At 33.9% G+C, this 71,873-nt stretch overlaps 7 protein-coding genes and 1 pseudogene across 9 annotated transcripts; 5 read left to right on the forward strand and 3 right to left on the reverse strand.

Annotated features, from left to right (window-relative positions):
* Window positions 1-9,608: 9,608 nt before the first annotated feature.
* On the reverse strand, window positions 9,609-14,139 carry LOC122600357 (protein FATTY ACID EXPORT 1, chloroplastic-like). Of its 2 annotated transcripts, none has more exons than XM_043773065.1 (6): window positions 13,964-14,139; window positions 12,916-12,967; window positions 10,890-11,057; window positions 10,244-10,290; window positions 10,114-10,154; window positions 9,609-10,035 (listed from the first exon to the last, which is right to left on the reverse strand). In XM_043773065.1, exons 1-6 carry the CDS (start codon window positions 14,057-14,059, stop codon window positions 9,942-9,944), a joined length of 498 nt encoding a protein of 165 aa, XP_043629000.1. In that variant the 5' UTR covers window positions 14,060-14,139; the 3' UTR covers window positions 9,609-9,941. The 2 variants fall into 2 exon arrangements, with proteins under 2 accessions (XP_043629000.1, XP_043628999.1); XM_043773064.1 differs by having other exon boundaries at window positions 12,916-12,988.
* A 3,100-nt stretch (window positions 14,140-17,239) lies between these two features.
* On the forward strand, window positions 17,240-21,411 carry LOC122600851 (CRS2-associated factor 1, chloroplastic). The gene is made up of 5 exons (XM_043773626.1): window positions 17,240-18,079; window positions 18,689-18,816; window positions 19,261-19,486; window positions 20,013-20,140; window positions 20,503-21,411. Exons 1-5 carry the CDS (start codon window positions 17,269-17,271, stop codon window positions 21,154-21,156), a joined length of 1,947 nt encoding a protein of 648 aa, XP_043629561.1. The 5' UTR covers window positions 17,240-17,268; the 3' UTR covers window positions 21,157-21,411.
* Window positions 21,412-22,099: 688 nt separating this feature from the next.
* On the forward strand, window positions 22,100-24,936 carry LOC122599411 (ninja-family protein mc410). 2 transcript variants are annotated; one of them, XM_043771915.1, is made up of 3 exons: window positions 22,100-22,175; window positions 22,653-23,781; window positions 24,246-24,936. In XM_043771915.1, the coding sequence occupies exons 2-3, from the start codon at window positions 22,755-22,757 to the stop codon at window positions 24,698-24,700; spliced, it is 1,482 nt and encodes a 493-aa protein (XP_043627850.1). In that variant the 5' UTR covers window positions 22,100-22,175; window positions 22,653-22,754; the 3' UTR covers window positions 24,701-24,936. The 2 variants fall into 2 exon arrangements, with proteins under 2 accessions (XP_043627850.1, XP_043627851.1); XM_043771916.1 differs by having other exon boundaries at window positions 22,653-23,673.
* Window positions 24,937-29,292: 4,356 nt separating this feature from the next.
* On the forward strand, window positions 29,293-30,390 carry LOC122598877 (E3 ubiquitin-protein ligase ATL42-like). Its single transcript, XM_043771357.1, has one exon. The coding sequence runs from the start codon at window positions 29,293-29,295 to the stop codon at window positions 30,388-30,390; it is 1,098 nt and encodes a 365-aa protein (XP_043627292.1).
* A 4,989-nt stretch (window positions 30,391-35,379) lies between these two features.
* Window positions 35,380-37,292, forward strand: LOC122600959 (putative pentatricopeptide repeat-containing protein At1g12700, mitochondrial). The gene has a single exon (XM_043773738.1). It carries the CDS (start codon window positions 35,542-35,544, stop codon window positions 37,165-37,167), a length of 1,626 nt encoding a protein of 541 aa, XP_043629673.1. The 5' UTR covers window positions 35,380-35,541; the 3' UTR covers window positions 37,168-37,292.
* An 857-nt stretch (window positions 37,293-38,149) lies between these two features.
* On the forward strand, window positions 38,150-39,823 carry LOC122599446 (methyl-CpG-binding domain-containing protein 10-like). The gene is made up of 3 exons (XM_043771962.1): window positions 38,150-38,236; window positions 38,703-38,832; window positions 39,576-39,823. Exons 1-3 carry the CDS (start codon window positions 38,150-38,152, stop codon window positions 39,821-39,823), a joined length of 465 nt encoding a protein of 154 aa, XP_043627897.1.
* Window positions 39,824-42,981: 3,158 nt separating this feature from the next.
* On the reverse strand, window positions 42,982-44,385 carry LOC122599447 (annotated as a pseudogene).
* An 82-nt stretch (window positions 44,386-44,467) lies between these two features.
* LOC122598796 lies at window positions 44,468-48,908 on the reverse strand. The gene is made up of 6 exons (XM_043771284.1): window positions 48,445-48,908; window positions 47,613-47,934; window positions 46,417-46,501; window positions 46,222-46,308; window positions 45,153-45,398; window positions 44,468-44,843 (listed from the first exon to the last, which is right to left on the reverse strand). Exons 1-6 carry the CDS (start codon window positions 48,597-48,599, stop codon window positions 44,773-44,775), a joined length of 966 nt encoding a protein of 321 aa, XP_043627219.1. The 5' UTR covers window positions 48,600-48,908; the 3' UTR covers window positions 44,468-44,772.
* Between the last annotated feature and the right edge of the window lie 22,965 nt (window positions 48,909-71,873).

Raw genomic sequence — 71,873 nt, forward strand, 5'->3', positions numbered from 1 at the left:
GTCATGTCACAAAGAAAAATAGATCGAGGGATTCGTGAGACACGGTTCTCTTAAAACAGATTTGTTGTGTAAAGTGTGTAGTATTTGTGTAATTTTGTGCTCGAAAAAATGGTTTTGAACATGTTTGTGATTCATATATATATTCCATGCTCATGCTCATGCTCTTTACCGACCGTTGAAGTTCAGATACTCAACAAGAGGATCTGACCTTTATGTAAGTGGCATTTTAATTATGTTTTATTAGAATGAATAAATAGACTATTAAAAACGGATTCATAACGACAAATATATATATATAGAATGCATCAATGCAATATCAATGTCCCTTTGATGTTACAAAGCTGAAAGAAATGGATCTAGATCTGGATCAAACAAATTAAAAATGAACCTACATTCTTGTTTGCAGATTGCGCAAAAATATATTGTTTCAAACACTTTTTCAGCTCATAATCCATTATATGTATCCCTTTGCAGGCACATAGGTCTTGCAGCAAAAAACACAACACAGGCCAAGTGTGTAGTGATTTTAGTGATGGGATGCTAAGGTATATATGTAGTATACACTCGTGACTCGTGAGACGATAGCGAGATTCAGTTATATTTGGATGGACTTGATACCTTTAAGATCTAAAATTCAAATCAGAGTGTGAGAAATTGTTATGAAAAACCAATTTCGTTGAATCAAGATTTACTGTCTAAAAAATAAGAATAATAACGTGATCAAGCCCGGCCCTCCCCCTTTCCCTTCCCCTCGATATTTGCATCCTGCACGTGGACCACATGATTATTTCAAGTTTCATTATGAAGTTTGACTTTTTTTTTTAAGGATTAGTTTCTACGAATATAAGAAACTTTGAACGAATGTCTATATTAAAAAATAATTAAAATTGTGTGTATTGTATGTAAACAACTTTGAAATAATGTTTATTGTATGTAAGAATTTCGTTTCAACAAATTAAAATATGACAAGTGGCATCTGTATATGGTTGCCACGTATGTTTTTTTACATACAATAAACATTTTTTCAAGTTGCTTACATACAATACATATAACTTTAGTTTTTTCCTACTATAAACATTCGGTCAAAGATAGTTACATTCCAAGAAACTAATCCCTTTTTTAAATACACTTGTTTTAAGATCATCATTAACGGTTTACCTTTTTCACTTGCACTTGAATAAATGGTTACCTATCCATATTTCATTTTCTTTTCACCATCTTATATCACCTACCTTTAGTTTATTAATATTTCTTTTCACCTATATTCATCTACTTACTTCACCCTCCCCTTAATACTACTATAAGAAAAAATAAACCGTCTAATTTCCTACTACTAGTAATAGAATTTCACATTTTACATCCATATCCCTCTTTACTATATATGGCTTTTTCATTTTGTTTTACTTCACTTTTGGTAACTTCGATTTAACCAAAACAAATATAATATAATTATTGAAATATTGAAACTATCCATTCACAATCATGATTGTCGACGCATAGTAGAAAGCAAATTTAATCGTTGAATCATATTACACAAATTTCACACACTAGTAATATTATATACAAGTATTTAAAAGGTTGTCGATTTTGAATTATCGGTTGGTGATTCCACAATACTTTATGTTTATCGTGTGTTTATATGCTACATGCATGTTGTATTATTATATAACTACACTTATACCCGCACAATGCGGCGGCGGTGGATAGTGATGACGGATGTGGTGGTGGTGACGGTGGTGGGGGCTGTAATGGGGGCGACGATGGTGATTAATGTAAAAGTAATTGATGGTAAAGGTGATATTGTTGTTATTTCAAGTGTTAGTGGATCTATAGTGTAAATTATTTCATTTAGGGTATTGTAGATATATTAGATGGAGATGTTTAAATTACTGAATAAAAAAGAAGGGTATTTTTGGTTTTTCAAAGGTATAAAGTTTAAGGGAAAAAAAAGTGGTTTATTTCGTATAAATGAGAAATGATAAATTCTCTTTGAAAAATAGTTTAAAATTATTTCTAATCAAAAAATGATGCCACATGAGATCATTTAGAGGGATTATTAGGAAAACAATTTAGTTGAATTAGCATATCATAAGGTTGTGGTTTTTAAAAGAAGTTTTATGCTAATATTAAATACAGATCTCATGTATTGTTGAATAAAATTATTTTCAGTATATCCGATGAAGTAAAGTTATTAACATTTGAAAGTATATAATATTCATTTTTGTAACTAGACATGTTATTTTATCAGGGGTAACAACCATTATACTTTGTCGGAAGACTTTAAGATTTCAGTTGGTTTTAATTTTTCTTTTATGGGGTTTATTCTCTTTAAGTCAAATATAAATGTATATATATATATATACTAGGTCTTTTACCCGCACGATGTACGGTTATTTAAAAATATTGTTTTAGTTATATGAATATTTATAATAACTTTTAACAACTATACATTATTTAGGCATGTACATATAAATCTATATTATCATTAAATGGAAATTTTTACATTTATTGAAATAGATAAATTCAAAATATAACTCTTATTATTTATGAAAATCTTTGCATTTATATAAAAACATACGTTATAAAATATTCATATTAACTATCACATATTATACTTCATGCAATACTAATGAACATAAAATGAAGTTAAAATGTAAATATAATGTAAAATCATAACGATCTTTTATTTTTTGCAAAATGATATGTGACTTATTAGAATTTCATTACACTCTTTCAAAGAAAATAGTTTCATAAAACTTACTTCATCAAATAATAAAATTCATAAAAGTTGAAAAGCTTTAATTAGATATAGTTAGAAACCAAATTTAAATTATAATTAGATTACAAAGAACAAACCTATGATTCAAATTACGTTGAATTCACCTAGTAATTGATAATAATTTTTATAAAACGTAAAATTACCACCACGAAAAGGATAAAAAAATATATTACAATGTGATATATAATATTGGTTATATTAGATAGTAAAATAAGAAATAAATAATTTGAAAACCAAATATTTTCTAATTTTAAAAATAGATTTTAAATTCATACGGTTTTTATTATGATATAGACTGTGATTTTTTACTTTTATTTTTGTAAGATTTTGTTTATATATAGATTTTATTTTTATTTAATTTGATAGTTTTAGATAATATAATTTTATAGATTTATATATTGTAAAAAAAAAAATAGAGATGCCACATAGGATAAAGACCTATGTGGCAATTTTTAAAAATAGCTTTAAATTGTAGAAGGCTTTAAAATACTAGGATAACTATTGTTTTAATATTATATATATATATATATAACACATGAGAAAAATAAATATGGGGTTGTCTTTGTCTCTCATCTAAACTTAGATAATGAACCTCTCATATACTAATGTTTTAATTCATTAAATTCATAGAGCTATCATTTAAATGAGGACCCCCACAAACCAATATTTTACAAGTAATATTTGTTGTATAATAAATAAATGATTTGCGCTCCATGAATTTAATATATTAAAATTTTGGTATGTGAGAGGTAGATGAAGGACAACATCACATTCACTTCCCCTAATAACAAATATATATATATATATATAACGCTACGGTAATAATACTTTTAAAATAAGAATGGTGAGAACACTTAAAAACATCATTTTGATGCATTAAAAGTCCATAAAACTAACATAGAGCATAACTAATTATCATTATTTAAGTGTTTAACAACACATTGATCCTTCAAAATCGAAAATCACGTTTTTTGTTTTGTGCATCCATCTTGGATGCATATTATCAAAATGATGCATCTAACAAAAAACGTGATTTTTTTTTATTTTGACGGATCATGTGTTGTTAAACACGTAAATAATGTTAATTAGTTATGTACTATGTCGGTTTATGGACTTTTAATGCATCAAAATGTAGTTTTTAAGTGTTTTTATTTGTTTTCATTTTAAGTTGATTCTCATTTGATTGCCACCATATATATATATATATATATATAGGGACAATCAAATAAGAACAGTCTTAAAATAACAACCGGTGAGAACTCCTAAAAACTACATTTTGATGCATTAAAAGTCCATAAAACTAACATAATGTATATCTAATTATCATTATTTAAGTGTTTAACAACACATTGGCCTGTCAAAATCGAGAAAATCATGTTTTTTGTTTTGTGCATCCATCTTGGATGCATATTCATCAAAATGATGCATCCAACAAAAAACGTGATTTTTTTGAAATTTGACGGATCAACGTGTTGTTAAACACTTACATTGTATTGTCGAGTTTTTTTTTAAAGGAAAAGATAAGAAAGGATAGGAAAACTTTTCTATTTTGCATTCTTGAGTTTTTTTTATTAAAAGAAAAGAAAGGGGAAGAAAAGAAAACTAAGCCCTTTTTAATGTGAAAACTTTCCTCCCATTTTGGGAGGATTTGGATGGAAAGTTTTTAAGTTATGTGTATATTTACTAATTTACCCTTTTTAATTATTGAAAACTTTATGATGAAAATGACATAATTGTAAAATTATAACTTTTTTCCTTTCTTTTCTTTTCTTTCTAACTCAAGAATACTATTAATTTTATATTTTCTTTTCTTTTCATTAGTTTTCTTTGTAACTCGAGAATGCCTTTTTAACATATAATTTTCTTTCTTTTCTTTCTTTATCCAATCTTCTCCTTTCCTATCCTTTGGAAAAAAACTCAAGAATGCAGTGTTAGATAATGATAATTAGTTATGTACTATGTTAGTTTTACGGAGTGTTAATGCATCAAAATGACGTTTTTAAGTGTTCTCACCGTTCTTATTTTAAAAGTGTTCTTACCGGAGTGTTACCCCTATATATATATATATATATAGGTTTTAGGTAAAATAAATAAGTATTAAAGTAAAACAAATAGAAGAATAAGTTTTTCTTCACTGAAAATCACGGTGCATCATCAAAATCATCGTGCATCAATTGTTTTGTGAATTTACGTGCATCAATTTAACCATGATCTAAGGGTCAAGATCTTGTCTTATTTATTTTACTTTAATACTTGTTTTACAATACCCAACCCCTATAATATATATCTATATACATTATAAAACAATAGTTATTCTAGCTTTATAAGGCTATCCACCTCAATTTAAAACTATGTTTAGACTTCGCTACGTAGGATTTTTCCTAAGTGGCATCTCCATGTTTATTTCTACAATATTTTTATCATATATAAATATCTATATATATAATAAAATTAGATTACTATAAATAATACCCCATATCAAATCTTATAAAGCTTGACAATATATACTCAAATATATTTATTATCGATGTATAAATATAAAAATAAAACTAACTTAACTAAGTTAAATATTAAAGCATGGAAAGAAAATTACTATTATAATTGATAGTTCAAATGAGATCATACGAAGTCTTATAATTATATGATTTTAAATTTTGTATTATTTATTATTAGTTGCATATTTTTTAAGGGTTATTTTCAACATAATATGTTATTTCTTAGGATTTCATAATCATTATTATGGTTTTGTTTCATATTATATCTTAGTTTATATTATTGTTTTTTATAACTTTATTCGTAGTTTAGGATGTCATGATTTCTTCTAACAATGTCATCATAGTTATAATATGTGTTTTTACATGTATTTTAAAGATTTTTGTAAGGTGATTGTGTTTTTTTTCGAGATGGGTTCAACATTAACGGTAACTTAATTTATTTTATTATATTCACATCTTCTTATATTTATGATTTTATTTTTTTATGAAGTTAAATCTTTTATGAAATGAATATGATGAAATTGCAGAGATCATATATAAGTTTGTTAAAACAATGTTAATTATAAATTATTTAGAAGTTGTCATGTTCTTAATTAAATTAATAATTATTGACTCGCGCATCGCGCGGGTAAAAGATCCTAGTATAATATATATATATATATATATGAGGGATATGAATATATGCCTGACATGTACTTAGGTATTAAACCTCTTACATGTTAATTTTTTAATCTATAAAAACACATGAGAGGTTAATCATTTATTTATTATACAATAAATATTAAAATATTAGTATAAGTAGCATAAATACATAACAACAACACTCTCACTTTTCCCATATAATATATATAAGTAGCATAAATACCCACAAATATAGGGGGGAATCAAATAAGAACGGTGAGAACACTTCAAAAACATCATTTTGATGCGTTAAAAGTCCATAAAACTAATATAGTGCATGACTAATTATCATTATTTAAGTGTATAGCAACACATTGGCCTGTCAAAATCAAGAAAATCATGTTTTTTGTTTTGTGCATCCATCTTGGATGCATATTCTTTAAAATGATTCATCCACCAAAAAACGTGATTTTTTCGATTTTGACTGATCAATGTGTTGTTAAACACTTAAATGATGATAATTAGTTCTGCACTATGTTAGTTTTATGGACTTTTAATGCATCAAAATAATATTTTTTAAGTGTTCTCACCGTTCTTATTTTAAGACTGTTCTCACCGAAGAATTACCCCACAAATATATTATATATATATATATATATATATATATTCTTAGTCGATCATGACATCAACATAACTAAAGAAAAACATTCTTGGCTTTCGTATGTCATGAGGTTTGCTCCAGTAGTAGGTAATATCATAAAGTACAGGATGATATATCACTTTTCTTATATAATAGATTAGTTTGTATTATTACTAGATGGATGCTCAAACGATGCGACAGTGATGGTGGTAGCGACAAAGGTGTGGTGACGGCGATGTGCGGCGGTGACGGTGGTGGTGATTAATTGATGTAAGAGGGGTTAATATGGTTCTTTAAGGGTTAGAGGATCTATGTCGTAATTTTCTTTCATTAAAGGTATTATAGGTAAATAGGTGAAGATGTTTAAATTGGTGAATAAATAAGAGAGTTTTACTTAATTAAAAAGATGTGGTCGTTTCCTTAATAAAACGGTATAGATTGTTTGTTTGAAACTTAATTTTTGTTTAATTTATCATTACTCTTTGAAAATGATTAATCCTCCTAAAATTTTAGCCTAATAATCCTTCTAATACCACAACATTTTGACATTTGTAATCCACTCATTATCTTTCATACATCACCCCCCCTTGATTTTTCCATGTGGCTTCATCATATGATTAGCAGGATAATTAGGTTGATATATTAGGAGGATTTATCATTACTCCTCTTCATATATTTGGTCGGAAGGGGTCAGTTTAATTTATATATATATATATATATATAATAAAAGTGGCAGTATTTAGATGTAGATTTATACGAGTATTAATTAAGGATTAGTATTATCTATGGATGTAATTAACTATGATCAAATGTCTATGTTATGTAAAGATTTTGTAAAATGTCTATGTTATGCAATGAACTTTTAAATCCCGATTAATAGATGTACCTGACCAATTAAAAATTTACACGTGACAATTTATATGGTTGCCACATATACATGTATCCATACAATAACCAGGATTTTAAAGTTTATTATATTACATAACATAGACATTTTTATGTTAGTTAGCATCTATAAGTAAGAATCCCTATTAATTACGAGTACTACAAGTTTCAAATATGTTGATTACCGGGTCACATAAACAGGAAAAGTTTATCAACTTTAAAACAATGATTTTCACTTGTTTGTCATCATATTGATTTGTCATTTCACATAAAGCTTTTTAGTTATGTTGAACATTATTTGGTTTTATCTAGACTATGTTGTGTTAACCGGTTCTACACTTGAGAGCTCTCTCACCAAATACTTAATAGGAATAAAAACTTTCTATTAATTCGGCCAAAAGCACAACAATTAATAAAAGTAAACTTTGTCTTCCGAACTCAAACTCAAGTTTTCTTGAATCCAAACCTCCTCTATTAGATAGACTTTTTTTTTTTTCCACTAGACTATTAATACTATTACTTGATGTGCCTCCACTTGTCCTTCCATTTTGCCTCAATACCTCAAGTTTGCTTGGTGTGAGTCTGAGAATTATCATGCGTAGAACTCTTTTCTTTTTTTTTGTTGGATTTTTAAATGAATATGGGCATTGAATATGATTTGGGCCTACCTTTAAGACTTACCATCTTGGCCTGTTGCTAAAATGCAATTAATGGTTCGCTATACGGACTACGGAGTACTCGTTTTCTTTCCAGAGCTAACATTTTCATATAATTGATTGATTTGATTCAATTTTTTTGTTATGTCTATTTCATGAAAATCTAGTGTCATAACTTTTTAAGATAAATATGTGTGTGATAAATACGGAAATGAATGTTGGAAGACGATACAACGGATGATTTCTGTAGGGTCTTTGTCTCATTTCATATAGAAGGGTTATGATGGCGATCGTAATTTCTTGCCCATTTATAATATGGAAACGTAGCTATGAAGTCACCAACGACATCATTATCCATCGACCAGGACATAAATAAATGTTGCTACTTTTTTTTTGGTAGTAGTCAGCCCTTTCAATTATGATGACCTAGTTTTAAAGGATAAATCTTGTTTCAATTATGATGACCTAGTTTTAGGACACAAATATATGTAACGTATTTGCTGTTTGACATACTCGTATCTTTATGTAAGCATACTATAATCAAACTGCTACCGCCACCATGTGATCATATGGGTCCACGGATGAAGTCTGCAAGTCAAATGTTTTAAATTTCCTAAAGGCAAGTGGTATAATTATATCTTGTGATCTGTGTAAGAATTGTGAGTCACCAGACATAAATTTCTATACAATGTGCACTTTGGATACCAAGACAAAAAATGACATATATATATATATATATATAAGAGCATACAAATTGAGGCATTTGGTGTCTTTATATATTTGCCGTGCGTTGTCTCATTTATGTATATATGCCACAGTGCCACACAAAATATAGTTGGGCCAATACCTTATATAGGGTCGAAACTTGGGTCAGCTGGGGCCCAAATATAAGTTAGATGCTGAGGAACTCAACAAATACATCCTACCTCTCCTTATAACAGAAGGAGTCCTCGGGAGTCTTGCCTGCCACGTCAGCAGGACTCCACTCCCCTCAAGATTCTCCTTGCCTATAAAACAAGTTTTTTCAGGACTTCTATATAAAAAAAATATGAAAAAAAAAGTTTTTTTTTCCCTTCCTCCGCTCCCTCGTGGCCCACTTCTCTCCATCCTTCGTTGTCCTCGTGAGGACTCTCCTTGGAAGACTACCGGTTTGGACGCTCGCTGCCAACAAGGACTGCAGTCCTAGTCTTCAAGGACTCCCCTGAAGACTCATTATAAGCACGGGCCTAACAAAACAATTAACTGAACTCTAGTTTGTGTCACCCAAGAGTCTTAAGACTCAAGCAGCAATCAAATACAGCTATTATCATCTTATTGTAAATGTTGATGACGAACAGTAATCGAGTTATTCATGGTATTTTTGGACTACTTTGGTGAAAAAATTTATGATAGTTGCTGATCAGAAATGGTGATGCAAAAGAAGGTGAGAGGTAATGACGCTTTGGGTAAACTTATTCTGGCTTAAAGGCAATGGTGGATTAGAGTTGTGTTTGTATCTCAACAGAGTCATAAGATATAGTAGACTAAAAGAATTAGCTGAAAGGGGATTGAGTTAAAAAGATTAAACTGATCAAGAACATTCGGCAAAAGATTATCTCTATTCATACCCCTCCCAAGTAGTTTTATTAATTCAAACATCTTTATTAGTATCTTAATAATAGTGGTTCCAAAACTGCTTTGAATCCACCACCATACCGGCTCAACCTGCAATCTTGGTGCCACACACCCCAGTAACTTTATGTCTATATGTGAACACTTATAAAAAAACTCAAGCTGAAACCTCTTTCGACTTAACACGGATAAACCCTATCTACGTTTTCAGTCTAAAGTAGATGAAAAAACTATACTTTGGGCCCATGTCGCCACTAAGATGGAGCCGCGGCAGCAGACTTTAATTTTTTTGAAGGTGGGTTTCCACCAGACACCACCACATACATATAGAAGCACAACATTGCAGCACTGCCAAACAAATAACAGATTAACTTTAAAACCAAAAGGCCCCAACAATTATTCAAGAATGACTGCATACTTCCTCACCTTAAGACAACATTTAAGCCTGTTGGTAATATTTTCTTCGTCTGCACATCATAAATAAGAGTAATTAGTGAACGAACTTATTTTCTGTTTTCTTTTACTATTTAGCATTAAACAAGGGGAGGAATGATACCAATGAATAGGTCTTCATGTTTTTCCAAAAAAGGGCAGCAGCGATTCCTGCACCGAGAGAAGCAAAACATGAAAAAGTGTAAAACATGAAAGCTATTTATAAGAAAACAAAATTTAAAAAAAAAAATAACAAATTCGTCACTGTTCGTATACCCAAATATTGGATTTGTTCCAAAAGTTTCAAACACATGTTTAAAGTCTTAACATGCTTCAACTGCACTATCGAGTCCAATTCGTGACACCGTCTATATTAATATTATATTCTGTGCACATCATGAGGTGGACCTTTCAGTAATTTCACCAACAAAAAGGACAGACAGTTTAGTTTGTTAACCATCTTCTTCAATTCGAACACGTGACTTTTTAGAGTCACAATTCATATGGTAGACAGTCATTTCAGTCCCTTTAGTATACATCATGTCTAAATTGCCCCTCTTTGTGTGTGCTATGTAAGATATTCTTGTCACTTCAAAAAAGCTATGAAAGGTTACCACCATAATAATCATGATTTAGTGGTGTCACTAGTTATAGTTATTTTGAAAAATTACTTGGTAACTTTCGCAAACATAACTATGAAAATGTAGTTTGGTTTCTCGACAGCGAGATGAGATGACCAACATAGATTATGAACAAAACATGTTTGGTACCTGCTTGTCCAAGTATGAATGGTAAGCTAGATTGCCCTTGTCTCCAGACATTCAAGCTGAACATGCTGAAGACCAGTAAAGCACTACCATAAAGTCCACCGGATATCAAAGTAGCCGGATCTCTTGTAAACAAGAAACCAATAAGCCCTCCACTAAAAACAATCCCACCTGTAAGTCAAATACGCATACATAAGAATATTATGCCTGTAATATTTTAACTGATGGTTCTAAGAGGTAATGTTAGTTTAAGTTATATAGAGCTCAAAAGGTCCTCGTAAAAAAAAATAGAGAGCTCTAAAGTCGCATCACTTTTCTTATCATGCACCATATTCTACATGTAAAAAAATGGTTCAGTTGTAAAAGAAGTTTTTATCAAATGTCAAACAAACTTGTACAGTTTTACTTTTGCAATTTGACTTAAAAAGATTTACTTGTTTAAAATTACAAAGCCTGCGAAAGTGGTGAAAACCAGAAGTTACCCCAGGGTGAACCTTCTGGCTGATTCAATCTCACCGGAGTCTTATGTGTTTCCTAGAGATTACCCCCAAACAACTGCAATCACAGTACGGTCATAGGGTAATACACTCCCTACAACTCTACCCTTTGTAGATAAAGCTTAAGGAAACCGTGTTCTGAAAGCATCAAACTATACTAAAATCTTTTTTACAAGTATATAAAGATCAATTTCAGAGATTTTGTTAAACAAGAGCTCAAAATTCAACTCTTTACATACAAGTTAAACAGTAAATTAAACCGATCTCTACCCACCAAACACATGGTGAAGTTATATTCAATTCAATTGCCGTTCTTATGGATTCCAATTCCTGTGATAAATTCCATTTGTTCCAATATAATATGACATCTAAGAATAATAAGATCACTCATAAGATGTAGGACTGGAGAGAGTAGTGTGTTTGAATCTCATCATATTTTATATGGTCTCAGCTAAGTCAGTTGACTAATAATCGTCACATATGACTGAAAATGAGTCAGTGATGATTTGTGGAGCGGCACTAAGTTATGGGGAGGTCCTTCAAGTACCAGGTCCGCAATTTGAAAGCTTATGGTTATATCTGTGAATATGAATTTTTGCAATTTTATTTACTCTTAAACCCTATTTTAACTCCGTTTCCAAACAGAGTATTCAGATATGTTTGGTGCAACTCCAGCCTTCAACAGCCTTCACCATAAGCTTTCAAATTGGGCATAAAAAAGCTCAAGTTCATACCGTCCAATGACACTTCTAAAGAAATGGATGCTCTCTGGACATCAATGGCATAATCAGGTGACTTATTATAGTACTTTGATCATGTTGAATCAGATATGACAAGGAAGAAAGATATTTTGTCGGAGTGCCCCTAAACATCTCCCAGTTAAAAGAAAAAACAGCATTATTTTTGTATACTTCCCTAGTCATATCTTTTAAAAGTTCTTTACATGTTTACTTTTTATGTGCAACTCTCTAGTCAATTTTTATTGGGACATAACTTCTAGGACTACCGAGAAACGCTGTTAGTAGCAAGGAGTAATTCTAAATACCAACTCATTTAGGTCATCCTCACTCACAATAATTGAGGTGACTTCGTTAAGGAATCGAATCTTTGACTAATTTTTGCATCTTATCCACATTCGTAAATCTAGATCTAGTTTTCGTTTCAGTATTGCTCATTATGACAGTTGACTAGTTGAAACGGTATGTGTTTCCAGGTACTTTGTAGCCTTTGTTGACTTGACGATAATTCCTGTGTTACTTGGTTTTCCTTTTTTTAACTACTTCACCAGGTAATAGAAAAAGGGCAGAAAAGTTTGTCTATCTCAAATTTCCCAAATAGAATTTAGTAACATACTGTAAGGAATTCCGAAACAAAAATCGTGAATCTTTGCTGCTCTTTTTGGTTCGGTAACAACTTTTTCAACTGGTTGGTCAATCACTTCTCCATTAACATATTCTTTAACACTGGAATTGGGTTTCACTAGTATATCGTTATCTTGGTGTAATGCTTTTGCTTAACAGATAACTTACTACCTGAATTGGATGCTTTTATGGCATGTCGATCACTGTTGATACCAGTGGGTAACTGCAAAGTAACATTTGCAATCTTCAAAACACGTATGAAATTAGTAAGGACGAACTACCAGATAATGATAATAAAAAACAGTAACTATTGGGAGGCAAAAAAAAGTTGATATGTTACCAAATGTACTACTCCTCGATCTAAACAGCCATGGCACCCTAGACATATAAGTTACTAAATTTTCTTATGATTTGTGAGGCCAAGTGGACAAAAGTTGAACTAAACCTACTTTTTGCGAGGTAAATTTGGAAAGTATTAGATCTCCAAACCCTTTTAACTACAACATGTTTTGCCTAAAGTTTCTTTCTGATAACTTTCTTTGTATTTCTTACTTCAGATAGTAATCATATGTTACCCCAATCTCTTCAATTAACTTGATTGGCTAGCCGTATCATTGTAATCGGATCTTCCATTTGTGGGTAACATACTTTGCGTGTTTCCGCATTTTGGGTAAATTTCTATCACATAAGTTGTTTTTTTTTGTATAATGTAGTCGGTTGTCAGCACCTCGAGGTTATGAAGTCAAACTTTACTCTAACCAAAGAATTCAGGCACTATACTGCATAAACTAGAAAAAAAAAAAAGTTATACAAATTGACGAAATTCCGTCTAACTTTCCCAAAAAATGCAAATTTATCAGGTAAATAACTACACCGTGTTATATCACTATAGATTTGACAATCAAGCCACTCACTTCACTTATATAACTAATCAGATCATGATCGAAATAACATCGAAACAGCAAAGTATAAATGGGCATGATGTAAACAAGAAATTGTAAACTTGCCCATAAATATATAAATATATGTAGATATAATAATAGAGTATATAACAAAGGGCCACTAGGAAATTTTATTAACTAAAAATAAAATGAAAAACCCTAAAAGAAACCAAACAGTAGAACTAAGGTAGCAAAATGGAAAGATAATAAAAACCAATTAATATTCACACAGGATCAATTCAATCAAAATAAAGTCACATAAATGTATATAAATGTACCTGAGAAGGAATAAGAAGATGTGGTGGATGAACTGTGTTGGTATTGTAATGAATGGTGGCAAAACATGATAATTGAGACATTGCTGCGGCTGACATTTTTGAAAATCTTGGAAATGGTTTTTTTTTTTCTTTTTTTCTATCTTATGTTAATGGGAAAATTTGGTTGATGGGGTGGTTTTTTCTTCTGGACTTTTCTTCGTGTTTGGTGTTAAATGTTTGAATATTTGAAGAGATTGACTTTTTTTTTCCGAATTTTGAGAAAACTTTGTGTCATGATTCGACAGCGGGATTTCTAGCATATATTGTCTTAACCGGGTTCGTGCCAGACAGCTCCCTCGATGTAGAATTGCCTATTTCAAATACCCGATGGGGGAAAACCCCCTAGTAATACGCTCGAAGGCACAACGATTAATAAAATAAACCTTGTCCCTTGAGACTTGAAGTTGTGTATACCCAAGTCAAGCCCTCATAAAGGGACTTACTTTAACTCAAGACTTCATGCAAGGAGATGGTATCACAACCATTGAGCTAAAGCTTAAGGACGATTGACTTTTCTTTTCTTTCATAGTCTATACATATTCAAAAGCCACACGAGTTAATAATAAAAGTTTCAACTAATGACGATACTCTACTCAATAAAAGTGTCAATAAAAGAAGTTCCATCACAAGCAAGATGCCTTAAAGTTCCACCCCTAAACAACATATGGATGCCAAAGACTTTTCTAAATAAAAATAAAGGATGAACGAGCATCTTTAAGACTTCAACGTAGGCTCACCAAGATCCATAGGAAGGAAATAAGGAAGCAAAGACTCTCTCAAAATAATTGTAAGTTTAGACACAAATATATTTCAGCTAGAAACCTAAATTTGAGAGACTTTATCACGTATGTAATTCATACATGTTAACATGGCCTAGGGGCATGATAAGAGAATCATATTGGCTCATCCTATTTATATTTTATATATTATATGTTTCAACAAAATGAGTGACAACTATTGTTGAACTGACACCCACTTACCTATATGGTTTATAAAATTATAAATATCTTCCTTACAAATGGATTGTGGGGGGACAATTCATAATGAAATGTTTCACTCAAACACACGCATTCCTTCTTTTAAAGTGATAAAACTTATATTTTTTTACTTTAGGTATTCTTCTACTACCCTAAGTTTTGTCAAGAACTTAATAGGTATGTTTTCTCATATTTAAAAGGTTAGAAGGATAATACGATTAAACTCAATCGTTGTTGAACCTAATGATCTATAGTCAAACAAATACTATTAAAAAAACTAGAACTTAAAACCAACCTAAGTGCTCCTTAGGAAAGTTAGTAACACAATTAACTTCTTGTTTACCCGTTTGCAGTTTATTTTTTCATCTTTTATATTTCTTTGGTTTTGTTTTCTTAACTTATTTTTTAATTGGTTCGGTTAAACTGATGTGTTTTAATCTCAAAAACATATGTCTAAAAAAATTCCAAGACTCGAATTTCATAGACAATACAAAGCTTCATAGACAACACGAAGCTTCAAGCTTAAGATGTATGAGTGTGAATTATATGGTTAACTTCTAGGATTTGGTTTATATGGATAATGAATACATACTGTTAAGTCCAAGTTTCACTAGACTCTCTCCATAAATGAAGACTAGACCTCCACTGAAGATTTGTCTAGAAATAATAGAATACCAGTGAACGCCTTACTTGTATAGGAAATCTGGAAGGCACCATATTTCAGTTCACTGGACTTCACTCCAGTCCATATCAACTCCACTGAAGACATTCTCACTAAAGTCGAAGACTGAAGTCTGAAGAAACAAGACTGACAAATGGTGGGGCCCACTAGCAGTCTTACCTGATCGATGATCGGAGCTTTCATCAGTGTTCGATACCTTAAAATTCTGAACACTGATTACGAAGAATTGACTTTTGCATTTACATGCTATTATCCTGACAATCCATTTGTCTATTGATAAAAGTATAAAGCGTGTGTAAAAGTGGTTGGTTAAAGTATGATAAGTCACATCAACATGACTTTATCCTTGTACTTTAACTAATGCATTTAAGGAATTAAAGTAGTTTTATAAATGCATGCAATCATATTTGTACGGCATAATAAATTACCAAGTCATTTACCTCGTTCAAATTACTTTTGCAATTTGGTGAACTTGCTTAAATACTCTCGATCGCAAAAAGGAATACTCACAACTTTAAGTAATTCGGCCCAAGAATAATATTTAACAAGTATAGATTATTTGTAATTCATAGATTGTTAGGATATTCACACTTGTGTAATAACTTGGTTCCACAACAATCTTGTATTTTATCTAAACATCAATAAAAATACACTTGAAAATTACATTGTGTTCAACCATTTACTTATTTATTATTGCTTTAAGTTTTGTATTACTTTATTTATATTCTGGCATTTATATTTAAGTGATACTAGTCCTTTTCTAGTACAATACTTAACGTATTTTACACTAGTTGGGTTAAACCATCAAGTGAGGGACTTATACATACATAAACACATTTTTTTAAGATCTATTTAGGTTATTAATTTATTATTAATACCATAACAAAATTTAAAAATGTTTAGTAGATAAAAAATACATATTATTTAATAAGCATTTAAACATCGGGAATTATTTTTTCCTCGAACATTCAGTCGGTATGCGACATCAGAAAAACCTCACCGTATAATGGTGAAACCTTGCACGTACCCTAGACAACGAGATGTTGACCATGGGCCGTTACAAGTATTTGAAGGAAAAAACCCCAAGACTTGCCATTCTTAAGGATCGAGCTCATGACCTTGGATAAAACCTGGGATGCCTCTGACCAGTTGAACTAGTTATCATTGACACATCAAGAATTATTAACTAATGTTTCGGGGTATGAGTTAATGAGTGCTTAATGAACTTCGAGTTTATTTAAATATTGATAAACATAATTAATGTTTAATGAAAATGCAGTTAATAGTTATTAAATCAATCAAGTTAATTCTTAATATTTTAAACAATATAATAAAATATCCTAGATGAGTTCGACTCTCTAGAGTGATAGGTCCTGAAAGTTTTTTTTTTGAATCACCTGTAACGGCTAATGGTCTATATCTTGTAATCTAGAGTATGCGTAGGGCTTCACCATCATACAGTGAGGTGTTTCATGATATCGAATATCGATTGACTATTAAAAAATAATAAAAAATATCATTATTCTTCCATGTTTTTTTCCATGTTTTTCTCCATCAAACAAACTAAGTACTGAACTCAACAAGTACTCAACCTAAAAGCCCACAAAATGTCTCTAACCCTAAAAACCACAATCCAATTCCCAATTTTTACACTACCACTACCACCATCACACCACCACCGTCCGGCCACCGTAATCCGCTTCTCTCGGTGGCACAACCCACGCCATGACCAACAAAACTCACCCACACAAAAACAAACAGAAGACCAATTACGTTTCAACAAACGCTTCCAATCCGCCAACAACATCACCACCACAACCAATCTCCGACCACCCACTAACACCACCGTTCCACCGCCGTATAAGTCCACCGGAACGCCGTCGTCGCCTTCCCGGCCATCAATTCCTGGTAAAAAGTCTAAATACTCAAAACCCATAAAAAATAATAATCAAAATCATCCTGCATTTAAAAGAATTGTTAAAATTAGAAAAATCCCAGATGAAATAATTCAAGAAAATGATGAAAATTTAGTGAAAGTATCAGAAACTGGACTAAGTTATGTTATACCTGAAGCCCCTTTTGAATTTCAATATAGTTATACAGAAACACCAAAGATTAAACCTTTAAGACTTAGGGAACCCGCGATAGCTCCGTTTGGGCCCGGTACAATGCCGAGGCCTTGGACGGGGAAAAAACCGTTGCCACCGAGTAAAAAGAAGTTAGATTTTGATTCATTTGTGTTGCCTCCACCACATAAGAAAGGGGTTAAGCCAGTGCAAGCTCCTGGCCCATTTTTGCCTGGGTCGGGTCCGAAATATGTTAAGACTAGAGAAGAAGTGTTGGGTGAGCCGTTGTCGAAAGAAGAAGTTGATGCTCTTATTAAAGGGTGTTTGAAATCACAAAGGCAGTTGAATATGGGTATGTGTTTGGTTTTTTTAAAATTTGTTTATTGGTTCATTTACTTGTGCTGCATTTGGAATTTGGTGATGATTTTGATGAATTGTTATATTTTTGAATGCGAGTAATGTGAGCTAGGTAGGAAAAGTGCGGATTCGTATTTGTATTTTGAGGGCTGATGTTTTAGATGGTTAGATGGTGTTTGAACATGAATTTAAAAGTAATTGTTTTAACATTTGGCAAAAACTTTAATTAGAGTTAGAAAGAAACTACTGCTTATTGATATTGTAGTGAAATTACAATATCTTGCCTAACTTAAATCAAGTTTATATGTGTTGAGTTACTTGTTTTTTGGGTTGTTCGATAGTGTAAGTTTAGTTTTCATCTCTGCCAGTCGCTTCTTCTCTTGCATATTTTTTTTGGTTAGTGTACGTTTAGCTTTCATCTCTGCAATACGCCTTTTTTTTTTCTTGCATAATGTTGTCTCTTGACTTTGATTGTCAAACAAGTTTTTTTCTATTTCCGAACTCAGTGTTGTCTGATACTGCTTTGTCTGTTGTTAATGGAACCCTCTTTGATAAGTAAACATTATCTTACCAACGGTTTATTCATTTTTTATCAATATATTAGGTAGAGATGGTTTGACACACAATATGTTGGACAATATTCATGCTCACTGGAAACGAAGAAGGGTCTGCAAAATAAAATGTAAAGGCGTGTGCACTGTTGACATGGACAACGTACGCCAACAACTAGAGGTTGGTGCTAACTACAGTCTATCATGTTCAACTGCCTTTTTTCATTTGTTTATTATGGAAAAAACGTTCAGTTAATGTTATCCATGTGCTGTATAATTTGTGTTTTATTATATTAGTATTTGATTTGATATCTTATTCCTAACTTGGATCGCTCAAAAGAGTCAAGTGACTTTTCAGTTTGCTATATTTACTTATGATTTGGTCCATTTGGGTTCTGCTTTATGTCGAATAGGCTGAAGGAAAAGAACATAGCTAGAAATGAAATAGGTCAAATGGGTTGGTCGGACAGGTCAAACAGGTGTCCAGCTTCTACAGTTTTATTTTGATGTGTACAACCTTACAAGTCGGTTTATTCAAATACTTGTATAATTATCGTATTAATATACTTTTTATCACATATTATTATTCATGTGATTGTTGATTCTAACACTCAACGTACAACAGGAGAAGACAGGAGGGAAGATAATATATAGCAAAGGTGGAGTTGTGTATCTTTTCCGAGGTAGAAATTATAATTACAAAACTCGTCCCATGTTTCCACTTATGTTATGGAAGCCAATTACACCGGTGTATCCACGGCTCATCCAACGGGTTCCAGAGGGGCTAACATTGGAAGAAGCAAGTGAAATGCGCAAGAAAGGGCGGCAATTGATCCCAATATGCAAGCTTGGTAAGCCTTTGGGTGATTTATCTGTAAGATTTAAACCTATTTACTTATGAATGGCTGAATGGGTGGATTGGGTTATATCAAAAGTTCGCCTAACATGAAAATGTTCAAACTGTTAAAAGTCACCCATTAATATTCTGTACACATTTAATCTCCGAATTTGTTATATCCAGGGATTTAGACTATTGTTGTAATGACATTGGTGTGTATATCACAACTTAACACATTATTTATTTATTAAGAATCTTCTTAAAAATGGATAGACGGGTTTACTGGTCAACCTCAGTCTTTCAACTTGAAGTAAAAATTTAACGTGAACTTGATCTGACTAGTTAGACCCGCCCATCTGGCGATCTTTACATAATCTGAATAAACCAGTTACTCTTTGGGTGGGCATTTAATAAGACCTTCTTGAAACAAACAATGAAAATGGATTACATTCCTAACCCTATTTATATATAATATAACTCAAATTCCAAATCTTTATCTATATAAAACGTATTCCATAAATGCTTTGCATGTGTTTCAGGGAAAAATGGTGTTTACTGTGACCTTGCTAATAATGTAAGAGAGGCATTTGAAACATGTGAGTTAGTGCGAGTTAATTGTGAAGGCATGAATGGGAGTGACTATCGCAGAATTGGTGCAAAACTAAAGGTATGTGATTGCTGTTCATTGTTGCTTGTACTCTGTAATTAATAGATACACAGTAGAGGTAACAAAATGGGCAGGCTGGGTCATGGTCCAGGGTTAGATGGGGTAGTATTTAACTATGGTTCAAATCTTCACCTTTTGTATTTGAATTTCCTACGTAATAATGTATTAATATGTAAAATTGTAAGATGATCTTGTTTGAATGACCTATCTGGGATTCCTGCAAGCATAAATACACTTACTTGGCAGTTGGGCCCTATGAATGTGATACAACCTGAATTGAGCGGTTCATCTCTCTTAAGCTGAAGTTAATTCTGCAGTAACATCTATGTGCAATTATTAATCGATTGTTTTTGCTGTTTCAGGATCTGGTCCCTTGTGTGCTGGTTTCATTTGAGCTCGAACACATACTTATGTGGAGAGGGCGAGATTGGAAATCAATGTTCGTCGACGGAAACGCGCCCCATGAAACAACTAATCCTGATACTGTCGATGCAGATTTAGTTGTATCTTCTCCAGAATCATCGTCAGAATATTCAACAGAAGACGAGCTTGAGGAAAATGATATTATACTTTCGACCCTTGGGGACATTGATGACAACAATAGTGTGACGCCTGATGATAGTGAAGACACTACTTCAGAAAAGAGAAGTAATCAAGATTGTTTAGTGGGAGTGATGTCACTTTTAAGGGAAGCAGTACAAGATGGAATTGCGGTGGTTCTTGAAGATTCTTCTATGGATGCTGACATGGCGTATGCAAAGGCGGTTGCTTTTGCACAGCATGCTGTACCTGGGCCAACTTTTAGGCTATATCGACCCAAAAAGGTGGCAGTGTCAACAACAGAAAAGCAAGAAGGTGAAGAAACAGTGGGGAAGGAGGTAGTAACAGCTTCTGAGCGTAAACAAGGTGAGAAAAGAAATCCTAGAACCCGAAAGAAGGATTTTAAGGGAAATTACCTCGACATAGTTCCACAAGCAACTCTAAGAGTTGATGAACTAGCCAAGCTTCTAGGTTAAACTTAGGCGTAGCCTTCTGTATCATACACTTGCTATAGGGCATGTAAAATACACATTTGGTGTGTTGTTGGTGTAATTATTATAGTGTATGATTTGTTATATGAGCGATTAGCGATAGTCTTATGATGAGGTGTAGATGTTTAATGGTTGGGAACCATAGCGAACCCGAAGCCATGATTTCAGATATCGGGTGGTGTATGCTCTGTGAATGTGCATTTTAAAAGAAATGACTAATTGAGTATAGTTCAAGTGGTATTTATGCCTGCAAAAAAATAACCAACTGGAGGGGCTTTTGGAAAGACATTGAGGTTTTGGTTTCCAAGTCCTGTTTCTAGCATGTTTTACTATACTATGTTAGTGGAGTTGCTTAAAACAATTCCTCATGAGATGGTGATACGAACCCATCCCATAATAGGCTCGTATCATGCCACAAGCTAGGTGTAGAACTCACTCCCAAAAGCTAGCTCAAAGGAGGAGGGGACACCTAAGCTTATAAACCACCAACCAATCCCATACTTGGCCGATGTGGGATCATATCAACGGATAATGATAGACAAGAGTTTTACTGTTACTGCCAATCTATTTTTTGAGTGAAACCTAGAAAAGTCATGAACATATTTTCTATGTTAAACTATCTAATAAATTGCGATTAGTGGTTCAAATAACATTTTATTTAGGTCACATTTTGACGTTTCAAGAGAAACTATCAAATCGTAAGTGGATTTAATAAGTTATGCAACCTATGTTACAAAGTTATAAAAACATACGATAAGTTGTAAAAAAAAGTAAAGATTTTCTTTTTTTAACGGCTTGGTTATAATGTAGCAAAATTATACGAGTAATAAAAATAGTAATGAGAAACACGTGCCTAATAAATATTTTCGAAAAACAAAAAAGTCCCCTTTAATAAATAAATAAATCAAAATTTAAAAAATAAAAATTGGGAAAACCGACTACTTTGCTCAGCTTCTTTTTCACCATCACCACCGCCTAGGGTTCTTTTATCAACAAATATTCCGGTATTTATTTCCAATGTTTTCATTTTTATTTTTCCATCCCTAAACTTTAATTTATGTTTAGAAATATCAATTAAATTTAATTTAATATTTCAAGTTATTTCCGATTTTAGTTAATAAGTAAGTTTTGCATGATCTTATTAATTCATTTTAATGATTACTCAGCTCGTATATGGAATTAAATTATTATACTAATATTATTATTTGTTATTAATTTCCATAAGTAGTTAGGCTTGTATGTATTTGCTCAATTTAATGTGTGTTATTTTTCGTATTGCCGAAAAAAGAAGTAAACACTAAGCAGATAAGTAGTGTTTTTGTTAGTACTGTATTTATTTATTTCCTTAAGTCGGAGAGTAAATAATCGACTTTTGTGTAAAGGTTTAATACATGGCGACTTTGAATGTTGTACTTGTTACAGTAGTATTAGGTTGTTTTTATCTTTTCGCGTTGTTTGAACGAAAATGATGTTTGATGTAGGTGAAGTCGTGATTTACCGGAAATGTGTTGAGTGACAAGGAGTGTGGTTCATAAGTGAAAGAGATATATATCTTGGTGGTTATATAAGTTTATAAAGAGCGAATGGAGGATGATAACTTACTTAACCTGTCTTTATCTCTACCGTGCGGTGGGCCATCTGGTGCAAAGGGTAAGAACGTCTCTAGTTCGGAGGTGAGGGTGGAAGAAGGGGACAGGGGAAGTAAATTGATTGATGATTTCAAGAATTTTTTAGATGGTTCTAATCATAATAAGGAAGATTCGAACGTGGGGTCTCAGAGAAGTAGCCAGTCGAAACCGGAGGAGAATCTTTTCTATGACCTTTCAAAGGGAGCGGCTAATGTGGATGTTTCTTCGAACATAAATAATGGCGGATTCTGGGGTAAGAACGATGGGAGGTCTAGTGAAGTGTTAGAAGATAGGAGGCAAGAGGGGAGTAGTAGTAGCAAGCGTAAAAATATGTTTGATGAAATAAACAATCAAAAACGACATGAGAGAGACGCTTATCATGCCGGTATGCACGTGAAAGCAAGGACACCACACGTCTCTGTAACAACTGATGAAGGTTCAACTGCTGAAAATGAGGATGTGGCGGATTCTGAAGCCGAGGGTTCGACTTCAAAGCTTGTACAGCATCGTGATGATGCATCGAAACGACACGCTGCAGGTGTTGGTTTGTCTGAGGGTAGTAAGGAAGTTAGGGGTGTGGATTCGATTGGTGGGGACTTTCATGGTCAAAGGAGATTTACCATTTCGTCAGAGAAAGAATTTAAAAGTGGCCAAATGTCACACACTGTCCCGTTTTCTGGACAAGCAGTAAATATCTTAAATATGCCATATTCCTTGTCAGTGAACGAGTCAAACTCTATCTCTGCAAGTCAAACTATCCCAGTCATGGCTTCTGGAAGTAATGATAGACCGGGAAACCAACAGCCCGTGATTCCTGCAAACTTGCCCTTGATGTTTGGTTACTCTCAGGTCCAGGTGCCGCCAGTAGAGGCAGGTAAATCTGAGGGTCTTGTTTCTCATTCAATGCAGTATCATCCTTCCTATTTTGGCAGGGGTCCACCAAACTTGAATTTGCAAAATGATGGATTAAAGATCACCCAAGGTTTACTTTCTTACTTATTTTAAATATATACTGGCCTCATAGTCAATTTTAAATAATTAGAACTTATATACATTTAGTATGATGGATTTAGAGATGGAACAGAATGATCCATTCCATTAGCCCTTCTTATTGATTTACAGAATGGAATGGACCAATTGCTAAGGAATGTATGGCCTCTGATGGTGTTTTATGACATATCTTGATGGAATGAAATGAAAATTATTTTGTCATTTTTGTGACCCGCGTCCTATCTGCGTGATCTTCAATAACATGATTTTTTCTTTCAACAGTTTAATAAATTACTATCTTAATTTGTTAAATTAGTAGGAATTATACCCTTTAATAGTTTCACTGAGCTTTTGGTATATTTATGTTGTGATGCTTGTATGTAGCAAAGCTCTTTCTTTTGTTAGGTCTGTTTTTTTTGACATTTTCTTCTCTTATTGTTTTTAAAATCATCATAGCTACCACACCGGTAACTGAGCCAAAGCCATATGAGAGGGCAAAGAGTGATGGTAAACAAGCGAAAGAGGAAGGGTCATCTATGCGTTCAGAAGGTGAAATGAAGGGTACAAACGGAATTGACCAGTCAAAGGCAGAAGGGATTCCGCCTGAATATCCAGCTATTAGGCCAGGTATAGCTGCAGACCTTAAATTTGGAGGAAGTGGATCGTCTCCGAATCTACCATGGGTTTCTACAACCGGTCCTGGTCCTAATGGGAAAACGATATCAGGTGTTACATATAGATACAGTGGGACCCAAATCCGAATAGTATGTGCTTGCCATGGCTCCCACATGTCACCTGAGGAATTTGTTCAGCATGCTAGTGACGAACAACCCAATGTTAATGGTGGTGGCGCCGCCTCTGGTTTACCATCATTTCCAAATAGCAACCCTGCCGCGTCTGCTCAGAATTGACCGACCGGTAATACCAATCATTTTCTCTAACGGTTTAGGTTAATAAAAGTGGCATCTGATGCAAAACGACTGCTTATGATTTTGTCATTGTGTGATAACTACTTTTAAATCTTTATGTCATATATATGCATAGAATACCCATCATGATTATATAGAAAGTTGTATGTAATGTACTGGTATTGTAGGCACATTTATAGCAAGATTTTACAGAATGTAGCCCTTTTAGTTTGTCAAAAGCAGTCTTTTCCATATATATCATCGTAAGTATCTACTGTATACGAAACTAAGTTGATTGCAGGTTATGCCCTTGTTAAGTTCCTATGTCTGGTCACTGGTGCTTCATGTTCACTATATTTCCCGAAATGTTGACCTTGAATACAAAGAGATGCATGGAAATGTTATGTTGCTTTTATATGCAAGGGAGAGGTAATAATTTCGCAACTTAAAACCAAAGTAAAATTTGGATTCTTTACCTGGGAGAAAGAAGATTGGGGGAATAGTTTAGACTGTTATGTACGTGTTCATTATGTGTTTAAGCGAAAGTGCAAATTGAGGGTTGAACTAGGTTGCCTAGGACTGGCCCTAGGTTGGTAATTTGACCTGGTTACTACTTTCAAGAATGACCAAACTCTATTGTAATAATATAGTTTATCGTAAGCGCATTTGAAAGCTGAATGCAGAGGGTATATATACGGAGGTTGAGATAATGTATTAAAGTGGGTCAAACCAACCCCAACCCATTTCCAAAGATTATCCTTTGCAACATGCCTGCCAATCTGCCATCTCTATGTGGTCATTATGTATCTATGTCATTTAGTAGAAGTAAGTTTCATTAGCTGCTAAACATTAACCATTTCCGAATTTTTGATAATCTATTAAGGTTGCACACACTTTAGTGCAGCTAAAATAGGATTTTGTGATAATCTATTAGGATTTGTTGTAGTGCATTTAATGAGCTTAAACTTCACAAATTAGCTAATAATTACTTCTATTATGTTTTCTATGTTCGTCTATAAATCATTACCTTATATATTTTTTCCTAAACAAATTATTGCCTTATTAGGCAACTCTGTTTACACAAAACACTTGCTTGGGGTAAAAATGTAAGCTGTTGGTTTTGTTTCTCTTTAATTTTTTCTTGGTATCACATTGACTAAAACACATGTGCAAATCCACATAAGGTGGTGGTGGTTACCATTTGCTACCGCTGTTTGGTTTAGGAACGCTGTTCCCGACATATTACTATTATTAGAATCTCATTTTCAATGCTTTTTTTTCTTTTCTTTCTTTATTTGTACTTCTTGTTTTAATTGTGACAGAAGAACAAAGGAGTATAGAATCTTTTTTGTCTCGTTGTAGGATTTATGTCTAATAAATTCTAAATACTTTTACGGTGAGAAGTTTGTTTAAATACCCATCAAATAAAGACTTATTAATTGAATGACGAAAGACGACGTCATATGCTAGCAGTGTTTGGTAGCCAAAGCATACTATTTCTAGAAAAGAACTCATCGCTCGAAACCCAGTTTGATAAAACCTGTTAAAGCTTAGATTTGAACCATGGTCAACAAATCCATCATTTCCCTCATATTACTGAACCAAATTTTGAAAATTGGTTTTCTTAAGCAATAGAGTTTGTTCAAGTTAGGATCTCGAGTCATTTTATCTTTTATACTTTGATTATATTATATAAATATAAATAATCATCATAAGAACTTCCACACCACGGTCCACACCATCTAAAATCAGAGAACGTTACTCATCTAGGAGACTCGTATAAAGATAATATAGTTTGATTAGTTTGCCGACTACTCCCTCTTCGTCCCTCCGACGGCAGCAACCATCTTCTATCGTCGTTCTTGGATTTTATACTATATTAAACTACCCAGAAGGCCAGAACTATCTGTTAATGTTGCATTGTGTGAACGAACATTTCTAGTATACTTCCAATAGATAAAAGTGAAAAATAAAACAATTATATGTCAGTTTGAAATATATTTGCATATTGGTTATACAAATATATGAAGTTGAAAGCTTAAGAATACTATGTTACATGAAATTATTTTAAAGCATTACCAAAAAATTCGCATCGTACTTGCTGAGTTACATCAAGGGCTAAAGATATTTTAGGGTTATTTTCAGCTTGGTAGTTGAATAGAATTGTGAGACAAATAGAATTATTGGTGGATAAGTTGAATTGAATTGTGAGAAGAATAAAACTATTGGTAGACAATTTCAATAGATGGTGAGATCATGAATAGAATTATTTAGAATAAATAAGAGTTAATTGGAAGATTAGTTGGTTTGTCTATTTTAATAATGGATTTTTCTTTTAGTCTCGATGCAATCTAATTTTGATGATGTTTAGCAATTTTGGTCCCTACACTATATTCTTGAGTTTAAATTATAAAGGAAATGAAATGATTAGAAGTCATCATATCTCCTTTCCAAATCACCTTTAAAATGGGGAGAAACTTTTTTAAACAAAATCAACTAAAAAATCTTTCCAACTCCTCCCCTTTCATTTCATTTTCATCCTTAAGTTAAACTCAAGAACGCAACTTATTTTGTAATCCTTTATGTTTTTTTCTTTTCTTTCTTTCAAACAACTCAAGAACACAGTGTTGACAAATCCATTAGTCTAGGTCGTCAAGTAGCCTAGTGCTCGTCATGTGGGGGTATTATCGTCTATTTCTACCCATTAGCCTCCATAACTACCGTACCCTTTTAGACCAAATCAAATACTCACATGGAAAAGAAAGAGAAACTTTGGTATCTACATCTTTGTTAATTCAAAATCAACCGAACAAAGTAACAATCCATGAACCAAATAAAAATCACAAACCTTGCCCATTAATCCACCGTACAAAACTGGTTTTAGGGGCTAATGGGTGGAAATCGACAATAATAACGCCGCACGTGATGAGTACATGGCCACTTGACGAACTTGACCAACGGATTCGTCAAATAAGGAACCAAGATTGTAAAAAATTTCAAAATAAAGACCCTCGTTGCTAACGAAACTCGAAAGACACCTCTTTGCTAGTATGGACAAGCTACACGGACCAAATAAGTAACCAACACATAAGAGATATCATTATTTTTTCGGTCTTATAAACTATCCAAATCTAACGTTGCCATCACTATGCAACATCATGTCTATTAAGTATTACCTTGTTTATTCAATGAAACATGACAAATCAAATAGAAGAAAAAGTCAAGTCTCAATCATAAGCATCTCCCACTTTTGCATCACTATTGAATTTTAAAATCGTAAATAGCCGCGAAATAAAAATCAACGAAAGGTTCATAATACATAACATGCTTTATACGCTAAAGGCATGAACTTATTATATAATACCTTTCATGTGCTAAAATAATACAACATCTTGTTTGTATTTAATTGACTCATAGTTTTATATCCAAGATAACTCCCATGAAGAGAATATAAAAAAGTATTATAATATTGAATATTTAACGTGATTGACTAGTATAGCAAATAGTTAATGGATAATATGATTAATTTTGTAATTTAATGCCACCTATATGAGATAGGGATGTTGTACTAATCTTTCTTCATAATCATAATCAGATACTGTATCCTATGGCTTCTTTTTTATTTTGTTCTTATACATGTACAAATGTAGCACCTTCTATATACTTACATTGATTTTAAATAAACCATCTGGTAATAACATAGTGGTTATCGTCCTTTAAAAAGGGTTCTAGACAGACTATAAGTCGTGGGGTATTTTCACCTGGTATGTCTCTAAGGTATTGTACCGTATATGGGTTCAGTGGTACCCACCTAATATATTTTTTTTTTTACATTGATTTTAAATAGCAATTACCTCTTGTATTCTTACTTATGGATGGATATTTTGACATTTGATAGTTGCTTGTACATGGTATATCTTATGATGATGGTTGATTGTTTGCATCTTTTGTATATGGAGAAATATTATGTGCACATATATATCCATGTAATAAAACTTGTCAAAAATAAAATTTGTTATCCCTATCCATGTATAATACTTCCTCCGTCTCATATATATATATATATATATATTAAATGTCCAATTTTAATTTGTCAAGTCTTTTGTTTTAAATTTTGACCGTGAAAATATTTGTTTATATCATATTGTTTTCAATGTATTTTTTATTTATATAACTTTCGTCAACTATTATATAATAAAATAAAGGAAGACATTTATGGTCAAAGTTGTAAACATAAAACTTTATAAGGTAAAATTGGACATTTAATATGAGACGGATGGAGTATAAGATTAGTTTATTACTTATATTGATATGTTGGTAAACCATAAAGTGAAAGTGGTATATATGCAAAGTTCAATGTATTTTGTAGAATTTATTTATAAACAAGTTGAACTAAATTCTTAATCATTAAAAGAGAATTCAAAACATTACAGTGCATTTTGGTTTGAGATGACATAGAATATTCTATATTAAAGATTTCGAATATAAAGACACTATATATAAACCTAAAATTAACAAATAACAACAGTACTTCAAATAAATGCAAAAAACTTAACCAATGTCAACCCTCCCTTAATCTTCAACATATAAAACCTATGAACACTCCGACGACGACTCGTTGGCTGGAGTTCATTAGAATTCCAGCAAACCGACGAAAAAGAGTTAATTGTATAATAACTTTCCTCATAATATTTCCAAAATTGACTCTTTCACAATCCTCATACTCTTCAACAATTGATGAACATTATTCAAAATCTTCTGATAGCAATTTTAACTTTGAACCAAGTTTAGCCGTGGCCGTGGGAGCTCTTTCTATCGCGTTTTCGTTAACCTTTTTAACTTTGATCTATGTAAAATGTTGTCGTATATCGTCTTCTAATCATCATGAAAACTTTGGTAGTCTTCCACGATCAAGATCAAGATTCTCGGGAATTGATAAGGCCATCATTGAATCACTTCCTTTCTTTAAGTTCTCGAATTTAAAAGGATGGAAAAACGGGTTAGAATGCTCGGTTTGTTTGTCAACTTTTGAAGATGTTGAAGTTCTTCGGCTTTTACCTAAATGCAAACATGCTTTTCACATTGATTGTATTGATCAATGGCTCGAGAAACACTCGAGTTGTCCACTTTGTAGGTTTAAGGTTGCTAAAGAGGATATCACACATTTTACTTATTCGAATTCTTTAAGGTTTAATGTATCGGAACCTTCAAATCTTAGTCTTTTCATAGAGCGAGAAGGGTCTTCAAGATTTGGAAATACAAATATTGAAAATGATCATGATCATCAAAAAATCTTGCACAAGTTTAATCATCGGATCATGGTATGTGATGACCATGATCCGATGATTCTGAGAACCAGATGGAGCAATGTGAGCTCATCTGATCTTCTTTTCTTGAAGTCCGAGATGATTAGTTGTGTGTCAAGTAACCGCTTTGATCATCATTTTTGTCCGGAAAACGAAAGGGGAGTCACGGAAAGCGGTGGGAGAAGATCGGTGTCGGAAATTACGGTTCATCCGAGGTTTCTTGAAGGTGAAGTTAGGGTTGAGGAAGAAAGATTAAGGAGATTATGGTTACCTATTGCTAGAAAGACAGTTGAACGGTTTGCTAATAATAGTAGTGAAAGCAATTGTGTTTTGGATGATCAACGAATACAAATTGATATAAAGTCAAAAGAATTGTTACATGTATAGAAAATAGTTTATTTACTCTTTTGTAATTAGAATATTAACTTCATTCATCAACCACATGATTTTGTAAAGAAAAATGATAAACTCTCTTTTTTTACTTTTTTCTCTTGATATTCTCATATATCTTTTTCTTATGGTTAAAAATCTAGATTATTATCAGCGTAATACGTGGAAAACATCTATAATTAATGACTTGTTAAAATTTTATAATATGATAAGTTGAGAAATATTTAACCAAGTAAGAATTTAAATCACTAAAAAACATAAAGTTATATTAGTGGTTGTTTAGATTCCGGTTAACAATGATCACACAGTTAAAAAGTTGATACATCATCTATTAGAGGTTTCGCTAAGTAAGGTTTTGGTTCCTTTGGATTTATTTCATTCATCCGGAATGCCTTCATTGCCATTGTACTTATGTTTTAACGTTTTGCTCGAATAATTTAGTTATACATTAAAATTACTAAACAACTTAATTATCAATCTATATATCGCATGTTGTGTTAATATAAGTTAAAATTATGCATAATATTATTGCATATTTTCATACAACTATTTTTCTGATATATAATTGTGATATCTTACTATAGAATTTTTATTTGGTTTTTAGGCCAAAACATTAATTTATTAAAACGTTATATGCTAAAAGTTCTATACAAAAAATCCTTATAACAAAAATTTATTCGTTATATGATAAAAATCCTATATAAAAATAAAGTTTAACAAAAACGTATTACATTAAAAAAAAAATTTTTATTGTGAAAAATGTAAAATAATTTTAAAGATAAAAAAATGATGTAAAATATAAATGTATTAGTTTCAATATATAATTATATCATAAAAAACATTACTTATTAATATCTACAAATTGAAATAAGGAAATATAATAATTTAAATTTATTAAAATAAAGTTAAATTTAAAAATGCTAAGTAGGATATATGACATCATCATATGATCTAATGACTCTAATTAAAAGTTGAACTTCGATCATCTAAGAGTCCATACTTTTCCAATTATGAATTAAGGTTTCTCTTTTATATATATTTAGAGATAATTAAGTTAATAAATTAGGAGGATATATATTTTTATTGTAAAAATGTTTGTTAGAAAGTATGATTAAAAACAATGAAAGTATTACTTACTAGAAAGTATGATCAAAGTTAGAGTTAGAATTAAAATTTAGTATACCAATAAAAGTATTATAAGGTTGCCTTGTGCCAGGTCTTGCACTTGAAATGAGGCTGGAAATTGGCATATCCCTATGACTTATATCATTCGAAACAGGATACTAATTCTCATTCAGGTTTTCTTACTTGAAAAAAAGTACACCTCAATAAAACATATAACCGTTATTGCTCAATTTGCATACTAATCACCCAATTATTTAAGTTAATAATTTAATATATTTATATATATATATTAGTTAAACATGATTACTACTTTTTTTCTTCCTCACACGTTGTTTTTTTTTAAATCATTATCAACTTCACAATCATGCTCCCCATATTCATCATCTTCCAAATTCTAAAATCACAATCGAGCACATATACTAGTAAAGTTAAACCACTATTCTTTTTAAAAACAAAATAATTGTAATTTATTAACATACCCGTTTCTTTTCTACAATTTTTTAATGATTTTTTTAACATTGGGCTTGAGTGACCCCCCTCTTCCTCCGCCCCTGCTTGAGTCTTTTACCACATGACGGCCTTTTCTTCGTACTATTGTATGATCGAGAATCTTTTTGATATTTTCAGCAGAAATATCAGGGACCGAGGTACATGTTAAGCTAACGGGATCATTTTTTAAACCTAAATTTCCACTCCTTAATTCATTGACTCGGTTAAGTATTAGACTACATTTTTCTTTGAGTTCAGATGCCAAGGCCGCCACTTATGAGAAAGCGTTGCACACTTAATCATAACGACGCCCCTCATTTGAGGCAACCCAATCACGTACTATAAGTTACTCTAACTTTAGTATGTCCCCTTTTGACATCTTTTCGCCATCTTCACAAGATGTACTTGGATGACACCGAATATATCTTTTCAATTATAAGACCAATTGTAAAGGTAGGTGAAAGGAGGATGGTGAAGTGAAGGTGAAAGCCAGTGAACGGTTAAGGGTGGTCAGTGATATCAACCAGTGAAAGGTGCTGGTGAAATGGATCGTTGGCTCTATTTCTCTCTTCCTTGTTATTCATTTTTGTTTTTTTGTTATATACATAGGTTGGAGAAGAGAAACAATACGTGGCATAGTGGTGGGTGGCCTGGTGGGGCTCAACTCCATCCCATTTAAAAAACTTTACTCTTTTTCTCTTTTACTTTACATTCATTTTTTTTTTTTTTGTGATGTATTATTATTTCTCACCTGTATATTATGTTCTTCCTTTATTTTCCTTGAAAGATTATATTTTTGTAGAAAGTATTAAATTAAATCTTTACTGATTTAAACTACAAACTGTTTTCCATAACTCATGAAATGTTAGATTTCTTAAAGAAGTGATTTTAGTTAATGTATTTTTATTTTTTATTCTTTAATTAATGTAATGGCTTTAGTTAATGTAGTTTTATTAATAATGAATATGTTATGTTTAGTTTAAATGTGTTATGTTTGATTAAATAAATAAAGTGGGGTCAAAATGGTAGATGAATGGTTAAGGTGAAAAATAAAAGGTGAAAGAATTAAGAAGATGATGTTGATGTGGCAAGAAAAAATGTAGGTGAAAAGGTGAACGGTTACGAATGGTCTAGGTGTAAGTGCATGCCTACACAACATTCCACGAAACTCAAACAAGCGACAAAAACATCTCGCATCACATTCTTCTCTGAATCACCCTTTTTAACAACACAACGAATGGTTTCTTTATTATATTCCTGTTGACCATAACATCCTCAATTACTTAATATTCTAAAATCCTATCTTGTGATTTTAATGAACCTGTCGCACAATACATTCTTCCGGTTAATTCATCCCTAAACTCCTTAAACTTAGCATGGTTGAATATTTTCCTCGTATGTTCCTCCATGGCATAGCGGATTATTGTTCTTCCATGGCATAGTGGATAATTGCTTATTAATGTGTATTGTAAGAATTAAAATCTTTTTTATTTTCGTTTTTCACCTTATCCCTTAATGGATTTTCGTATTGTTCCACAAATTGCTTCAAGCAAGGTAGTCTTTTTGTTGACATAAATATCAATAACTGCATAAATGCTCTCGCTATATCACCGCACAAAAGGTATCTTTCATGTAACAAGGGACATATCTATATCTATCTAAATACAAAGTTGATTATTATATTTTATTTTTTTGAGTTAGTTCCACTCTAGCATTATATTTAACGCATATTCAAATTCACGAGAACTTAAAGAATCGTATACACTTTGTTTAAGCTTGTACTTAATAACTTTATACTCCATATCTCTTATGGGCAGTTTTAAAAGTCTTAGGTTGTTATGGTTCGATCAAAGAAATTTCAAACATTTATGATTTACTTTTAAGCATTTGGTTTATTTCTTTGTTTTGTTTTATATTTCTGCAGTAAATATAGAAAAGAGTTAATAACTGAAATGGTACCTCACGTTTGCGCCATATTACTGGTTTTATATCTTTTCTTTCGAAATTACGCTGATCATACCCAATGTATGCAAATCTCCACTCGGACCATACTGGAGGCTAACGCCGTCAGTTGGCCGTTAAAACCTCCCCCACGTGACTTGCACGTGAGGGGTAAATATGTAATGTCGCGTTTCCTAATTACTGAAATGGTACCTAACGTTTGCATGATATTGCTGGTTTCATACCTATATGTTTTTTAATTACTTAAATGGTACATAATGTTTAGTTATTAATTTTTTTATATTTTTTTAAATTTGTTTTATTTTTCTTTTATAAAATTTTTCCAAAACTTGTTATAATTTAATGAAAATAGTCAAAATGCACCTATAATCCACTAAAAAATAATACCAAATAGTTATTTCATAACAAAATATAAGTTTTAAAGTTCACGAATAACCAAAAATAGTAATAAAGTATCATAAAAATAATTTTAAAAAAAAATTTCCTCTCAAAATTTTTTAAAATTGTTTTATGATACTTTATTGCTATTTTTGGTTATTCGTGAACTTTAAAATTTATATTTTGTTATGGAATAGCTATTTGGTATTATTTTTGAGTGGATTATATGTGTATTCTGACTATTTTTATTAAATTGTAACAAGTTTTGGAGAATTTTTATAAAAGAAAAAAAATAAAACAAGTTAAAAAAAATAAATAAATTAATAACTAAACATTAGGTACCATTTAAGTAATTAAGAAACATATAGGTATGAAACCAGCAATATCGTGCAAACGTTAGGTACCATTTCAGTAATTAGGAAACACGATATTACATATTTACCCCTCACGTGCAAGTCACGTGGGGAGGTTTTAACGGTCAGCTGACGACGTTAGCCTCCAGTATGGTCCAAGTGGAGATTTGCATACGTTGGGTATGATCAGCGTAATTTCGAAAAGAAATGTATGAAATCAGTAATATGGCGCAAACGTGAGGTACCATTTCAGTAATTAACTCTATAAAAAATGAGACATAAACCCTCGTAGAATACCTTAAGGTCAAAGATTTTATGAATTAGTCACAATTATATTTGGGTTTTTTTTTATAACGACATGTTAGTTTGTGGTTTGAACCAATCAGTATGCTAGAGATTAAAAAGTGAAGTAGAAATGGGGTTCATGGTAATTAGGATTAAAATCCACCCACCACCAACCAATTAAAACTTAAAACACATGTTTATTTTTCTTCTTCTTTATTTAATACTTAAAACGGGAGGAAATTCTGGTTCTCACTTCTCAGCTGCAGCATAAGAAGAAGAAGAACGATATGTAAATAATACTCTTTTTACTCAACAGCAAATTCAGGTAAGGTAAATCCTTTCTTCTTTTTTTTTTTTCAACATGTGTTCTGTTTTACTTCGCCATCCTCTCAAAAGCAATACGCTTTCACTCTCCCCCTTCTCCTTTTACTTCCGTTCCCATTCTTCTTCTTCAAATCGTTATATTCACAAGGATGACCTTTCTCTTCCTCGGCCTCCTAAGTCTATATATCAAAAAGTTAACAAATTAGAAGATGCCCTCCACCTGTTTGATGAAATGTCACACAGAAAACCTCTTCCTTCTGTTGTATATTTCAATCAGCTCTTGAATTCCGTCTCCAAAATGAAACACTTTTCTCATTCCATTCATCTCTTCAATCATATGTGTGCCATTGGCCTTCCTGTTAATGAGTACACTGTCAGCATTTCCATCAAGTGTTGCTGTCATTTGCGTCGAACTAATGACGGTTTCGCACTTTTAGGCCTTTGCTTCAGACGAGGTATTGTACCTGATGTGTACACTTTTAATACACTCCTAGATGGACTCGTTTTAGAAGATAAGATTCTTGAGGCCGAGACCTTTTTCAAGAAACTCATCAAACTGAAACTTTGTGAACCCGATGTTGTTACGTATAGCACAATGATCAAAGGCCTTTGCAAGTTGGGTGATAATGTTACCGCCCTTTCTTTGCTTAGGCTAATGGATCAGAAAGGCTGTAAACCTGATGTTGTTTCATATAGCACCATCATTGATAGTCTTTGCAAGGATCAAATGATTGATGGCGCCTTTAAGCTTTTTAAAGAGATGATCTTTCAAAAAGGCATCTCACCAAATGTCGTCACGTATAACACTTTGATTTCTGGTCTATCTAAATTATGTCTGTGGGATGACGTGTATCAGATGCTAAAAGAAATGGAGGATTATAGCATCTCTCCAGATGTCCAAACCTATAACATATTTGTTGATGCATTGTGCAAAGAAGGTAAGGCAAAAGAAGCCGAGGACGTTATCAGCATCATGGTTGTGAAAGGCAAGGTTCCTGACATAGTAACATACAATTCACTCATCGATGGCTATTGTTTGCGAGGTGAAATGACCATAGCCAAGACAGTTTTTGATGCCATGGTGTTAAAACTTATCCTCCCTAATGTTTTGACTTACAACAGTATGTTAAATGGGTATTGCAAGAAGTCGATGATAGATGAGGCCTTGCATATGTTTAGTGAGATGACGAGAAAGGGTTTGAAACCCAATGTAGTCACTTACAGCACCATGATTCAAGGATTGTTTAAGGTTGGACGTTGCAGGGCTGCATGTATGCTCTTTGATGAGATGCTAGCACAAGGCCAAGTTCCAGATGAACTGACTTATGGCATTATTTTAGAGGGTCTTTGCAACAACCATTTACTAGAAGATGCAATCTCTTTGTTCAATTTAATGGGTAATAGCAAGCTAAATTCAAGTATTGTTGTATACACCACTCTTATTGATGGTGCAAGCAAATGCCAAAAGTTCAATATTGCTAGGGATCTTTTCCAGGACATGATGGTTAAAGGTTTGCAACCTGATGTACGGACATATAATGTGATGATAGGTTGTTTCTGTCGGGAAGGTTTGTGTGGGGATGCAAAACAGCTGTTTCTGAAAATGGATGAAAATGGTTGCCCGCCAGACAATGTTACTTACCGTTTTCTTCTCCAAGGATATCTAAAGAACAAGCACTATGTTGATGTAGAAGTGCTTTTAACTGAAATGGATGGAAGAGGTTACTCACTTGATGTTTCAACCTTATCGTTGCTAATTGACTCAATTGCTGCTGGATCACTAGATACCACTCTCCCTAAATTGATTGGCAAGCTTGTGCCAAAAGAATTGATGGATTCTCCTAGTTTTGTTACCTAGACAAAATAAGTGATTGTGGATTTGAGTAGTTGAAATGTTGAATGATGTTAGATGGATACTAGCTGTTTGCATCTTCTTTATGTCGTTTTTCCTCCTTGTAACATCCTTTACAATCAATTGATTTTATCTGCTATTCTGCTTGTGCGGGTTTCATATTTACAAAATGGATGTCATGGCTTAATTATTAATCTTGTTTGATGTCTGTATTAGAAATTAATGGTCAGGTTAATCAGCCAATTTAGTTTTGCCTTCATGGCATTGTTTTTGTAGATTAAATCCTACTATGCAGTCTATGCTGTAGCGGATCTCCAGACTCAATTTAGTCCCTGTTGTGAAGTTATAATATAGCATCTGTTTCTCTGTTTTTGTTTAACATATATATCTGCATATATCGTTGCCACTTCATTGTTTAACAATATATGTCAATGTTTTGAAATGCAGATCGGGCATGAAATAAAAGAAAGTATATTTTGTGGTCTCTTTCTGTTTAAAGAACAAAGTGAGGTTTGAGTTATTAGACTGTCTGATTTTCTCCCTAAGTAAAGGTCTGAGTAAGAGAAAGTGATTGACGGTTTGAGTTACTTTATGGTAGCTGTATGATGTTATCTAATTTCATGGCCTATCTGTTACATATTCTGTGTATTTTTCTTGAGAGAGGATGTTTGCCACTTAATTGATTTTACCTGCTGTAAAGAGTCTGACTTTGACCAACAGCCATGTTATAAATCAACCTCATAATATTCGAACCTTATAAAAATGACTATAGCATTGTTTTTGTAGATTGGTCGCCTCTTTGTGCAGAAAGGGTTTCGTAGTTAAGCCTATACTGGGCAATTTCATGCAGTTGTTAGAGATGTTCTTGCTCAAATTTCTTCATTCGTAGTAAGAGCCATATCAGCAATCAGGTATTCTACTATAAGTTTCTGTTTCCCCATACACACACATACAGGATTGCGTGTATACACATAAGTATTAGCTAGGGATGAACCAAAAGTGCCGAATCCCTATCCCGTACCGATCTCGTCCCAATCCTGGTACCGAAAAGTGGTACAAACCCAAATTGGGACAGGTACCTAGTTCGGATAGTTTTCGTGATCGTACCGGGAAATACTTAGCAACAAGGAATGATCATTTATCTTTTTTATATCACTTTTATAGATTATGTTTCTGAGAATGTAATAATCTATTTATCTCTAGTTGAATAGCTTTTTTAAGTTTATACTTTTTAATTGAATAGCTTGAGGTGAAGAGTCTTGTATCTTTTTCCCATAAATCTGAAGAATGACTTTAAAGAACTCTCGTCATTATTGAATATATTGCTTCCTGCAGTATTTGACAATTTGTTTCACAACTGGTTTTCATAGCCCTTTAACAAAAGTCTCACCAATGCCAATGAAGATGATTGGTTATAAACAGAGAAAAAAGCTATTATCATACACTCACCTCATCAGATCTTGTAGACTTTCATGCAACAATTATATATTTGACGCATAGGATTCTGTTGCCCTCTCAATATAAAGTTGATCAAAACTCAGGAGTTATTTGTTAGCCAAAACTCAGTGCTATTCGGGATTTGGAACCGAAATCCTGGTCCCGTACAGTTTTGGTATCGGTCCCGTACTGGGGGCCCACTTTTGGCCAAGTTCGGGATCGGTTCCGGGACCAGTATGTCCCATGCCCGCCCTAGTATTAACTACTAGCCCACATATTATTTGTTTTATGTTAACAACTTGCATACCCATAATGTAGTTTTGTACAACAAGCATTACCCAATCCCACAAGTATACGGTAATGGGGAGGAAAGATTTGACAGTCATACCCCAACCTAAAGATCAGTTGTTATAGCTTTGTGTATCTATCCATTTTATATAAAGGTGTACATATACTTAAATTTCTCTAATACTCATACATAATCTTATGCTCCCAGTCTCCCAGACAATCTAGACAAGAGTCATCGTTTTCACACTGCTAACTCAAAAGTCCTTGTCATTCTATTTGGATTGTAGGCTTGCTAGTTGAATTAGGAATGTCTTTGCATGGTTTTTTTATATAGTTCTTTCACTAATTTGTGTTATGTTTCTTCTAACTCTATTTTTGTATGAATATTATTTCTGTTGCAATCAACATTATTTTTCAAGGTATATGTTGAAAGTTGCTCAAAATGTATTCACAATCGGTAATACCTGGTAAATCCTTGTATTTAACAAAGTTAGATTATCTCTTAGTATTGTAGGTTTTGCTATAATATTTTAACAAATTAATTATTTACATGTGTAGTTTCTGCCAAAGGAAGAATGGACCCCGAAGAAGAATGAAATTATGATCACAGACAGGGGAAGAATCACGAACTATATATAAGCAGCTGGCGCAGTACCTAAAAGCATACCTCGGTGGGCCTAAATTCTCAGAATTTGATTGGGCAAGTGGTGAAACCACGAGGCAGTCAACAAGAATCAGTGAGAAGTTGAAATCCCCAAAGAAACGGGCCAGAAAGTCTTCAAGTTCAAAGAAGGGTAATGCAGAGAACGAAGAGCTCATTCAAGCAATCACTGAAATAAATATCGAAATGAAGAAAGATGAAAAGACCGAGAAAGACAATGAGAAACAAGAGGAAAGAGATGGAAACATCCCTGAAGTGACTGAGGAAACATCATGACTGAGGAACTTAGTGGGTTGTGTCGGGAGAGTTTGTGGTCGGATGCAAAGCAATTGTTTCTTAAAATGGATGAAAGTGGTTGCCCGCCAGATAATGTTACTTACCGTCTTCTTGTCCAAGGTTATCTAAAGAACAAGCACTATGTTGATGTAGAAATACTTCTGCACGAAATGGATGGAAGGGGTTACTCACTTGATATTTCAACATTATCGTTGCTAATTGACTCAATTGCTGCTGGATCACTAGATACCACTCTCTCTAAATTGATTGGCAAGCTCGTGCCAAAAGAATTGATGGATCTCCCAATTTCCCTACCTAGAAAAAAAAATGATTGTAGATCTGCGTAGTTGAATGATATCTAGCTAATCAAATGGATACAAACTGTTTGCATCTTTGGATCTCCCAATTTCTCTACCTAGAAGAAAAACTGATTGTAGATCTGTGCAGTTGAATGATATTAGCTAATTAAATGGATACTAGCTGCTTGCATCTTCTATATGCCATTATTGCTTCTTGTGACATGTTTTATAATCGATTGATTTTGTCTGTTAATCTGCTTGTACGGGTTTATATCTACAATATGGTTATATGGATGTCATGGCTTGGTTGATACCTGTATTAGAAATCAACGGTCGGTTAATCAGCTAATTTAGGTTTGCCATCATAGTATTGTTTTTGTAGATATGCTGTAGCGGATCTCCACACTCAATTACCATATTTCTTCAATTTTTCCACATTGTTCCTGTCGTGGAGTTACGGGTAACATCAGTATAGCATCTGTTTCTCCTTTCATGAACATAAATGTCTGCACATACCATTGCCACTTAATTGTTTTAAAATATATTTTCAATGCACACCAGGCATCAAATAAACGAAAATGTATTTTTCGTCGAGTCTTTCTGTTTAAAGAACAGAGTGAGGTATGAGTTAATGGACTGTCTCTGTTTTTCCGCCTAAGAAAACGTCTGCGTGAGAGAAAGTGATTGTCCGTTTGAGTTACTTTATGGTAGGTGTATGATGTTTATCTAATTTCATGGCTGCTAGCTGTTACATATTTTGTGTATATTCATAAGAGAGGATGTTTGCCACTTATTTGACTTTACCTGTTGTAAAGAGTCTGACTTTGACATATACCAGTCTTGCACTTGTGTTATAAATCAACCTCAAAATATTTAAACGTTATAAACATGATTATAGCATTGTTTTTGTAGATTGGTTGCCTCTATGTGCAGAAAGGGTTCTGTTGTTAAGCCTATACTGGGCAATATCTTGCAGTTCTTTCTCAAATATTTTCGTTCGTGGTAAGAGCAATATCAGTCATCAGGTATTCTAGTATAAGTTTCTGTTTCCCATATACCCACATAGCATGTCTGCATGTATACACATAAGTATTAGCTACTCGCCCACATATTATATGTTTTATGTTAACAACTTTCGTACCCCTTAAGTGTTACACATAAGTATGCGGTGTATGCCCGTATAGGGAGGAAAGAAGTAGACAATCATACCCCAACCCGAAGATCGATTATTATATCTTTGTGTATCTATCCGTTTTATTTAAAGGTGTACAAATACTTACAATTCTCTAATACCCATACATAAATCTTATGCTCCGAGACACATAAACTAGACTATGGTTATCTTCTTCACACCGCTAACTCAAAAGACCTTCTTGTCATTCTATCTGGATTGTAGTCTTACTAGTTAAATTAGGACTTATTAGTTCCTTCACTAATTTGCGGTATGTTTCTTTAACTTTATTTTGGTATGGATATTAGTTTTGTTAAACTCAACATGAACTTTTAATATATGTGTCGAAAGTTGCCCAAAATGTATTCACAATTGGTAATACATGGTAAATCATTTTATTTAGAAAATTAGTTTTTGTTATAACATTTAACTTATTAATTATTTACATGTATAGTTTCTGCCAAAGGAAGAATGGACTCCGAAGAAGAATGTAATTGTGTTCACAGCCCCTACAGGGGAAGAGATCACGAACCATAAGCTGCTGGAGCAGTATCTACAAGCACACCCCGGTGTGCCTAAAATCTGAGAATTTGATTGGGGAAGTGGTGAAACCACGAGGTGGTCAACAAGAATCAGTGAGAAGTTGAAATGAACTCCTTCACTATCAGAGACAGAGTCCACAAAGAGACGGACCAGAAAGTCTTTAAATTTAAACTAGGGTAAAGCAGAGAATGAAGAGCACGCTCAAGCAATCACTCGTAGATGTGGAAATGAAGGAAGCTGAAAAACCGAGAAAGTCAATAAGAAACGAGAGTAAAAAGTTGGAAATTCCCCTGAAGAGACTTAGAATTGAACCCTAGAAATTGAGAAGGATGTGGTGGATGATAGAAGAGATGGAACAAAAGCAGATGGCGAAGAAGCCAAGTCTGTAGAAGTCATTAGTCAAGGTGGTGTATGAAATCTTGGACTGAGTGGAGAGAAAACAGCGGAATGTCATGATAACGATGAAGACAACCATGGAGAGGCCCCATGAACCAAAGCGAACACCAATTCCTGAGATTTTGAAAGATGGTGCAGTATGATTATCATGTGGTGGATCACTGAGCAACAGAGGTAAAGCTGCAAGTGTATCTTGTTTGTTATTAATCTTTTAATAAGTCTATCTAACGTATCACATATCTATTAAATGTCATAGGATTAGAAGTCTTCTTTTATTAGAATGTGTTAAGACAGATTGATGACATTTTTATGTTCTGCGGGATTTGTTCCTGTAAGAAAATTGTAGGTTGCTGAGATGATATCTGTGTGTTTGGGATTACACAGGTTGAGACTTGAGAGTAAGCCAAGGGCAACATGACTTTCGCCACCTACATTAGACCTTTGGATGCATTTTGAACAAGTTGACTTATCGAAAGGGTGTGGTTAGGAGAGGTAGAAGTCAATCAAGATTGACTAACAGGGAGGAAATAGCCTACCCCAACTAGCTTCAGATAAAATTTTTGACGTTCTTTTCTTTTCATAGTGGAATATGTCAAAAGGGCTGTTTTTAAACAGAATAATACCAGGCAACCAACTCTACAGGTATCACACAAAAAGGTTAACACATAATATCTGGTAAAACATATCAATACAACTTTCCACAAAAGATATGAGAAGGGAAAAACAAAAAAGATAACCAATAAGCTAGTTTTATTCATAAAATAAGAGACAATTACATAGTCTTTGACTCTGATTCGGCAACAGAACGATTCTTATATGTAACACAAATGAACCTGTTATTTCTTCATCCTATGAATCAACTGCCACGGTGAAAAGAATCCCCGTTAAATACAGTAAGCTTAGTCCCCAATAGATCCTACTATAAGGAGGAAAATAAAATACCAGCAAACAGGGTGTCACAGGTTCAATAGTAAAACTTCAACATGGCATCTTTTATGATGGTTCTGGACACCAACAAACCAAAAAAAAATCACCCATTGAGAAATCATCTAAAACCGATGATGATATCTATGCGTGTGTTGGCGAAGCGAAATTCTTGGCTTGATAACCTTCTTTGGAACAGGCGGAATTGGAACCGGCGTTGGCCACCTTGGTATCACAAATGGCACCAACACGCGCCAAGAAAGGTCTTCAACTACACCAATAGGTTTACACGCAACATCCAGCATTTTATCCCGAAAACTATATGATACAACACAAGCAAGCTCTACACATCGATCTCAGATAAACAATATCCAGGTTAAAAGGATGGAAAGACAACGGAAGAAAAGTGACCTTAAGTAACCAACTACTCAATTCAGGATCAGACGATGAAAGATCCCAAAGGGTCACCTTAGACTCAGAACAGCATTCTCCTTTCTCGTAATCTTTCATATCCCACAGACAAACAGTAAGACAAGTCTGCCTCAGGCGCCACCCCGAAAAAACGCAGCCTTCCTTGAGATTCATCACAATCTATAAAGCCCCTCATGTTTCAACAACACTATCGGATTTTTACAAGGCAACTTATAATCAACCTATAACCCAATCTCGGACTAAAACATCTCCAAATTCAAAAACCCCGAGACCCTCCTAAGCATTTCAAATCTCACAGCCGTATAACTCGTAAGCAAACCATCATCATCAACCTTACTAACCAACCCTTAACCAAAATAAATCGGATGTCTATTGGGCGACCTATCTGTTCCTCTAGGCAACGTAACCCATTGCCTCGTAACTAAACCAAAGGCCCCAACAAACAACACAAAACCAACCCATTACTCACACCAAAAACCTTAAACTGATCAGCTTGTTGTTGCTCCTCAAAACTCGACACAAAGCACCGAAAAATCCTTACCACCATAAATTTCAGAACGAAATCTCTCAACATCCTTAAACTTGGACACATAAACATACCTATACAAAATCCTCCAACTCGAAGATTTATTGGCAGCAGTTTGTGTGACAGAATAAAACCGATAAAAGGAAGGTTGTGAAATAAGCTCCAGCCAGGTTTTGCAAACATATTAAAATCTAAAAATGGATTTCAAAGGCAATCTAGATGATATTTCAACAAGCAATGAATCAGGCAAAATAGAAATATCATAAGAAAATGTGTGAGTTTAAAATAACAAGCCTTAAAAGAGATAAATCTGAAAATGAAGAAACATAAGACATACAAGCCATCTAGTTAGATGATGTTCAAAGTGCATGTCTTTTATTGAAGTAAAAATGTTCGTAACAGTTGGTTGCACATCATGATGCTAATAAACGCAACGACCAATGCATCTCTCTATTGTTTTCATCAATGGGTTACGACTACAATGTTTGTTATAAACAATTTGTAACCTTAAAACAAAATTTTCAGCTGTTAAGGAGCTGTTTGGTTCACCGAATTTGGTGGAAAGGAATTCGAAATTATGTTCATTGATATGTTTAAGTATGTGGAGTTCCGAATTCCTTCCCATCACTTTCCTTAAAATCTTTGAACCAAACACGCCCTAATGCTCCAGAGGTGGGGCCAACCAGCCCGAGACGATGATAGGTCCAGCCACATCACCAACCAAACACCCTGTAAAACAAGCACCAAGGTCAATACTCCAGAATTTATAAGGGTGTTCGGATATGTGTTTTGAAAGTGAATATGTGGTATGAATAACTCAGAATCATATAAACTGTCAATAAAATGAACAAAGAAAATAGTGTTTCTTATAAGCAAAAAAAAAAACTATTAGTACGATTTGAAAATGCAGACCCCCAAAACAATCCATATATTAAAAACTGGTAATAATTAAATATAAAATTCAAACAAAATCCGAACACTTCCATAGTTCCATAAACAAATTTATAAGCCATGTATGCCAAGTGGTGTGGTACTTACCAAAGATTTGACCAGATGATGGGCGGAATATGGTTGCTCCAATCCCAGCTCCAATGGAAGCAAAAATCAGTGCTGAACCACATCTAACCGTAACACCATACACCTTCTTCCCAAGCACTTTAGCTCGCTCTGAGTGATCAGCAACATTTTCCAATTCATCATTGGATTTTGAGATGTCACAAACATAACGGAAACATTCAAATCCAACTTGAACAAGCCACGACGCTGCAACTCCTAAAAGTTGACCTGCACAGCCAAATCCATGTCTTTAGTATTAATACCTATAATAGGAAGAATACACTTACATATGCATAAACCACTTTTTGATAATGTGTTCAAATGCAAGTGCACAAGTAACTTTCATACTGAACATTTTTTATACATTCACTATATTGCTTCAAAGTGCAGTGGCCAATTGGATTCTGCAATATTAGGCTATTCACAGTGAAAAGTTATTTTCCTATTGTATCGCAGAAACTAATAGCCTCCTTGAAGCAGATAATGCTACCATCACCGTAATTAAAATTTCGCTTTGCAAGTCTAAATGCTGTAAAAAGCGTGGGTAATTGGGAGCGTTAAATATCACATACAGAAATTAGCTATTTTCTAACATCGTACTGTAGTTGAGTACTGCCAGGCAAATATCACTTTGGTATATAATTTCATTCATTTATGACATTCATTTGTATTCTTTTTTTTTTTTTTGAGCTAGAGGAAGTGTAATACCAGTTTGTGACATATACAAGCAATATGGTTAGAAGACCCAATTACTTTAATTCCATAGACAATTTTGAATCGCATCAAACATTTATTAAATCTTATAATCTAAAGGTGACAAATGAAAATCAGCCCATCACATCAACACTAAATTGAAGGTACATAATTACCGTTATGAATCTCAATCACTTGTCTTTTAATAATAGCAAAAGACACAATAATTAAGTATGTTACATGTATAGAAAAATTACTATAATGTTCAAAGATACAAGGTTTGTTCCAATAACCATATATGCATCATTGGCACAGAATTCAAAGCCTGAAACCGATAAGGAAATGGTACATAACGGACCTCTAAATGTTGTTCTGGAGACACAAAAGAAGTAAGTATGAAAAGGCAACCCCCTGTTAGCTTTTCGAATGCAAGACTTCGGAATATCTGGCATGAACAAAAAAAGTAAATTGTTGGTAATTTACTATAATCCTGGCATGTGGCAGTATTTAGTGTCTGTGTGCGCGTGTGTCTGTGTCTGGAGGCGGTATGTACCTTTAAGAAGCTTGCATGCAACACGCTGTGAACAATGGTGAACAGCAAATCGTTCCAGTACACGTCTAATAGTAGTTGTACTAGTCTGAGAAGAAAAAATAATCAGCCTATTGCAACCAATTAGAAAACAATTCAACAGCACCTATGTCATTGTTCGAGACTAGAACTTATATCCAATATACTGCTTTTATCCCGAGAATATACAACAACTTTCTTTCTGAAACCTTGCCTTCCAAATAAGATTTCAATTTATTTATCACCCATCCTATATTTTACAAAAAAAATTGGTATAGGCTAAAGCCTCTTTAGCTCGCAAAATTTGTCTACTTTGTCCATAACAAGAGACATCTTGGACATTTAACCAATAATCAGAACACTCATGATCATAATAAAAGGATCAATAACAGAGTATCGATGATGCTTGTCATGTGTCAACTATTATCATTTAAACAAAAGTTAAAAGTTTGGCCCTGCTAATTGCTCATGAATCCTTCTCATTCAATTCAAATATATTAACATTATATGCTTAAATGTGTTGTTATTTGTCCTCTTATTCTTCCTGTTCTATATTTTGTTTCTATTCAATTCAAGTAAACTATCAATATTCTTTAACATTTTAAGTATTAATATAATAAACCTGATAATAGACTCTAGTAAGAGAGTTGAAGCAACTAACTGTTAATAATCACTTTTTAAGGGTTTTGACATAAACATAAATTAAGTTATATTATTTTTTCAGTATTACAAATGTGATGGATCAATATATTATTGTGGTCTTATGGATTAAGGTTAAACCATGATCAAGAAAAAGAGCTGGTAGACTCCATTTCTTTTCCACGCTATGTTTATGAGACTGTTATTCTGTTTGTATGCTTATTGTCACTAGTTCACAACGAATTACAGTGAAAAAATTTATAACGGAGATCAACCCCCCTCAACTTAAAATCCCAGCTCTGCCTTGAAGGTACCAAAAAACGCCACCGGGTCCCCTATCCAAAATTTCCCAGTTCTCAAAAGTTTCCTTATTCCCAAATCCTAAAAACCTCCCAAAATTCCTTTCGGTTGGCTAAAAAATTGAAGGGAAAAAAAACAAATTGTTCTTACACTTCAAGAACTCAAACAAGGTCACATGCAAATCCACCAGAACACAGTATCCACAATATTTAGCATTAAAAAAAAAAGAATATCATACTTACTTCACGAAAGATTTGTGTTACTGAATTCTTGAAAGGTACCATCCAGTCCACAGGGTGCTCATCGAAGTCATTGTCATCGTCTTGCTTAGGTGCCATAAGAGGCAAATAAAACAATAAGAAAGATCTCACTGTTGTCATCGCAAATGATCTCGGCTGGAAGGCTGAGAACAATGGCTTCATGTCAACACTATATTCTTTGGTCATGTATTTCAGGGTATCATCATGCCGAGAAACAGTTTCAGATGCAGTCTTTAGACTAGACAGGTAATCTTCAGTCGGAGGGGTAACACCAGCATCGCAATAAGCAACTCTTCCACCAATACTTTTTGCATCCACATAACATATATATAATTAGTATCTTAAAAATCAAAATGAGACGTAAATCCAAAACAAGCAATAAGCCGATGAATCCCCGTATACAATACATTACCTATTGTAAGCAGTAAATTTAACATTTTTTTATAATACAGTATCAATAACATAAATTCAAACATCATTATAAAAAGTTGTCAAATTTTTCGGTCACACAAACGGTCCGCAAAACTATCTCTTAACCATTTTCATAGTGATTATGGTCCACACAGGTAGTCGAGAACTTACGCTATTAAACCCAGTTATCAAAACCCATAAAGCTATAAACTTTATACAAAATAACACAAATGAATCATCTTATAATAACTAAAATGTATTTCAAAAAAAAAAAATCTACAAAAAATCACTCCAATACAAAATAACACAAATGCATCACACTATTAATAACTTTGGTTTTTATAAATAAATTTAAAACAAATGGTAAGAAAATAATACTTTAAAAAAAAAAAAAGTGTTATACCCCAATAAAGGCCTGGAAGCAAAAGGGGCGGCGGCGGCGGCGGCGGCAAAATAAGCAGCGGAGGAAGAGTTGAAACCATTATAAAATTCACCATGACTATTATTATTGAAACTTGGATATTTCTTCATTAAAAATTCCTTAAAAAAACCACCCATTATTATTATGAATATATATTATCAGGGCCGGCCCTGGCACCGGGCCAAGTGAAGGTTGTAAAACTCGGCCGGGTCGGAAGTCGGGATCGGTGTGTGAACGAGTCGGGTCAGCCAGACTCGGGCAACGGTGGTCAACGGCTGGAAAAAGGTCAGAAATCGGGGTCTGAAATTCGGATCTTTAGGTCGGACGCAAGTATAAGAGAGATAGAAGGCTGCTTCTTCTTCTAGAAGGTGTTTTTTGTAAATATATATAAAAAAAAAAAAAAGCTATATAATATTAGGGTTGAGACTGTGAGAGAGATGAGTGGTAAATCCAGAAAATACAATTATTTCATATTTTAAAAAAATTGAAAGCCACATTAGTTTAGTGGTACTCAAATATACGTTTAAGTGGCCCGGCCCGGCCCATGCACTGATGCACCAAAGTACCAGGCTCTAGAAGATCTTTCATGACCAAATCATAAATCTAATTTAAGTACATATATAACTATATAAGTTCCTGTTTCCTTTTTTTAATTATAATAAATTTCATCCATTCCGTCAAACTTCATTTTCTTTTTTACTTAATAAACAAAAATATATCATCAATTAAATATTTTTCACTAAATATATACAGACATTAGTTATACATTCAGCACTTAATGACAGAAAAAAAAACAAAAATGGACCCTTCTTCATATATCGTTTTTCTATTTAATTGACAAGGTATAGTTTGGCTTGAGATATATTTGATGAAGATGTTTAATTTAAACACCTTTGACATTATCATTTTATACCACCTAAAAATCAGTAACACTCAGCCTTCCTATTAGACAAATTAAGAGTGCTATAAAACAAAAGTTCAAGTTGAAAGCCAATAGCAAATATACCACAAAAATATATGGTAAATATGGTAACCCCTTATATTAACTATCTAACTTACCGAGCTACCTTTCGCACCACTTATGGTTATTTCTTAGAAATCTATAAAGCAAGGTTAGTGCGGTAAGAAAAAATGGTTCTAACAATGTCCATTTTTCAATATGGATGAAACACAAGGTTTTATAAGATATGCATAATTATTAACTATTTCAATTATCTAGAAAAACGTGGCATTGGTTCAAGTCGTTATTTCAATATGAATCATAATTATTCCAATATGTAGTATCATGAGCCATTGGTTCATTCGATCTATTGATTCGTATTATTATATTTTAATTAAGCCGAAAATATGATAGGAAAAAAAAAAAAAAAAAAAAAAAAAAACCAATGAAATCAGAACAAATGTTTTGTTGTTTACATTGAAGCCGCCGAAAAATTTAAAAAATAGACAATTGTTTTTTGTTTGTGATAGTCAATTTGTCACACTATTAATAAAATAAACAATTGTTTTGCTTGTCAGTTTTGTTTATTTACTATGATATGAAGCTGCCGCCACACATATAAAACCAATGTCAATTGGTTTCATAATTTGTGTAATTAATGGATGAATACGTTGACCTAAAATCTGGTTTTAGATCTTAATTTTTTACTTTTTTTAATACTTGAATTATTTAATCTTTATTGAATTTCACTAAGTTGATCTTGATTTAAACTTTATTGAATTCGATGAAATAAGTTAGTTTTTTTAATTTAGACTTTATTGAATTCGATGAAATAAGTTAGTTTTTTGATTTAGGCTTTATTGAATTCGACGTTATTTTAAGTCGTTTTTGATTTAGTCTTTATTGAATTCGACCTTATTTCAAGTCGATTTTTGATTTAGTCTTTATTGAATTCGACCTTATTTAAAGTCGTTTTTTGATTTAGTCTTTATTGAATTCGACCTTATTTCAAGTCGTTTTTGATTTAGTCTTTATTGAATTCGACCTTATTTCAAGTCGTTTTTGATTTAGTCTTTATTGAATTCGACCTTATTTTAAGTCGATTTTGATTTATTCTTTATTGAATTCGACCTTATTTCAAGTCGTTTTTTGATTTAGTCTTTATTGAATTCGACCTTATTTCATTATTGAACTGGACCTTATTTTAAGATTTTGATTTAATCTTGATTGAATTTGACGTTATTTCAAATTGAATTTGATTTAGTCTTTATTAAATTCGACATTACTTTATTACATATAATGTCGTTATGTAAAACATGTTGAACTAAATTACTTAATGTTGAACTAAATTACTCGACCACTTATGTGAATATGACATATAAAAATGTCATATAAACCATGACATTTTTCTTTATTATATGTCGATTTCAACCTAAAGGTTGAGTTCGACCTAAATATTTTTAAAGGTTAACCTATCTATTGAGTTCAACCTAATTTTTCTAAGTTCAGTTCGACCTAAACTATTGTCGAATTCGACCTAAAATCTTATCGAGTTCAACCTTAATGTTTCAAAGTCAAGTTAGACCTAATCTTGTCTAGTTGGACTTTAACTTATCAAAATCGATCATTACTTGTTGAGTTCTCCTTAATTGTCGAATACAATATCACCTAAAAGTTTAATGGCAAAATTTGTCACTCAAATTTCGAAAATAATTTTTCTATGACATTTTTTACCATAACACATAAAGGGAAATTAAAATAAATAATTCAATAATGAAATTTGATTTAGTCGCTAGGGGTTGCCGTCTTTTGGACCCCGCTTTCAAAGGTGTTGCCCCCGGAACCCCGTAACTTAGGGGCTTTGCACTAATGTACATGGTCTCATCATTTGTGCCCAAAGGTCAAATGTGATTCTCATGTTGTGCTTTTTTTTCCTTTTGCATAATGTACACTAAGTATGTTAATTCTACCCAAAGGTGATTTAATATGCTTTGTGTGCCAAAAAGACTATTTGCATGCAGAATAAACACGATTCTTAGTTTTGTGCCCAAAGGTCAAAAGATAAGCGTTGTGTTGCATGACCCTAACGCTCATTTATACTTAGATATTAGTTATTTCTGCCCAAAGGTGATGTAACATCTAAGTAGAGCCTTAGTTTAGCTTATTGTTTTGGTGTTTACAATACCTATCACTAGCTTCATTACTATAATAATGGTCATAGTCTCATTATTCTAAGGAACATTACTATTAAGCCTACTTATTTTAGGCATTATTTTAGTTCCATTATTATGAAGAGACTTTACTTAGTCTGCCATAGATAGCTAGTCAAGTCACTATAACAACATTACTATTAGGCTTACTTATTTTAGGCATTACTTTAATAATCTTCTATCACTTGTATCATAAATTCATATCCTTCTAATCTCCAATATAATACCTAGCTTAGGCATTGAACCACTTACCGGTGCAAACTTTGCTTCATGAAAAGGTTAATAACGTCTAACTCTAAAGATTCTAGACCTTGCCTATGTCATTCGCCATAATGAACCCACTGCTATTACTGCTAACTCTCTTGCAGCTCATAAAGCAAATTTTTTAAAAAGTGGGATAGGGCGAATCACTTGTCAATTATAATGGTTAAGAACTCCTTAAATCTCAGTATCCGAGGAGATATCACTTCAAGGGAAAGTCTAAAGCGTGCGCAAGTAGCTTAAATACAAAGTAAATAGCAGTATTCGTGGACACATAATGAAGATGACTGACATGACTCATAAGCTTTAGAGTCCTAAAAATGGAAGTCTCTTACATCTTCCTTGTATACTTTATAACGACGCATTGCTTGCTCATTTCTACACCTTCAAATATAATTATAACACTGTGAAGGATTAACTGTCGATGAGTGAACTAATAGCAATGTGTGTTCAAGAAAATGGTCGCCTTAAGTTGGGCCAACCTAAAGTTGTTCACCTTACTACCACTGCTAATTCCATTAAGAGGAAGGATAATAACAGTAATAATAAGACTTTAAGTACAATTCAAAAGGGCTAATCATGGTGCTATTGCCTCTAGCTTTAAGTCCTTGACTAGCAATCCTAACTGCAAATTCTCATTGTGCTCAGATTGCCCTAAATTCAAGGTGTTGCTAGCTAGGAAAGGTAAATTACTTTATGAAATATTTGATTCTTTTATGTTTGATGTATCTATTAATACATGTATAAGTGATTCTAATTCTATGGTTCATGTGATTAACTCAACATAAGGATTCCATACAATTCAGAAGCTATCAAATGACCAAAGAAAACTTAGAGTTAGAAGGGTTGATCTATTATATGTCGAAACCATGGAGACTTATGATTTACATATAAATACTTAAAAGTATATTAGACTAGTGGATACCTTATGTGTACCAAGAATTTCTCGGAACCTTTTATCTATTTCTCTAGTCTAAGACCTTGAAAGTTATGTAATAATTCATGGTTACGACGAGATTGCCATTACTCGTAATAATGAATTCCTTGGTCGTAGTTTATTGAATAAATTGTTGTATAAGTTAGAACTAGATCATAATTTCTCAGTCTTTGTCGTCTCCTAATATTGATGACATAACTAAAACAAAGACAAAATCACCTAAATAATTAAAGAATTCCTCCATAATGTGGCATAAACATTTTAGCCACATCTCACGAGTTTGCATGATACGACTCATAAGGATGGAATATTACATTATCTTGACTTTAGTGATTTTGAAACATGTATTCAATGGTTTAAAAGATTAAGAAAGGAGCCACTAGAAGTTCCAACTTGTTGGAAATAATTGACTCTGATGTTAGTGGCCCCTATCCCGCATCCATCTCAAGACATGCATCATTTATTACGCTCATTAACGGTTATTCACGTTATGTGCACCTATATCTGATCTGATCCCTTAGAGACTTTTATTGATCTTCAATCTTTGGTTTTAAACCAAATTAATCATAAAATAAAAGTTGTGAGATCAGATAGAGGAGGTGAGTATTATGGTTGATGTTAGGTCGAAAATCGACTAAGAATGATTTGTTCAAAATAGTTGAAGTTCAGTGAAGAAAGCTTGCTCAGAATTCTGAAGTCATTCAGAATAAAGCTCATTGAAGCTTCACTTCAGATTCAGAATCAACCTACACTGAAGACGTTCAGACTGAAGTCAAAGACTGAAGACTGAAGAAGATCATCTCAGAAGTAGAGCTCAGAGAAGATCTTACCTGAAGTTGAATCTGAAGAGGCTCAGTGAAAAAGTACTTACAACACTTTTTCACTGATTACGAGGAAAGTCTTTTTGCAGCTTTAACTACCTTTACCCGGTTAATTACTCTCAACCTGGGATTGAGAAAGTTTTAGCAAAAGGTTGGGAATAAAGTATGTCAAGTCACATTAAAGAAACTTACATACTTTACCTTAAACAAACATGTTATGGATTTGTCCCACAAATCCATAAATGTATCCAACCATATTTGTACAACATATTGCCATGTCATCAAGACATGTTTTGCCTATAAATATAAGACTTCTCACACTTGCAAAAGTGCTTGGAACTTTGGCAATTGCAACGTGTGATATTACTCTAAGTATTCTTATGAGTAATTCCTTGTCGCATAGATCATTTGTATTTCTAGGGTTGTTTAGATATTTTCACAAGTGTGATTATCTTTGTTCCGCAACAACTCTTGTATTTTGTTTATCGCAATAAATAAAATACATTGAAAAATACATCTCGACTCATTGCCATAATACTTGATTATATTTAGTAACTTATATAGTTTCAAGCAATCGTACTTCATTATTTTTATCCATTATCTGGATCGTAATTCTAACTAGTCTTATCTAGTTTTGATTTACTTGCCAGTCGGGTTTCTTGATATAATTTGTGATTATTATTGTCTAACCTCATATCTTGTTATATCTTGATATCTTGTACATCATGTTTAGGTGGACTCACATTTGGTATCAGAGCCTCCCAGGTTAAATCATTAAATTGTTATACCTGTTTTGATCCTATAAGATGTTTGGAACCGAACAACCGAATCCTAACCCAAATGTCAATATGAATCAAAATCCACCACCTCCACCACCAGTTCAACCCAGTGTTCATGTTCACTTTCCAAACAATCCGGTATCTAAATTTAATGGAAATAGTGACACATTCATTACTTGGAAGGCATGTATGCTCAAGTACATCGTTGGAGTTGAAAGACACTTGACCACCATTCTTGTAGAAGGTCCTTATGTTCCCATGAATGCATCAACTGTTGTTTTTAACCAAGATGGGACCCCTAGGTTAACACCCAAAGAGAAAGATCATTGGTCAGAGGAAGACCATCGTTTGGCTGACCTAGATTCCAAATTACAAAACATGATTCTCTTTGCTGTCCCAGAAAGTTTGAAACCCACTCTTGTTTTACTTGATAACTCTAAGTTGATGTGGGAAGAGTTGCTAACACAGTTTGAAGGAACAAAGGAAACTATCACCACAAGAAAAGTTTCTTTGAATAAAAAATATGAAGCATTTTTTGCATTGCCAAATGAATCTCTAACTGAAACATATCTTAGGTTTACAAATTTGGTCAATCAATTAAAAGCTCTTGGTGTCACTAAAGACAAAGAAATTTTGCTTGAAAAATTTTGTGATATTTTACCTTCGAAATGGGAAAATTTGATCATGGTGTTAAGACAAGGCAACACCTGTCACAGCCACACTTTGGCCTCTCTGTATGGTGCTTTCAGATTTACCGAGGAAAACAAAGCAGAGAGAGCCGTGGCTGAGCAAGATGCAAAGAATCATTCATCTACCAAGTCAGATCTGGTTCATTATTCTGAACCTCAAGATACTGCCCTACTATCTTCTGAGAGTGATCAGTCTGACTCTGTGAAAAAGATAGTAGCTGAACTAATGAAAGTTGGTATTTCTGATTATGCATCACATGAATGTGATGAGGATGATGATGATGATGATCTGGTCGCTATGATTGCCAAAACCTTTAATCGTTTCAAATTAAAATCCAAAAGAAATGGCAAACAATTTTCCTCAAACAACACTGTTGATAAGTCCAATCTTGAATGTTTTAAATGTGGAAAGAAAGGACATTTTATGAAGGAATGCAAATCATCACAACCTTCCTCGTCACACACTGCCCCTAACCACTCTATCTTTCAAAAGCCAGATGATGGGTACAAAGCCAAGTACCAAAAGCTGAAAGCCCACATGGCAATGATGGCTCAAGAAGAATCCAACAAGAATAGCTGCATGGTGGCAGACACTGAAAAATGGGAGGATTCTGACGTGTCATCTGATGAGGAAGAAGAAGTAAGGGATATGTGTTTCATGACTCGTGAAGATCTTAGTCATGTGGTTAAGTCTGATGTGGAATCTGGTCGTTGGGTGGATATTATCATGAAAAAGGTTAGTGAATTTGGTTTTGAGAATGATGAAGGACTAAAACTGGATCTTTTAGTTCGAATTGAGGCCGACATATCATATGTTGAGACTGTGCGTTCAGAAAGCATTAAAAATTTTGAAATAAACTCTTCTGAACTGAACGCCAGTCAGGCCAGATTGAAAGAACTGAAAGATGTTCAGTTGGCTTTGAAAAGTTATCAATCTCTGGCTTCTAAACTTGAATTGGAAAAAGAAGAGCTGAAAATCATTTTAGAAAAAGAACAAAAAATAATTAAATCTTGGATGAAGTCACCTTTTCCTGGAGCTGCTATTAAGAAAACTTTTGAAAATCAAAGAATCGGTTATGGCACTGGTGATCTTCATCTTGCATCTGTAATAACTGACTTTGATGCACTTCCTAAAGAAATGAGACCAGAAATCATTTTTAAAGATCTTGGAAAATCAAAAGTGATAACTAATCAAAACCAGGAACAACCTGAGGGCAAATCTGAAGCATGTCAGACCAGTGCTTTAGAAAAGAAAGCTAAATCCAAGAAGCCTTCCCCTCAGTCTTTAAATCTGGTTCCCAAGAACCAGAAAAAGAAGAAGAATGTCATCCCTGCTGAGCCTTCTACCTCAGATTCTGGTAGAGCTCAGGTGTCTAATCAAGAGTCTATTTTGTTAAAAATTGAAAGTCAATTTCAAAATTTGGCTAGGCAAGTGCAGAGCTGTAAAAAATGTTGAAAGCACTCCCCAAAACTCCAAACAAAACCCAAAGACTTTTTCAAAGAAAATTAAACAAGAAAAGCAAAAATCTGAGAAGAAAAAGGTTTTTGAAGTCGTTAAACCAACTGTTTTTGTGTCATCTGAAATTATGACTGAAATTCCCTTTGATCCATCCGTTCCTCATGTACCAAAGAAATCTGAGGCTGTTCAGGGAAAGTCCAGTGAACCCATCAAAAGATGGGTTCCCAAAAAGCACTAATCTTTGTGTATGTGCAGGGTGACCGTAAAAAGAACACTTGGTTTCTTGACAGTGCTGTTGGCAGAACCATGACTGGTCACATATCCCTGCTAGAGTAATATAGGGTGCAAGAGGGGCCCTCAATAACTTTTGGTAATGACGATCATGGACAGACTGAAGGATATGGTGTTGTGAATAACGGTCAGGTCAAATTCACAAAAGTTGCATATGTGAATGGTTTGAAATATAACCTGATCAGTGTCAGTCAACTGTGTGATGATGGCTTTAAGGTTTTATTTGATATTTCACAAGGCACCATATTCAACAGAGATTGGAAGGTAGTAATGATTGCTCCCAGAAAAGGAAACATTTATGTAGTAGACATGAACAGTGCTACTTCTGAACAATGTTTTTATTCAAGGGCAGATGAGGACACCAACTGGTTGTGGCACAAAAGGTTATCCCATCTCAATTTCAAAAACATAAATAAATTGTCAAGAAAACAACTTGCTGATGGGATACCAGCCATGTCTTTCAATAAAGACAAGCCATGTCCAGGGTGTGAAATGGGAAAGAAGAAGAGAGCATTCTTCAAGACCAAGCAAAATTTCAGCATCACTGAACCACTTCATATGTTACATATGGATCTCTTTGGTCCTGTGAATGTTCAGACAAGAGCGGGGAAGAAGTACACTCTAGTTGTAGTTGATGAATATTCAAGATATTGTTGGGTAATCTTCCTCAGAAACAAAAGTGAAGTTGTTGCTGAAATTATTGTCCTCATCAAAAATTGAACTCAAGCACAAGCGAAAAGTACGTCAGCTCAGAAGTGACAATGGCACTGAATTCAGAAATTCTACTCTGGAAAACTTTTGCACTGACACTGGCATATCTCAAAACTTCTCCTCAGCACATACTCCAGAACAATCGTAGAGAGAAAGAATCGAACGCTGATAGAAGCTGCCAGAAGTATGTTGAATGAATCAGGTCTTCCAAAATGTTTTTGGGCTGAAGCTGTTGCAACTGCTTGCTACACCCAGAATCGTTCCATTTATGTCAAAAGACATAAGAAGACTGCCTATGAAGTACTCAGAAATAGAAAGCCTAATATTGAATATTTTCATGTTTTTGGATGTCCAGTATATATTCTGAATGATTTCAGAAAATTCGGAAAATTTGATGCCAAAGCTGATGAAGGTTACTTCCTAGGTTATTCAACAATTCGCAAGGCCTTTAGAGTCTATAACAAAAGACTTGAAAAGGTTGATGAGTCAATTCATGTTACCTTTGATGAATCAAATTCTGCAATATTTAATAAACCAATCTCTGAACCACCTTCAGAAAGTCCTTTCAGTTTCGGTGATTCTGATCTAAATGACAAATCTGATCAGTCACCTGAACATGTTTCTGTTCAATCCAGTTCAGAACCAACTACAAATCAGCAAAGTAACATTCCATTTTATCCCCCAGTCACATTCAAACTACCTACTGAACTGACTATTGGATCAGATGTGCGTGCTGCTACTCAGATATCAGTATCCCCTGAAATACCTCAGAACGAAGAATTTCATGATGCAAATCGTGATTTACAAGATGATGAAGATGATGAAACTGAAATAGTTTATTCTGATCCATCTTCTGAAGTAGGACAGAGAAGTTCTTGCACTGATATCATTGTTCATCCTGGTCATTACTCTAAATGGACTCGCTCACATCCAATTGATCAAGTGATTGGCGATCCAAGTAGAGGGGTTCAAACCAGAAGAGCCACAAGCGATCAATGCTTATATGTCAGCTTCTTGTCACTGATAGAACCGAAGAAGATTGACGAGGCTTTAAAAGATCCAAGTTAGGTTGAGGCCATGCAAGAAGAGCTCAACCAATTTGAAAGGAACAATGTTTGGGAGCTTGTTCCATGTCCCCCCAATTTGAAGAAAGAACCAATTAGGACAAGATGGGTCTTTCGAAACAAGGTAGATGAAGATGGTCATATAATCAGAAACAAGGCCAGACTTGTTGCAAAGGGCTATGTACAAGAAGAAGGAGTTGATTTTGATGAGACTTTTGCACCAGTGGCCAGACTTGAAGCTAACAGAATATTCTTAGCATTTGCAGCTCATCATGAGTTCAAAGTCTACCAAATGGATGTCAAAAGTGCATTCCTGAATGGAGAGCTAGAAGAAGTTGTGTATGTGTATCAACCACCAGGGTTTGAAAGCAAAGAAAAACCTCACTGGGTGTATCGACTGAACAAAGCATTGTATGGTCTGAGACAAGCACCTAGAGCCTGGTATGATACTCTAACTCGACATCTTTTAGATAATGGTTTTCTTAGAGGCGCTATAGATAACACTTTATTCATCTTGCATGAGAAAAGTGATATCTTACTTGTACAAGTATATGTTGATGATATTGTGTTTGGGTCTACAAATGAAAAATTGTGTGACAAGTTTTCAAAAATTATGTCTTCTGAGTATGAAATGAGTATGATGGGTGAATTGACATATTTTCTGGGTCTTCAAGTGAAACAAACCAGTGATGGTATTTTTATTAATCAAGAAAAATATGTCAAAGACTTATTAAAGAAATATCAATTTGATTCAGTCTCATCTAAAGATACTCCAATTTCTGCACCATTAACTTTGGACTCAGATCCTAATGGAAAACCTGTCGATCCCACAAAGTATTGTGGTATGGTGGGATCATTAATGTACTTAACTGCAAGTAGACCAGACATAATGTTTGCAACATGTCTTTGTGCACGATTTCAATCTGATCCCAGAGAAGCACACCAGAATGTAGTAAAAAGAATTTTTCGATACCTGAAAGGTGTCCCCAGACTAGGTCTTTGGTATCCCAAAGGCTCAAGTCTAGATCTCATGGGCTATTTAGATTCTGATCATGCAGGTTGTAAGATAGATAGGAAAAGTACCACAGGTGGTTGTCATTTCCTCGGTGGCAAATTGGTTAGTTGGACGAGCAAGAAACAGACTGCAGTTTCATTATCCACTGCTGAGGCTGAATACATTTTTGCAGCAAGTTGTTGTGCTCAGATCCTATGGATGAAGAACCAACTAACTGATTATGGTATCAAATACACAAGAACACCAATATTCTGTGACAACACAAGTGCCATCGCAATCTCTCATAATCCTGTCATGCGAGTAAAACCAAGCATATTGATCTAAGGTACCATTTTATTCGTGATCATATTTTAAAAGGTGATATTGAAATTCATTTCATTCCCACTGAGAAACAACTGGCTGATGTGTTTACAAAACCTTTAGATGTCAAAACTTTTAAACATCTCATCAGCGAGTTGGGAATGCTAAATCCTATGTAGCAATTCAGGGGGAATAGACAAAAATGTTTTTACAAGAAAAAGAAATTTTTTTTGAGGGGGAATTTTTGCCTCAGAAAATACTTTGTCTGAAATGTTTCGATAACTGAAGGACTTTAGAATTTCTAGAATATGAGAAGGTTCAGATTGCACTTCCTTAACCTTTCTCAGAATTTTAAATTATTCAATCTGAAGTTCATCTAAACCTTTTATTATACAATGGATACCTAGCTGGCAAGTGGACACGTGATTTTTACTGTTCCAGGATACCTTTTTGCTGATGTGTCATACCACTTGCGCCGTAAAGAAAAATGATCATTGCTTTTGCATTAAAAATGGTTGAATTTCTCTCGAAAAAGTGGGGTCATGGCCGTTGTTGCATTAAATGCGGACGTGTCACCAAAAATTATTTCGGACTTCAAACCCGATCAAAATTACTTTCAATAAAATATCATTATATTTTTATTGGGTTTGAATTTCAAAATCTTTTTTATTTAATTTCAGTGGAAAATCCTCTTGTATTCCTTTGAAAATATAAAACCTTTTTCCAAGATCATTCCATCATTTATTTCATTTTTCATTTACTCCTAATCATATATCTCTCTCATTCTCTTAAACATTCAACATTCATTTCATTCTCTTTCATAACTTCAAACTCTAAATTTCCTTAACACATTTTCATCTCCTTTCTTTCTTTCATTCTATCTTATATTCAATGGCTACATCATCGACTGTCAAAGAACCCAAAACTCTTATCGCTTTTGAATACTCACCACCCAAATCAGCAGTAAAACCTAGTTCTCAATGGCCAAAGGATTTTGAATCCAAAACCATTCGGTTCAATATGAACAATTTTAAGGCAGCCCTAAATGTCAAATCTGAAGGGCTAATGGGCAGGATAAATGCGTTTCTTCAACGTTGTCCCGTCTCCTACGCCCTAACTGCTGATCCAGAGCGGTTATATCATCGATACTTGTTGGAATTTTGGTATACGGCAGAAGTTGCCAAGGATGAGAAGTCGATAGCATTTACGTTGAAGGAAGGTACGGTGAAGTGCGTATTGACGCTTGATGGTTTCAGGGAGGCGCTCAGGTTAAATTATTTGCCTCCCAACACCCCATATACAAAAAGACAAAAAAGGGTTAATTTCAGAGAAGTTTTGCTTGCTACCGGCCACAACCAAATTCTTGATGATGATGGCAACTTGAAGACATCTGGCCACATCTTTATTGCTAGTTTCAAGGGGTGCTGGAGATATTTCTGGACACAAATTGTGGAGTGTCTTGGAGGGAAGTGGAGGATTGGATCAAATTTCGTTGATCCAAGTCGAGATGGGCTATTATCTCTGGCATGGGATGAAGGTGGACTTTGCTGAGATGATTTTTGCTCAGCTGCTGACAAAGCTGAAGGGGAAGAGGAGCATTCATATTGCCTTCCCTAGATTTTTGAGTGTATGCTTTCTTGCAATTCTGGGAGAAGGATATTCTGACATCCTTCAGGAAAGCTCTCAGACGGACTTTTGCAAAGATCTCTCGAAGCTGACTGAGTCTGAGGACGAACCTGAACTTTCCCTTGCAATGCTTCAGGTACTTGGTAACAATGTTAAAACTGACGCAGCACGACCGACTGGCTCAGAAAGATCACTGGGCGGGTCACAAAAGAATGTGAGACCCACCAGTCGATCTAATGGCAATTTGTTACACTTGTTTAAACCCAAAACAAGTTCTACCCTGCCACGCTCATCTTCCACTGACCAACCTGAGGATCTCCCAAAAGATTCCTCAAGATCTCCAAAGGGTTTATTAAAACTACGTCCTTTTAGGCCATCCTTACAACCCAAGGATACTAGTACCCAAGCTTAGCCTTCTGAAACCTCAAAACAGGTTTCAGAAGAAGGTCAAATGGGAAACCTACAAGCAACCATCTCCAAAACTTCTTTAGGAAAAGATGGTGAAGATATTGGTGTATCAGCCCAACACACAATAGAAGTTGAGTCTGCACATGCACTCCTTGTAACTTCACAAATCTTACACTTTTTGCATGCACAAACTTTTGATATTTCTCAGGTGATACCCAGAGAAATGGAGGTTTCAAAGTCTGCGGCCAATGAAGAGACTCTTGGATCCAACACAAGGGTTACTGAGGCACAAATGGTATCGTCTGAAGTTGTTCCACTTTTGACCAGTAACGATGCACCTGCTGAAGCAGCTGCTGAACTGGGTGCTGGCTTGGATTCTAGGAATCAAGACCAGAGCATATCTGACCAGATTGTAAAAATCTGGGATGACGATGAGCTTCCTGAGGGAAACCTCGAAGATTTTGAGTTCGATGAGGACTTATTGAGGGAGAATCTTTCAGATTCTGAGCCAACCCTCAACCCTGTTGAAGAACCTATGTCACCACCCCTTTTGGAACAACAACAACAACAACAACAACAACAACAACAACAACAACAACAAAATATTATTGATCTTGATCCACCTTATCAACCACCACCAATTTCTCATCAACATCCTTTGTTTCCCCAAGGCACAACACCAGCTTATGTTACATCTGCTGTTTTTCAACCACCTCTTCAATTCCTTCACCCTCAAATTCATGTTGTTCCACCAAGGAGAACGTATGATCTGCCAAGAGATCAAGAAAAGGAACTGGATTCTGAGACCGAGTCTGATGGTCCCTCGGAAAGAATTTTGGAAAGAACTCTGGCAAGCATCAAGACAACTCCCTTTGTTGCTTCAGCTTCCACTTCGTCTGCTGCACCTCTGAGCATGGAAGCTCAGCTAGAAAAGTCACAAACTGAAGTCCAAAACCTTCTCATTCAGGTTGAGGGCTTATCTAAATCTCTAGCTGCCAACACCAAGTCTCTGGCCGATTTGAAGGGTGCCCAAGTTGTTATAGGTACTGAATTTACAAGAATTGCAATTAATGAGAGCTTGGTGGTTGGGAAGTTACATGAATTGGTGTCAGCATGTAATGGTTTGAGTAGGGCAATTGGTGAAGCTTTCAAGTTGACCAAAAGGGATGTGCAGAGTTCAGTTGTTGCGAATCTGCAATCCTGGATACTTATGATACAAAACTCTTTCTTGGCACTTGAAAAAGAAGTTGGTGAGTTGGTTAAGAAACCAAGTGTTGATGAAGAGTCCCTTGGTGCCTCTGTTAGTGAAAAGGTTTCTGAGACACTGAAGTCCATATTCTCTGAAGATCTTATTTCTCAGATTTCAGTGTCGGTGGCAGAAAAGGTTGAAGAGAGGGTCAGGATAATGGTTTCTGAAGTCTCCAAAGCAACAAATGACAAGGTTGACAAAACTGTTAATGAAATGAAGAATTCTATGTCAACTCTTGATCAACAAGTTCAGAACCAGTCAAAGCAACTGGATGAAATCCTAGCCCTGCTCAAGAAAGCTCCTGAAGTTGTTACTCCTCCTCCCTTTGGTGCTTTATCTGATGAAGAAAAGGGATTGCTGAAGGAAGTCCTGGAGCATGAGAAGCTGAACCTGAACTCGACATTCAGATTAAGAGCTCAGTTTGCCACTATGTCTAAGGGTATTTCTGAAAGTATTACCCAGCAGAATTGGGAACCTCTGCAGGGCATGCAGAAGGCCATTGATTTATATGCTAGGATGCCTGTGGAGATTCCCAAAGGGGGAAGTGATGTGCCAATTGGTTTGCTAGCCAGCTCTCAAGAATTAATAGAAGCAACCAAGAGGCAATCTGAATCTGAGGGGGAACAACTGAGGAAACAATCTGAACCCCAACCATCTGAACAAGCTAGGAAAGACAAAGGCAAAGCTAAGATGGTTGAGGAACCAAAGAAAAAGGGGACCAAGGACTCTGGTTTTGTTGTTGGGGAAAATGTGGATGAGCATGGTTATCCATTGCCAGATTTAGATGCTGACCACAAAAAGTTGGAAGCCCTACAAAGACAAGTCTCCAACCAGTTCATTATGTGGAAAGAAACCAAAGAAAGAGAAAGGGCCCAACACTTGGCAATGGGTACCATTGATCTGGTAGATGCTGCAGCTCTTGGCCTCTCTAATGAAAGATATCAAAAGATCAAGCATGATGCAAGAGTGTAGAAGGCCTTGGTGGAAATGGCCGAATATGAATATGGAATGAAGTATTCTCCCTTAGAACAAAAGTTGGACCATCTCACTTTCAAAATATCTATTGAAGATCTGGTAAAGAATAGGAAGAAAGAGATGGAGATCAAAAAAAAAGAAATTATGTCCAGTGTCTGAAGGCTGAGAAGGAAATCTGTAGGCCACCTCAGAAGCCCAAACTAACTGGCCCAAGGACAACAAGAAAGCATGCTCGAGATGCTGACCTCTCTACATTCATACCTATTTCTAAAGAAGTTGTTCAGGTAAAGGATAAACATGAAAAGAATCAGTATGATTAGTATATGAAACACAGGTGCCATCCTGCAAAGATCCTTGATGTGCAAATTCTGAAGGAAGATGGTTTAAAACTGTTCAATCTGATTGTGAAAAGAGATGGTAGAGCAGAAGAAGAATATGAGCAGGTTTCGGTGCATAAGTTTGGGTATTCTGAGCACAAGGAGATGATCAATGCTCTGAAAGGAAAACCAAAGTCTCATCTGAATGGCGCCTGGATGCTGAAGATCCAACAGAAAATGAAGGCCAAAGTTGAGATGGAGGAAAGATTATTTGGAAAGATCAACTCTACAAAGAGAAAGGCTACTGAAGCACCTTCCGGCTCAAGGCCTGCGAAGAAGTAGTTGTATCTCTTTGTAAATATTTGTACTTGTAAATATTTTCCATTTCATTTCTGTACTTGTAATTGAACAATCATCTCAGTATCTTTTATATAGTTACAAGTTACATCATATTATTAGGAAATAGTTTAAGTAAGAAAACAAACAAGAAAATTTTCTTAAGGCATCATGATCTATGAGATGTCCTTAGAAATATTTTTTCAACTTAAACAAAAACTTGTATTTTTTAGACTTACAAACTTGTATAGATAGAAGTCTAAAATACATGAACTATTTTAGAACAAATAGGGGGAATTTGTTAGGTCGAAAATCGACTAAGAATGATTTGTTCAAAATAGTTGAAGTTCAATGAAGAAAGCTTGCTCAGAATTCTGAAGTCATTCAGAATAAAGCTCAATGAAGCTTCACTTCAGATTCAGAATCAACCTACACTGAAGACGTTCAGACTGAAGTCAAAGACTGAAGATTGAAGAAGAAGATCATCTCAGAAGCAGAGCTCAGAGAAGATCTTACCTGAAGTTGAATCTGAAGAGGCTCAGTGAAAAAGTACTTACAACACTTTTTCATTGATTACGAGGAAAGTCTTTTTGCAGCTTTAACTACCTTTACCCGGTTAATTACTCTCAACCTGGGATTGGGAAAGTTTTAGCATAAGGTTGGGAATAAAGTATGTCAAGTCACATCAAAGAAACTTACATACTTTACCTTAAACAAACATGTTATGGATTTGTCCCACAAATCCATAAATGCATCCAACCATATTTGTACGGCATATTGCCATGTCATCAAGACATGTTTTGCCTATAAATATAAGACTTCTCACACTTGCAAAAGTGCTTGGAACTTTGGCAATTGCAACGTGTGATATTACTCTAAGTATTCTTATGAGTAATTCCTTGTCGCATAGATCATTTGTATTTCTAGGGTTGTTTAGATATTTTCACAAGTGTGATTATCTTTGTTCATCAACAACTCTTGTATTTTGTTTATAACAATAAATAAAATACATTGAAAAATACATCTCGTCTCACTGCCATAATACTTGATTATATTTAATAACTTATATAGTTTCAAGCAATCGTACTTCATTATTCTTATCCATTATCTGGATCGTAATTCTAACTAGTCTTATCTAGTTTCGATTTACTTGCCAGTCGGGTTTCTTGATATAATTTGTGATTATTATTGTCTAACCTCATATCTTGTTATATCTTGATCTCTTGTACATCTTGTTTAGGTGGACTCACAGTTGACATACTGATATTGGTTAAGCTGCCGGTTCTTTCCATAATTTTTTGAAATGAACAAAACATAAGTAACCAATACACCATATTTGGTTCTCCTCAAAATTTTATGTTGCTAAAAGGAGAAATAGAACCTTAATGGACATGGTGAAAAGTATATTTGTTAACACTAACTTACCTACTTTCCTTTGGACTGAGGCTTTACACACAGCTGTTCATTTACTCAATAAGAGTTCCATTAGAATCTGTCCTTAAGACTCTTGGACAGAAAGGAAACTGAGTCTAAAATATATGAAAATATGGCGCTGTCCTGCCAAAGCATAACTTTATAACCCTAACTTAAAGAAACTGGATCATAAATCCCTTACATGTTTTTTTATCAGTTATTAGTTTTACTGTCTTTCTTACAACACTAGCATTATTGACACGCATCATGCCACGTTTGTCGAGAATTAAGAGATCAGTGGGAGCACGACAAATCATAACTTAAGATTTGTAAGAAGTACAAGAAGCGGGGGGAACCACTCGTCGGTTACTATTACTCATCCGATAACTCCTCTTGTACTGAACGTTGCTCCTAATGTCACTGATTAGCCTTCTCCTAATTAAAATCCTAATCCTCCTAATCATGATACTACTAATGATAAAGCATCTTATTAATAAGGCTAAAGCATCTTACTATTAATGCTAAAGCATCTTCCTTACTAAACCTGAAAATCAACTCAGGATATCATCTGGGTCACACAAGGCCATAACTTTTGATGATTTCATAACTTATTTAATTGCAATTGAGGACATTGGAAAGCTTATTGATCCTATTTCTTATCAAGAAGCCATTAAAGCAAACAGGCCACTTAGTGGAATGAAGCCATAATTTGAAAGCTCAATTCCATATAGCATAATGACGTTTGGGAATGGATCTTCAAAACCAAATTAGACCCGAATGGAAACGTTAAACGTTATAAGGCCAAACTGGTTGCGATGGGCTTAACTGAAAAGGAAGGAATCGATTATCAAGAGAAAATACCTTTTCTCTTGTATGTCATAAAGATTCCTTAAGGATTATCATGACATTCGTAGCTCATTATGATTTAGAGTTACATCAGATAGATGTCAATACAACTTTCTTGAATGGAAACTTGCAATAAGACGTATACATGCGGTAATCTGATGGATTCATTCCAAAAGGTAAAGAGCACATGGTCTGCAAGTTCAATAAGTCCATATACGGGTTAAAACAAACATCAATAAAATGGTACCTTAAGTTTAATGAAGTCATAAGAGGACAAGACTTCCTAAAGAATTAAGTGGATCATTGTATCTATCTCAAGATCAGTGGGGGTAAACTTACAATCCTTGTTTTGCACGTGAATGATATTATACTTGCAAGTAACAACTTGGATATGTTGTGTGAGTCGAGGCGTTTACTTTCACATAATGTCGAAATAAAAGATCTTGGTGATGCCTCTTATGTCAAAGGTATCGAAATACACCGAGACAGGCATAATGGTGTTCTGTTTCTTTCTCAAAAGACTTATGTTGAACACGTATTAGAACGCCATAATATGCAACACTATTATTAAGAGGAGACGTATGTAATTGTTTCCGAAGTCCAATTATTGAGATTAATAAGGAGCAAATGAGGATGATACCTTACTTATATGTAGTTGTGAGCATTATGTACGCTCAAGTTTGTACTCGTTCAGATATCGCTTATATTGCCGGTATGCTTGGGAGTTAACTAACTGATCCCGAAATAGCAAAAGACGAAAGACTATTTATTAACTTATAGAAGAGGTGACAACTTAGAAGTAGTGGGATATTCTAATTCCAATAAGAAATCTACTTCTGAATATAATTTTATGATTAGCTGCAAACCTATCTTTTGACGGAGTCATAAATAAAAAGCTGACTGCAACGTCTACTATGATGGCTGAACGTTCATAATTTCATGTCATGGGATGTTGTTAAGAACTTGATCAGTGGACTCAAAGTCGTCAACTTTATTACCAGACCATTGACGCTTTACTGTGAGAACTTAGCTATCGTAACTTTCTTGAACAGTGACAGTTCAACTGGCGCTGAGCTGTATCTCGATACAAAGTTTCTGTTTGTACGCGAACGAAATGAGGAAAATATTCTTTGTATTTAGTACATAAGTACACATAATATGCTAGTGGATCCAATGACCGAAGGTCTTCTTCCTAAAATATTCGTAGGACACGTGTCAAAGATGAGGCTTACTAAAAGACCATTATGATAGCATGTTGTACTTATTGGTCATTATTATTAATGAAAAATTTTTCTCCTTATTCAAGTTTTGTTTGTCTGTTAGTTACACTTCGAGCTCATAACAGTGTATAGACATTATGTAACAAAATTTGTCTTAGTCAATTGATCATTGCTTATTAGTTTTAATTTTGAGTCATAGTTTGACTAGTTGGGGTCCTGAGTTGATGTTTTTCTCTACGACTGTACTTATTGACTATGATTTCAGTTTATAACAAAATGAGTATTATCTCGGCCGGACTTATTGAATACTCATAGATAAATGATCGCTTGGTCAAGCGGGAGAATGTTGGAACCACGTTAATGTGACCGTCACTGATCGTTTATCATTCGTGATATGATAATTGACGATAACTAAAATCCCTATGTCTAGTAAATATAAGAGGGGCGTATTTACTCTTAAAGACATATTATAGGGTTTCCCATTAGATGATTAGAAATACGGGGACTTATATTGCACATACTAAACACCAGAGAGCTAAAGTTGTAAATGATCTCTCTATAAATAGAGAGTCATTCCCAACAATTTTAACCATAATCTTTCATCTAATTCTTGTGTGTGTTTCTCTCCTAAGTTCTCAATCTCATCTAAATACAATCATCTCGTTTTAAGAACCCGGCATCAATGGCAAACATTATTGCTCTTACAGGGTCCACTAGATCAGGTATTATTATTATATCATATTTTCATTATATTTACAACACGAATCATAATTATTCCAACATAGTATTGATCATAGACTGATAGACGATCAGTGGATAGAATTGCTTGCATTACACCATGGATTAATATGATTCCCAAAAAAATAAACATCTTCGTTTGGCGACTTCTTCGTGATTGCATTCCTACAAAAATTAATTTGTTCGCGAGGATCGGAGGATATATCGATGTCACTTCCATCAGGTGCTCCACTTGCAAAGTGGGGATTGAAACTTCTAAACATATTTTCCAAAACTGTTCGATTACCAAGTAAACAAGAATCCTAGCTACTTAGTGATTGGTTAAAGGCTGACATTCCTATGACTTCCCCTAAAAATCAGTTGCTTTGGTGTGACAATGGTCGATTTGCTGGAAAAAAAAATATTCTTAAAGCTATATTATATTGAAGTGTGATCATTTTATTATAAATCGCATGTCCGGGAATAATTTAAGCCTACGGGGTCACACGAAATGACACGGTAACTCGGTAATATTAATTGATATATTAAAGTAATATATTGATTAGTTTGATCACGAAATGATTAATTAAACATAATTAAAGGGTTAATTGTATTTAATTAATTAAAGAGGAGGATTAAAATGTGAAAATTGGAAAATTAATTTTGGCCCTAAAACTAAAGGGGGACGGTTGGGTTAAGGCTTTGTAAGCCTTAATCTAGCTTATTTTCCAAGCTAAGTTTAACCTAATTAAGTCCTATAAATAGAGGCTTAATTCTTGGTTTTTCAACACTTTTTTCACATAAGCTTTCTCTCTTTTTTCTCCCTTTTTCTTTGAAGTGGCCGAAATCTCTTTTCCTTAAGGGGATTTCGACTTCAAGTTAAGGGTTTGAACAAAGGGTTGTTCGGTTAGTGATCGGGGTACTAGCATACATTATTCGGGGTGTCTAGTGTGCGATCGTAGAGGGGTTTTGCTTTAAACCCTAAGCAATAATAATATCATTATTATTATTATTATCTTATTGGAGCTTTGCATAGGGTACACAACTCAATTCTATTCTTTGTTAATTAATTTGATTGGATATTTGATTCGATTTCTTCCGTTGCGCTTATTCGTGATTATGTATGTTTATGTGCTCATATTCTAACATATTATTCATTTGGTGGTGGTAGCAAAGGAACAACGTTCTTCACAACGACATTCAAGAGACTAGTAACGATATCTTCAACTCCATTGTGGCCTGCTCGCACCTGTACGTGGATTGTCAATCGTTGTCCACATGCTAATATGTCCTGGCTTGATTGGAGTGGAAATCATGGACTCTTTAATTGAGTTTAGTATTGTGTTGCTACGTCTTTTGTTTTTTTCCTTTTTAGTTCGTGTACCTTCCTCGAGTCCTGTTTGGGTTCGTATCAAAAACACCCTAGAGTGAAAACCAATGGCGTGACCTCTATGGGTGGGGGCTTTTTCTCCCTTTTTATGTACCTCGCAGTAAGGACTCGAAATGACTCTAGAGTGTTTTATTTTTTAGTGTATCTATAGTAGTTCTCCTTTTTTGTGCTGTATTCACCTAACAACTAACGTCTTGCTAGTTTGTTTTTTAATTATATTTTACTGCCGTTCCAATAAAAAAAATATAACTCAAACTAATATCGTTTTATAACTGTTTGACATTATATATGTTGATTTATTTAGTCTTTACTTTTATTAAAGAATAATTTTTAGCATTTCTTTATCTTTTATACAGATTGATTTGCTTTCGTAAGAGGTTGAGCTAAAAGAGTCTACTACATTTGATGAAGGGCAATCTATTTTAAGTTTTGGGTCTCTTATTTGAAATTTAGTTTTAGATTAGGCTCTCTCGTGTTTCTAATAGGTTTCCTCAAATTGTGTTGTGGCTATCTTTTGGTTTTCTTGAATGTTAGAGAACTTTGTCTAATAATATTTGTAAATGTATTGAAAATTGAAATTGATGGAATAGTTCTTTTCGTTTTTAATGTTTAAAGCAATCTTGATTAGTAATACATCATAAAGCTACCATTGTAACACATTTTGATGGCACAAGATTTCTACAATTAAATCTAGCTCGTCGTCATTGTCAAACAGGTCTAACGACACAAAGGTTGTGCCACAAAATACTAATTCTTTTACTTACATAAAACTTAGGCTATAGTGACAACACTAAAAACTGTCACTAAAGGTGGTGAAGTCAATAATGGCATAACAAAAAGTGCCACTAAAAACCATAAGACCTATAGTGACATACCAAAAAGTGTCACTAAGACCCTTTTAGTGGCAGCGTTTCTAGTGACATTTTTTTTTCTGCCACCCATTACTTGGGGGACTTTAGTGCCATTTTTTCAATATTTAGTGATACTTTTTGTGTGCCAGATATGGTATTTATTTGTAGTGTAATTTGGTAAACTGATATGTTGTGCACGTGGGGACACTTAACAGCTAAACTGACATTTGTCATGTCCATTTATGGTCCGAGTGCATAAATGACAAGTTGAGATAAGACTAACGTAATTATTAAACTATATGGAGGAAATCAGTAATATGGTATATAGTTCAGGTATCATTTATGTAAATAACCCTAAAATTTAACATGTGAAGGGATTTTTCATTCAATTTAAATTTGAGACAACACCATTATATATATATATAGGGTAAAGTTATATATATATATATACTAGGTCTTTTACCTGCACGATGTGCGGATTTTTTTTAAAGCAGTATAATAATAAACTATATTATGAAACATGAAAAATATAGTGACCTCTAATCCTTAGATGATAGATTATGTAATGTGAACTCCATGCATAATG

This window comes from Erigeron canadensis, chromosome 5 (assembly GCF_010389155.1).
Source record: "Erigeron canadensis isolate Cc75 chromosome 5, C_canadensis_v1, whole genome shotgun sequence".
Taxonomy (NCBI): domain Eukaryota; kingdom Viridiplantae; phylum Streptophyta; class Magnoliopsida; order Asterales; family Asteraceae; genus Erigeron; species Erigeron canadensis.

What these genes read in the sequence shown, in the direction of transcription:
- LOC122600357 (XM_043773064.1), bottom strand. Translation starts at nt 14,059, where the DNA reads ATGTCAGCCGCAGCAATGTCTCAATTATCATGTTTTGCCACCATTCAT. An exon ending in ATCTTCTTATTCCTTCTCAG is followed by an intron (nt 12,989 to 13,963) that starts GTACATTTATAT and finishes CGTGTTTTGAAG; the next exon opens with ATTGCAAATGTTACTTTGCA. An exon ending in ACATGAAGACCTATTCATTG is followed by an intron (nt 10,155 to 10,243) that starts GTATCATTCCTC and finishes TATGATGTGCAG; the next exon opens with ACGAAGAAAATATTACCAAC.
- LOC122600851 (XM_043773626.1), top strand. Translation starts at nt 17,269, where the DNA reads ATGTCTCTAACCCTAAAAACCACAATCCAATTCCCAATTTTTACACTA. An exon ending in GATCCCAATATGCAAGCTTG is followed by an intron (nt 19,487 to 20,012) that starts GTAAGCCTTTGG and finishes CATGTGTTTCAG; the next exon opens with GGAAAAATGGTGTTTACTGT. An exon ending in GAATTGGTGCAAAACTAAAG is followed by an intron (nt 20,141 to 20,502) that starts GTATGTGATTGC and finishes TTGCTGTTTCAG; the next exon opens with GATCTGGTCCCTTGTGTGCT.
- LOC122599411 (XM_043771915.1), top strand. Translation starts at nt 22,755, where the DNA reads ATGGAGGATGATAACTTACTTAACCTGTCTTTATCTCTACCGTGCGGT. An exon ending in TGGATTAAAGATCACCCAAG is followed by an intron (nt 23,782 to 24,245) that starts GTTTACTTTCTT and finishes AAATCATCATAG; the next exon opens with CTACCACACCGGTAACTGAG.
- LOC122598877 (XM_043771357.1), top strand. Translation starts at nt 29,293, where the DNA reads ATGAACACTCCGACGACGACTCGTTGGCTGGAGTTCATTAGAATTCCA.
- LOC122600959 (XM_043773738.1), top strand. Translation starts at nt 35,542, where the DNA reads ATGTCACACAGAAAACCTCTTCCTTCTGTTGTATATTTCAATCAGCTC.
- LOC122599446 (XM_043771962.1), top strand. Translation starts at nt 38,150, where the DNA reads ATGAACCAAAAGTGCCGAATCCCTATCCCGTACCGATCTCGTCCCAAT. An exon ending in ACAAACCCAAATTGGGACAG is followed by an intron (nt 38,237 to 38,702) that starts GTACCTAGTTCG and finishes ATCAAAACTCAG; the next exon opens with GAGTTATTTGTTAGCCAAAA. An exon ending in CGGGATCGGTTCCGGGACCA is followed by an intron (nt 38,833 to 39,575) that starts GTATGTCCCATG and finishes CTAAATTCTCAG; the next exon opens with AATTTGATTGGGCAAGTGGT.
- LOC122598796 (XM_043771284.1), bottom strand. Translation starts at nt 48,599, where the DNA reads ATGGGTGGTTTTTTTAAGGAATTTTTAATGAAGAAATATCCAAGTTTC. An exon ending in TAACACAAATCTTTCGTGAA is followed by an intron (nt 46,502 to 47,612) that starts GTAAGTATGATA and finishes TTTTCTTCTCAG; the next exon opens with ACTAGTACAACTACTATTAG. An exon ending in ATCATCTGGTCAAATCTTTG is followed by an intron (nt 44,844 to 45,152) that starts GTAAGTACCACA and finishes CTTGTTTTACAG; the next exon opens with GGTGTTTGGTTGGTGATGTG.